Source organism: Panthera leo, chromosome D3 (genome assembly GCF_018350215.1).
Source record: "Panthera leo isolate Ple1 chromosome D3, P.leo_Ple1_pat1.1, whole genome shotgun sequence".
NCBI classification, from domain to species: domain Eukaryota; kingdom Metazoa; phylum Chordata; class Mammalia; order Carnivora; family Felidae; genus Panthera; species Panthera leo.
The window spans coordinates 1,315,115-1,385,369 of NC_056690.1; the positions used below are offsets into that span (position 1 = coordinate 1,315,115).

At 59.4% G+C, this 70,255-nt stretch overlaps 3 long non-coding RNA genes across 5 annotated transcripts; 1 reads left to right on the forward strand and 2 right to left on the reverse strand.

Annotated features, from left to right (window-relative positions):
* Window positions 1-19,146: 19,146 nt before the first annotated feature.
* Window positions 19,147-23,855, reverse strand: LOC122203488. Its single transcript, XR_006195201.1, has 2 exons — window positions 23,622-23,855; window positions 19,147-23,234 (listed from the first exon to the last, which is right to left on the reverse strand). It is a non-coding gene; the product is annotated as an uncharacterized LOC122203488 (long non-coding RNA).
* A 1,074-nt stretch (window positions 23,856-24,929) lies between these two features.
* On the reverse strand, window positions 24,930-38,776 carry LOC122203489. 3 transcript variants are annotated; one of them, XR_006195202.1, is made up of 8 exons: window positions 38,404-38,776; window positions 37,875-38,183; window positions 36,709-36,911; window positions 31,856-32,040; window positions 30,869-31,343; window positions 30,412-30,603; window positions 28,960-29,271; window positions 24,930-25,036 (listed from the first exon to the last, which is right to left on the reverse strand). It is a non-coding gene; the product is annotated as an uncharacterized LOC122203489 (long non-coding RNA). The 3 variants fall into 3 exon arrangements; XR_006195204.1 differs by lacking the exons at window positions 36,709-36,911; window positions 37,875-38,183; window positions 38,404-38,776 and adding an exon at window positions 33,695-33,973 and having other exon boundaries at window positions 30,412-31,343; window positions 31,856-32,626; XR_006195203.1 differs by lacking the exons at window positions 36,709-36,911; window positions 37,875-38,183; window positions 38,404-38,776 and adding an exon at window positions 32,321-33,973 and having other exon boundaries at window positions 30,412-31,343.
* LOC122203490 lies at window positions 38,100-43,256 on the forward strand. Its single transcript, XR_006195205.1, has 3 exons — window positions 38,100-38,307; window positions 42,540-42,734; window positions 42,839-43,256. It is a non-coding gene; the product is annotated as an uncharacterized LOC122203490 (long non-coding RNA).
* Window positions 43,257-70,255: the final 26,999 nt, after the last annotated feature.

Consider the following 70,255-nt stretch of genomic DNA (forward strand, 5'->3'; position numbering starts at 1 on the left):
CTAGACCTGCTCTCAAAGGCCATTTCTGGCTCAGCCCAGACAGCTCATCAGCCTGAAACCAGGCGCTCTGCACCAGGAGCAGGGGACCCTCTGGGCAGTGGTGGCGGGGAAGATGTAGCTGGAGGGGCACAGGCTGGTGGCCCTCAGGGAGCGCGGTGGGGCTCACCCAGGGGAAGGGGGTGGAAGCAGCTAAGCCAAGTGAGGCTCCCGCTAAGCCGCAGGCCTGGGGTCAGATCCTGTGTCTCCTGTCCTCCTGGGTTAGGGTGCTGGCCGGCAGGCTGTTCTCAGGGCTCATCACGGAGCGCTTTTCTAACTGTGGTGGCAATCTTCTGGAATGGGCCCAAACACATCACGTGGCTGCACCCGATGTCAGGCCCATGCTCGTGGGAGCACGGACAGGGTACTTCTGAACGCTTCCCGAAAGTCCTGTAACGTCCTCCAGAACACAGCGCGTGCGGGCCCGGGGCCTCCAGGCAGCTCTCCCAGCCCAGACCCGCCTGTGTCCTCGGCTGGCTGGGGGGTCCCGGCCCTCACTGCCCCATCACGGGGACTTGATGATGTGGTAGGCTGTGTTGCCGCCCTCCTAGGACGACTGGATAAGCACGAAGGTTCTCACCAGGTCCGTACAACCTGCCGCAGGCTCTGCGGCCTCGGGGTCCCCACATCAGTCCAGCGCTGGCGAGGAGGGTTAGAAGTCTCTTCCCCAGGAACGGGACGACTTCTCACCGTCTGACGCGTTACCAGCTTGATCGTCCACCCACTGGGGAGGGTTTTCGCGGGGGAGGGTGGGGAGTCCTGCGTCTGAACATAAAAGCCCGTTGCGATCCGATCCCCTGCTGTGGATAAACACGTTGCACATCACCGTCCAGGAGGAGGCTTGGTTGGGGACAGTATTTTTTCCCACTAACTCCTGAGCAAAGATAGATCATTCCCATAATGCAGTCCTAAAACCTTCATAAGCAGTAATTACGTGTTTATTACAGGAGGTGTAAATTGCCCGTTAAGCGTCTGGAAAGCAGTGGAGCCCGACAGCGCCTGGTATCCTCACTGATGCAGTAGGGAGGAGGCTCCCCCAACTTTTCCAGAGCTGCTGTCTCGGTGGGGTGAGGGGCCCAGGCACTTGTAGGACCGGGACGCCCACGTACTCCTGGCTGCCCGGACTGGAAGGGGACCCTGTCGGTCAGCTATTGCCACGGGGTACGGCATGACTCTCCCCGAAACAGGCCCTGCAACAGCAGCCGTCTGCCTTCACGGGCCTGCAGACCTGCTGACGTCGGCTAACCCGGGCCTTCCTCGCGGGGGTTTCCAGTGGTCTGGTGGGAGCCACTCACGGGTCAGCAGTGGGGCACCTCTGGCCTGGTCTGAACCCACACCACGTGCCTTGTCTCCCTGGGACCGGCGGGCTAGCCTAGGCCTGTCCTTCTCAGGACAAGAGCAGAGCTGTAAGAGGACCCAGGACACATCCAAGGCGTCTTCAGTCTCAGCGTGGAATCGGCCCCGTCCCATCTGACTCCGTCCATCGGCCAAAGCGAGTCGCGTGTCCAAACCCAAAGTCCGGGACGAGTGAGGACGCGGGAGGGACGAAGACCCGAGAACAGCACACAACTGCCCACGTTCGACCCTAAACCGTCAACCTTCTCCTCAAATGAGCTTGAGTCTCAGTCACAGGGGACGCGGGCAGGACTGAAGGAGAGGAGGCTCAAAGTCCAGACGTGTAAAATCCCGCGCCATTCTGAGCTGTGCCGGCTACCCCACGCTGCGAGTGAGCGTGTGTGCACATGTGCGTGCAAAACGCCCGCAGTCTTCCTGATTTCATCGTACTCTTGAGGAGTGAGTGACTCTCAGGGGTCACTAAGGGAAGGAAAGAGTTTTTGGGTTTTCTGGCCTGCATGTAAGTCATGAGAGCAACATTTTCCCTATAGATGACATCGTCATGTTTACAAAAGTTTATAACATCCCCAGGCTGACACCCAGATTATATTCTAATTTTCCCAAACATTCTCAATAACGGTTTTCTGTGTCCGTGTGTTATAGGCAAGTCCTAGCCAGGACCACCGTTACTTTGTACTGATGATTCCAGAGACGGGACTCAGCCACACCTGCCTCCCAATGGCTCTGCTTCTCAGGAGAATGGCAGCCACCAGAGGTGGCAAACAGGTATGACCAGATACCACTGTTTCACAGCCCTCAGGGGAGCTGAGTCCCTGACCCCAGAGGGTGTTTCAACTGGGGAGGAACCACCAGGTGAGATGTGGACGGACAGGACACTCGCGTGTGCCCATTTTCCCTGACCCTGCGTTTCCTTCTGGCAGGGGTTCCCCTCCCCTTCTGCCCAGTCTGTGTCCAAATGGCAGCGGATCCCACGGCAACCTCCAGCCGCCCAGCCTGTCTGGGAAGGTCATTCTGATTCCCTCCTGTGACCGGTGGCCCCAGGCTGCATCTCCAGCCCAGTAGGCTTCCCAGACTCCGTTCGGGTCCCACCTCTTCCCAGCCCTGCCTTCCACTGCACCTGTTTCTCCTCAAAATTGGGTTGGGGATATCGGTATTGTGACCAGGAAGCTCCCACACCTGCTGGATGTGCTGGCCAGAGGCAGGAAGACACTGGGTGCTCAGGTGGGGTTCGGTCAGAGGCCACGCCCGGGCACGACCAAGGCTACTGCGCACACTGGGTCCAAGCGTCCATTCCATTCTAGGCAATAAACACTGACTTTCGTCCTGGACACAAAACGACAGGATATAGGATCAATACCCAAGAGGGGGTGTAGACACCCAAGATGAGGTTTAGAAGGACCCTGCCCAGGTGTTGGCAGGAAATGAGGCGGCCAGAGCTCTGTCACCGCCGAGTCAGAGCGGGAAGGAGCAGGTCCATGCCGGGGCTGGCGGAGCATGGGACAGCGTGACCTCAGGGTCACACCTGTGACCTCGGAAGGAACAACGGTCATCGTGGGGCCGGGTCTGTGCCGGAATGCAACCTCCTCCCACCTGAGCCGGCTCCTTCCACCCCAGGAGCCACCGCCGTCTTCTAGTCGAGGAGCCCCGAAAGGGTAAACTCGCCTTCGTAAAATTACAGACCCCCACGCTGGCAGCAGACCGGACTGCAGTCGCTTGTCTGAAGTTGTCTCCCTCGTGAAATTCTGCTTATCAGGCGTCTCCCGAGGCCCAGCAATTTCTAGCACCGAGATCAGCAGCAAATCCACCGAAACCGGCGTGTGTGGGATGTGGCAGGTGTGGTTTCCGGGCGCTACTCCCAGGTAAACTGACTCGAGCCTACACAGCAGTCCAGCCTCCTCCACCTGCCGCAGGAAGGCCCCTCTGGCAGAAGCCTCCTTCTCAGCAGGCGCCTCCCCAAGACGCCCCCACTTTCCACCCCACCCCTGCCTGACCTGGAGACACGCACGGCCCCAGAACAGGACCCAAGGACAGATACCATCCAGGTGTGAATACACTGAGTGCACTGACCTCCAGGAACGAGGGCCCCGCAGGGGAGGGTGGACGGAAACGGGACGGCGCTGGGGCAGAGGGAGCTCCCGCTGGTGACAGAGGCCTCCTTCAGGACCGTGTCCCACGGGAGGAGGAGACGGTTCCTGAGGGACGTGCCTCCTGCCTGACGGGACACCAGGTGTGTCTGCAGCCGAGTGAATGCTACACTGGAGCCCTGGCCCTTTCTGACCTCAGGGAACATTCCAGCAGCCAGTGCCCGATTTCTCCCAGAATTGTAGAGACAGACGAAATCAGAACACTGATGACGGGCATTTGTTTCCTTCCCGTGTCCGTGTGAGGCCAGCTCCCCAGCGACGTTCTCCAGGCGGCTCTCCCCACACGCCCGGCTCAGAGGCCCCGAGGGGAGCTGATCGCAGCCAGACTCATTCCCACCGTTAAGCAGGATGAGCCGAAGCTCACCGAGCACCCCCTGGGACCTTGCAGGTACTTCAGGCTGGAGCCAGGAGGTAAGAGCTGGAGGGACTTTACCGAGAAAGCAACCAGGTCAGAGACCAGGCAAACAGGAGTGAGGGGCACAGCCGATGGGCGGCCAGCAGTCAACACGCATTTACCGGGGCCCCGTGTGGACCCCCTCCGCGTGAGAAACGGGACACAAAAATGCCGGATCCACAGCCTCAGCGGCCCCACGTTACGGGGGCTGGAAGGGCCGGACTTTGTGTTGTGCTGGAATATCATGTACAGTGATTGAGGGAGGGAGGACGGAAGACGGCACGCTCTCTGCCAGTCACGGAGCCGACGTCACACCAGGTAAGAGACCCTCCCCTTCGGACAAAGGCAGGCTGCCTCCGTGGTTTCCACGTTAGACGTTAACTTTCAGGGGACACACGGACCCCTCCCTAGTCTGCCATCCTGGGGGGGGTATGGTTCTCGAGAAAACGTCTATGGTAGTCGTCAGTCGCACACACGAGCCTGGACACCTTCTCCTTATAAAGCCAAAGCTTAACTACTGCGGCTCTGACGACGTCCCCAGGCAATCCGCGCCTCGAAGGACCCTGTCACCTGCACCCTCAGGGAAGGCCTTGCCGATCGGCGCTGTGCCCTCCCACCAGAGACCCCCACAGACGCACAGGGCACACGGGGAATACACAGCTGACAAGTGTCTGGACGCCTGGTCCAGGACGACCACCACCTTTCCCGCCACCTGACTGGGCCTCACTGTCAGCTCCCCGGCGGTGACGTCGTCGTGCTACACTTTTCGCAGATGTCACCGCTGGGGAAAACTGGGAAACCAGTGCCTGCCACCTCTCCGCATCACAACAGCCCAAGCCTACGACGGTCTTGAATCAAAACCTCCACCGATATGCACGTCCAGACCCTCTCCTGTGGTCTCAGTTCTGTGCCTGGTCTCTTTGGGCCTGCGTCTCGGGCACCCGCTGCACAACGCCACGCGTGCCTGGTAACAAGCCATGCTTCAAGGAAGGACGCGTGACTCACGCCAGACCACGGGGACACCAGGAAACGGAATTCTGAAACTCTCCGTGGACCCGGTGCACAAGTCAAGCACTTCTGCCGGGGCTTCCGAGACTACGATATAAGCCTGGCCACCTTCCAAGGTATCCTGACACCACGCGAAGAGCGTCTGTCCGAGAACGCAGCGAACACGGAGGCAAGCTGAGTGCCGAGGACAGAGAATCCCCAGAGACGCCGACGGCTCTCCTAGATCCATCCGTGCCTGCAGCTAATTACCCACGGACGGTCAGTTACCTACATCAGTGAACGTTTCTGTGCTTAAGCCAATTCTCCTCAGAGTCTCTGTCACTTGCAACCGAAGTTGTCATTCCCTGTTGCACCTCCAGCACCCACACGGAGGAAAGCAGAGCCAAGAGGGGTAAAGAGGCAGCATTCTGATACCGTAAGCTGACGTCCTAGATCTGGCCGTGCCCGAAGCCAACAAACTATGGAGAGCTAGCTCACGTCAGTCAACACAGTCTCTGTCTTGAGCCAGTCTGAGCTGACATTTCCGCACTTACAGCTGGGGAAGTGCAGCCGGTCCTGCTCCACTGCAGCCGGGAACACTGGTCAGCATCAATGGACACTTGGGGGGAAACCGATGAAAACAAGAATGAGCGTGAACGCGTGTGACAAGACCACCACGTGCTCTTGCTGAGCACCCAGAGGGGACAAACGAGGGCTCTGGGAGGACCCGGCACATCTCATCTCTGCACCTGGGAGGCTCAAGACCGGTGGCCTGTGGAGACCACACCTGGGCTGGGACTTCAAAGAGGAGTAGGGTTTGCAGGGAGGACTCCTGAAAACAGACAGCATGAACAAAGGTCCTGGGGCCTGCTTGGAGGGTGAGGAGAGTCTGTAGGGGTAGGGGTGGGGGTGGAAGAGGAGGAGAAGGATTTAGAGGCCTGAGTCCTGGTGAGGAGCACGCACACCAGGGTCCAACCAGGTAAACAGGAATCACTGCGGGGGCTCCAACCCCGGGAGGGTTAATGCAGGGGTCAGTGTGGGAAAGCCGAGAAGCCAAAGGTCAGTCAGCCCAGCGACCTGCCCCCGAGCACCGGGGTTAGAGAGACCGAGAGAGGGGTGGGGCTCCCTGCGCTTGGCCACAGCGCCCGCCCCAGCCCTGGCGGAGATGCAGCCCCTGCAGGAACAGGTGCAGGCAGAGGGGATACTCCGGGTGCTCCGCCCTGACCCTCCACCACTGCCTCTGATGGACTAGTCCAGGCAGAGACCAGCCCAGCCCGGGGCCGGGGAAATGCAGGGGGAAAGGAAGGGGGCCTGGGGACCCAGAACGACGCCCTGGGCAAACGCTGAGATGCCAGAGATTTCTGGAAGCCCCCAAGCACACTGCTCTGAAAACATCACTCTTAACGAATGGGGCAGAGCGCCTTTAGAAGAACAGCCGTCTCCTTAGAGCAGCAGGAAATGTAGTTAAATAATCAAAATTCAATTCCTTTTAGTCTAGACGTAATGAGATTTCGTAGAATTATAATTTCAAGTGCAGTATACTACATAATGACTCTCTCAAATGTGATTTTCTTCCCCAGAAATGGATTACTGGGAGAGACTTGGCCCGGCTACAAACGGGACTCAAAGCCGATCGGGAACACGCGAGGCCCCTGCCGACGCACGAATGGCACACGCTGTGTCGCCTCCTGGGGTCCCAGCCCGCTCTGCCCTGTGCAGCCCCCCCCCCGCCCCCATCCTGCGAGGATAATAGGACAATAACCTATTAGCGTTTGATCCTCAGCGACGTGCGGCCAGTGGAGCTGAGCCCAGTGACCCCCCCCCCCCCTCCCCCCGAGGCAGGAACGAGGACATTCCACCCGGCCTGGGGCGGTGGCCGCTCCTTACGGCACCCTCCCCCCACACCCCGCCCCGTGGCCTTGTGGGTGTCCAACGTCAGTGCGAAGGTCGGACGAGGGGCATGAGGGGCGGAAGTCCGGCAGGCTCGGGTCACTCCTGCAGTTCCAGGGAGGCGGGGGGCCACGTCACCCCAGCCCGTGTCTCTGTAGCTCTGCCCGTGCGTGTAAGTGAATGAATGTTCCTGGACTGGCGCGCGAGTCGTGTACGTGCTCGGGTCTAAGTGTGCAGGGGTGTGGCCCCCGGCGTCCAGCGGCAGGAGGGACACACACAGGGAACACCGGGTCCCCCTCCCTGGCGGGGTCCCGCCCGCGGCTCCTCCGTCATCAGGGTCTTACCTGTAGTGACAGGAGCGCCGACAGCGGGACCAGGCACGGAGCAGGGCAGGTGCTCCCCGAGGTCAAGGCGCACACGCAGCCCCTGCGCCTGGGGGACACGCGGCCTGGGACGCAGGCGGTGCGGGCGGGTCTGAGCCTGCGCATTTCAACTCGCCCCGGGAGGTGGCCCTGGGCGGCCGCTGGGGACGTCGGGACGCTCCCGGGCCCGTCGTGGGCAGAGACTCGGGGGCCGCGTGCACGGGCTCCTCCACGGACCCCAGGCTGCCGCTCGGTCCCCGCCCCCCAGGGACACCGTCCCCTTATGCCACGCGGCCTCACAGACCCCGGCGCCATCTTCCTCCCTGGCTCTCTTCCCGCGCGGAGGCTCACGGGAGGCTTCTGGTTGGTGGGCGCGGGTCACGTGGGACAGGGCAGCTGCAAGGGCCTTCGGGAGAGCGGCGTGGCTTCCACCCTGGACGTGTCCACGTGGGAAGGGAGTGCCGGGAGGCGGGCGGGCTCGTTCCCGTCCGCGCGGGCTTCTCCTGGAGCCCGAGCTCGGGGACGGGACCTGTGGGCCCCCCTCTGCGCCCACCACGCATGGTCCCCTCCCCGTCCTAGTGCACCAGGCCCGGCCCCACCTGCGTTTCTGGAACTTTCTCCCCACAGCCCCATGCAGGCCTAGCTCCCGTGCCCCCCCCCGCCCCCCCCCTCCCCCAGAGAAGCTCCCGCACGTCCCCTGCTGGCACCCGCACCCCCGCCATTGCCGGACACCACACCAGGCCCCGAGCGCTGACCATGCTGCACACGGGGTTCACCATGCCCTCCCTCTTCCAACACAAGGTCAAAACGGGGCACGTCCTCGCTCTCGCAGGTGTCAGGACCCCAGCAGACGCCCGCCACGGATGCTCCGGGGCAGCTTCCAAACAGACCAGGGCTCCTCCCAGCAGGGCTCCTCCCCAGGCTGGGCCTGGGGATACACCGACCCAGTTTGCTCACAGGTCTGCGGTGTGGCGGCCCTGAGTGTGCGGCTCCCTCGGCGGGCGTGGCTGAAGTGCCTTTCTCTCAGGGCTGGCCACACTTCTCCTTGACCCCAACCTCACGTGAGCGTCATCGTTAAAGGGCCCGACCTCCGGCCTACACCGACAACGATGATGATGGATGATGGTGGACGCTGAGGAGGTCCAGGGTCAGGCCCTGTCTGTCTGTCGGTCTGTCTCGGGTTAGACACCGAGAATGTGGGCTGGGTTCCGGATGAATGCAGGGAGAGGTCTGCAGGAGGGTGAGGGAAAAGCCATGCTGCATGTCGCCAGCAGGTTGTGTCCCCAGGCTCCTGCCTGGAGCCCAGCTCTGCAGGGAGGCGGGCAGAGCCTGGCCCCTCAGCTGTAGCCTCCCCGTCTACAGAAGGGTACGACGGGCTGAGTCAGCCCAGACCGGTGTGAACCCCTCTTCACCATTGACGCACACTTTCTGAGGCCCACGCTGCCCTCTGCTGAAGCAAACAAGGCAGAAGAGGAAGAAGAGCCATGGGTGGTGATGGCAGCTGGGCTACTGGAGGCCAGCTTCCCGACCTCTCAGGACAGTGGAGCCTTCTGGAGTCAGCCAGCAGAGCTAGTGATGCGTCTGCTGGTTTGTCCCCAGGAAGGCTGGGGCAGGGAGGGGTGGGGTGGGCCGGGGCTTGGCAGCGTGGGACCAGCTCCCGCCCTCCTGAGGGATGAGGGGACAGCAAGGAGAGAGGACAGAGAGATGCCTGCACCCCGGGGCACTGGGAACATCTGGGCAGGGCCATGCTGAGGGGCATCGGTACCCACCGCATTCACCCATCCCTCGGACGCAGGCTCCGCACCATCCAAGAATTCTCCGTGGGACGTTAGAGGAAGCTGTCGCCGGCCTCAGACCACAGAGGACGTTCTGGGGTCAGTACCAGAGCAGGTGCAGCCGGTGATGACCAGAAAGCGAGGGAAGTTCCCCGGCCAGACGATAAATACTGGTGTGTGTGGAGCAGACTTGCCCGTAGAGAAAGAACGAGCTGTCCCTGAGAACCTTTACAAAATGTGTGCAAAGCACAGAACATAAAGACTAGCTTCCTTAACAAAATAAATCTTCAGACGTTATCATTTTCACAGCTAGGGCACAAAGAGGACAGCCTTTTAGAAAATAAAGTAACTTGAGCACATCACACATTTTCCCAATCCCTGTCCTTTCTCGCCACTTCTCGGGGGTTGTCTGTGGAACCTGTGCCCTGTTTGCCAAGCAGAGGGCAGCGTGGGCGTCAGAAAGTGTGTCGTCAACAGCGGAGGCTGGTTCCTGGTGGGGGTCTGCGGTGACCCAGCCGGTCCTACGCTTCAGCGGACGGGGGACCCGCCCTGCTCACCGCATCCTCCTCTGTGTCCCGTCCCCACGTCACATCCACCCCGGCACCTGTGCGCACACCTGGCGTCAGGGTGGGGCACCTTCCGGTCTGTGCCAGCTGGAGGTCGGCTTCTGCCGTGCTCCCCTCATCTGGACACAGGACCCTGGGCTGTTGTCACCCCGTCTCAGGCCTTCCTTCTGGAAGTTCTGCCAGACTTTCCACTTCATTAGACGGCACCTCTGGCTTCACGTGGAGTGGAGAACACCAGCGTCGGGGTTCACGCCGGCACCCACATCCTCGATCTGCGGCTCTCTGATAGGGAGCCATGCCTGTGGATGAGGAAGCAGCTTCCAAAGCCAGGCATCAGGTTACAAACCCAAATCCATTAGCGTGTGCAGACCTTCCAGATCGCAGTACGCTTAACTCAGTACACAAGGCGGGGATCTTCACAGATCTTCACGCTGATGCACTGAAGCCCAGCCTTCAGACTAGGGCAGACACAGACCCATGGAGGAGCACATCAGGAGGGGGCTTGGAGGGGCGCTGGCCCAGGCTGAGGTTGGGGAGAGGGGCAGGGGACCTGTAGGGCAGAGGCTGGGCTTGGGGAGGGGGCTGGGGATCTGCAGGGTGGAGTCTGGGCTTGGGGAGCTGGGCAGGGGATCTACAGGGCGGAGGCTGGGTTTGGGGAGGGGGGCAGGGGATCTAAAGGGCAGAGACTGGGCTTGGGGAGGGGGTAGGGGATCTGCAGGGTGGAGGCTGGGCTTGGGGAGGGGGCAGGGGATCTGCAGGGCGGAGGCTGGGCTTGGGGAGGAGGCAGGGGACCTGAAAGGCATAGGCTGGGCCTGGGGACGGGGCTGGGGATCTACAGGGCTTAGGCTGGCCTTGAGGAGCAGGGCAAGGGATCTGCAGGACAGAGGCTGGGCTTGGGGAGGGGGGCAGTGGATCTGCAGGGTGGAGGCTGGGCTTGGGGAGGGGGCAGGGGATCTGCAGGGCAGAGGCTGGGCTTGGGGAGGGGGACAGGGGATCTGCAGGGCAGAGGCTGGGCTTGGGGAGGGGGGCAGGGGACCTGCAGGGCAGAGGCTGCGCTTGGGGAGCAGGGCAAGGGATCTGCAGGAGGGACCAGGGACCGAATAGGACCAGGCACGGCACAGGGGCAGCTCCCAGGCTCCAGCCAGGACTGTCCGGGAGGCTTAGCCCTGCACGTCTGGGCTGGGCTAGGGAAGCAGGTCTCAAAGATGTGAGTCCACGCCCAGAAGTGAGGAGGAAATGCCCCAGCGGTGTCCCCTCATCTCCTTAGGTCAGGGTCCCTGGGTGGGAAGGGCTGGGGCCTGAGACATTGATCCAGGCTCTGCGGAGGTCACCTGCAGGCGGCGTCCCAGCATCCACCTTTCCTTCTAGGTCCACCCATGTGTCGTCTGGAAACGCAGTCCCCGAGGTCAGACCCGCGATCCAGGGACACCTTGGCCGCGGGGGATTTGGGGACCCAGGTCTGGTCAAGGAAGGCCCACACTGTCTACGGTGATTGGGTCCGGGACAGTCACATGTCCCTGCCCAGACCAATCAGAGTGAGCATCGGCGTTGGTCCCTGGTCCAACAGGAAAGGCTCTGGCCCGTCCCACTGGCTGCAGGGATTGGTTCAGGCCCAGTCACGTGCCTCCACCCCAACCAATCGCAGTGAGTTGTCGGGCTTTGCGGCTCGCTGAGGGGAAGGCCTGGCTTCCGGGAGGAGCTGAGGACTCACGCCCACCGCCGCTGTCTTGTCACCGTGCAGGGCCCGGAGGTGTGAGGTGACGGAACTCCTGGACCCCTGGGTTCCAGAACCCTGACCCGACGAAGACCAAGATTTGAGAGGGACGTTCTGATGCCATCGCTGGAGCGCTGGATCCAGCCGTGCCTGAGTGTGCAGGGCAGGGCCGGTCTGCGGTGGCTACTGTCACTTCCAGCGCGGGGACCCTCCCTGCTGCCTGCGGCGGGACGATCGGGAGCCGCATCTGGGTCGTGCTCCTCCCAGCGCAGCCCTGAGCCTCCACCGTCGGGCTTGTTCTCAACCTTCGGGGACGTGAGCAGCGCCCGGGCCGTGGGGACCGAGGGGCAATGCCCGTGGTCTCCCTGGTCTCTGCGGACTCCCCGGCCTCTCTGGTCTGTGGTCTCCCCAACCTCCGCGGCCTCCCCAGTCTCCGTGGTCTCCCTTGTGTCTGTGTCCTCCCCAGTCTCCGGCCTCCTTGGTGTCCCTGGCCTCCCCTGCCTCTGCGGCCTCCTCAGTCCCCCTGGGGCCCTGGAACTCCCGAGGAGACGGGACACGCGCGACTGAGCGTGTCGGCAGCTGGAGTGACGTCCAGGCGGCACGAGCAGCCGGACCGTGGGAGCAGGTGGACCTGAGGGCGCTCAGAGCCGCGGACACGGGTGTGGGCGGTGCAGAGAAGGTGGGGGTGCTACGCAGGCGAGCGACACCACAGCGGGCCGTGTGCAGGTACTGCAGGTGACCCAGAGAGAGCGGGGACACGGCCGTCACAGACTGCAGGGCGAGGAGCCCACCCCCACCCCAGTGGGGGCACCTGACAGGCGGGCGGTCACGGTGTAAACGCTCAGGTGGAGCCCGGGCAGAGCTAGCAGCACGCGCACGAGGTACGCGCCAGGTAGCACGGAGGGAGCGTGGGAGCGGGGGCCACGGGCGACAGCACCGTCACACGGTAGGACGTGCGCAGGTGACACACGGCCCTTCACACCCAGGGGAAGTTCGCGGGCGAGCGGGCGGGCCCAGGCATGGCCCTCGATTGGCCGCACCGACAGCGCGGCTGTGACCCACACGCAGGCCGACCGACACCGGCCCCTGGACTCGGAGGGACTCGGAGGTTAAGTGGGAAAGGGTCACATAGGGGCCCAGTGATCCCTTCCAGCCTGAGAGCGGGACGCTCGGGCCAGCCGAGTCGGGACACCAGGCTGTGGGGTGACAAGGACCCTCAGCGCGTCTTCACGCTTGGTCCGGAGGGGGAGATGGGGTGCCGCACTGAGCCTCGTTTGCACCGCACGTCACGGTTGTCACGCGTTACCCTTCGATCGTCCGCAGAGAAGAACGTCGACGCGTTTGTGTCAGACATTCGTCGTGTGTACGCTTCTCTCTGAGCTCCGGTGGTGCAGTGAAGATTTGCAGTGAAGCCTTTATCTGTTAGATAAAAAAGAGCTTATGCGGAAGTTCCTGGTTGACTTCTGCATGAATCCTCCCGGCCTCCTCCTGCCGCGCAGGCCGGCCCAGCGTCCCTCCCGTTACCAAAATGGGGCTTCACCGGGAGGCGGGAACCGCCCAGCTGCCGGGTGGAGAACCCCCGGATCCTGGGGGGCCCGGGCATCCCCGAGGGTCGGGATGGGGGCATCAGGTGGGGGCACACCAGGTCGCGGTGCCCAACCCTGACGGCTCAGAGAGAGGCCGAGCGCGGGCCCTCACGTGAGGCGGGCGCTGGTGGAACCGTGGGGAGCCGGGCTGTGCTGGACTCTCCATCCTGGGACCGGCTCTGTTCTACCTGCCAGTGCCCTGGGAGTGCTCCCCCTGCCACGGGTCAGCCCAGGGACGCTGGGGATAACTCGCTGGCTGGGCCACGCAGGACCCTGTCCCTGGGAGGTGGTGCCGTGGGCCAGGTCCCCGAGGAACACTCATTCACCCAGGTCGGGGCAAGGGGGCTGCTTCCTGGATGTTTGCCCCTCGGGCCGCTCTGAGCCCGGTTCCCGAGCTCCCCCTTCCTTCACACTGCGCACAGGGGAGCAGGAGCGGGGAAGGGCTCTGAGTTCTGGGTGAAAAGCCATTAAATCTCTCAAGTCTTCTCCCAGGTTTTCTGATACTCGGCGCCAGAGGAGCCCGGGTCTGCAGCTTGGACCCAGAGAACCGTGACCCGTTCCTGGCGGACATGGTCACCCGTGGGTGTGTGGCCTCGGAGTCGGGGTCCTGGGGAAGTGTAGGCCCCTTCTGCATACGTCCACGACTTCTCCAGCTTGGCCGCGGTAGGGCGGGGCTCCTCACCTCCTACTCACAGACCCCGCATCCCCCAGGCCTGCCCACCCTGGGACGGGCTTGGGGGCTGGGCCATCCCCTTGGGACAGTTCTGCCCGGGCTCACCCTCGGCTCTGCTGCCAGAATGTCGCTGGTCCCGGTGCTGCTGGCAGAGCAGAGGGAGCCGAGAAAGAAGGCTCTGTGCGAATTCACAATGCAGCGAGGCTTTGAGAAGACATCAAAGTCTGTTCTGATTGCCAAGAACCAAACACACGTCCGGGAACGTCACTGCAGTGACCTTGTGTTTTCGTCGCCAGGCCCTCCCGGCACGTCTCCATTCTCTCAGGTCTCACGTGTGATCTTAGTGCAGAACGATACCCGCCTCAGTTTTCATTAAAAGCTCATAGCATCTGAGAGTGTTTAGAAGGAAAAGGACACCGTTCTCTCCTCTGAGATTAATTATGTGCTTGTTGGAGCCATTTAGTGCATCCGGGGAGTGTATGACAGCCCACGTGTCCCCTGTGGACCTTGCTGGACTTTGTCACTGCCTGCAGGTGCTGAGCGGGTCCAAGGACGAGAGCTTTCCGGGTCAGGTGATCGAGACTATGGACGGTCTACAGTCCCCAGACTGCTGCGGGTTCACAGTGTGGCTCGAGGCCCCCTGCTGCAGCCCTGAGTGCTTGGACCGCGGCTCACAGCCCGTGCACCGGGGTGACCTCGGCCCTGGAATCGCTGGGGTGTCAGCCACAGTCAGGCATCAGGCACATTTTTCTAGTAAAGAAGCTGTGCCTCCATTACCAGAGCATATAGCTCATTCATTCAGAATGTATTTTCTCAGGGACCAGATTCTGTCCTTGATATTGAAGCTATAAATCCTAGTAGCAAAACAGATGGGTTCCCCGCCTTCAAGTGTACAGTTTAGAGAGGGATACAGAATCACAATAACTACTCTGAAGACATAGAATTGCAAAACGTAGTGGATATTGAGCTAGCAAACACAGGGATCTTTGGGAGCATTAAATGGATGCTTGGGGAGCTGACATCTGAAAGAGCTGGAATCAGCATAGATGACATTCCAGGCAGAGGAAACAGCAGGTGCAAAGGCCCCGAGGTGGGAGGACCAGACCCCTTAGACACAAAAGTCATTGTCATAACGACAGCTGGCACTAACACAGGGCTCACTGCTTTAAGTACGCCTCGCATTTTAATTCCCACCGCAGCCCGAGCAAAGAGGCAACGAGCACAGTAACACCGACACCCCCACGCTATAAACGAGGATGCTGAGGCACGTGGGGAGTAATGGCTGCCTACATTTCCATCGACAATGAGTGGGAGGACCGGGATCGGAACCAGACCATCTGGCTCCCCGTGCTGAGCTTCTAGAAGATGTTTGTTTCTCGAGTTTCGAGAGGACAGGGAGCACGGTGTGCCAGACTGGGGGAGGGCAGGGCCAGGTCATGAGGACCTGCAGGTGCCGAGTACGTCAGGATCCTTTCTGCCGGCAACAACAAAAGGAAACCCACACCAAACCAGCTCAAGTGAAAGGAGATACTATTGGTGTATGTACCTGAGATATCTGGGGTGGGTTTCAGATCTGGCTTGATTCAGGGGCTTAAGTGATGTAAACGGGGCCCATCTCGTCTTGTCTATACTGGCTTCATTCTTGGAGCATTTCTGTCCAACAACTCAAACCTTACCATCCTCTCAATTCATAATTCTAAAGCTTCAAGAAAGATTGCCCACCACTTCCCAGCCATTCAAGCATAATGTCTGCTTGGGCTGAAAGTCCTGGTTTGGGTAACATGCCTGTCACTTTTCCTATCGGTGTGGTCCAGGTGGAATGTCTGATTGGCCCAGGCCTGGATGCATGACCCACCCCTGGACACCAGGAGTGAGGCCACATCTGAAGTCCTGGGCCATGGGAATGGCCCCAGAGAGAAATGGACACCTGGTTATGAAAAGGGAAATAGAGGCTGGATGTCCAAGAGACAAGTGTAACTCTTTGGGCCCATCTAGGACTTTGACCAGGGATGAGGGCTCGACCCAAAGAGGGCATGTATTCTGAGCTCACTGGCCCTTGGAGTCCATGGCTCTGGGGAGGAAGGAGGAAGGAAAGTAGGTCCTGAGAGGAGAGCTGGAGACTGCCCCAGATCTCTGCTCACTCCCCACTCCACCCTGTGCTTATGCTTGGGTGGGAAAGAAACCTCCAGAGCCCAAGGAGGACAGAGGGGCTCTAATGGTTCTCAAAGTAGCTGCCCATTGGCATCACCTGAGAGGCTTTGGAATGGCCAGAGATCCTGATGTAATTGGTTTGAGGCACAACTGGGAAGGTGGGATTATGCGAACCAACCATGTCTCAATTCCCCAAACACCACCAGGGGATCCTACTCTATTTTAATTGTCTCACTTTAATCCATCTTACAAGAAACCTGTTCATTCGATGACTCACCTTAAATTTCTACCGAGTTTTCACATCCTCCTTGGGACAAATGAATGTCCGACCCGGACTTCCCCTGTTTCCTTTTGCGATGATTTCCTCAAGATGTTTTTGGTGGTAGTGAGACTGTGGATGAAGCCACATAGGTCCTTGCCTTTGAAAGGCTGGCCACTGCTAGGAAGTGAGAGAGAGCTGGTCACTGAGGCCTGAAGTGGGGTGTGGAGGAGAGGGTCACAGACACATCATACACCACTGTGCACATCCCTCCACCCATCGATCCTCCATCAGTCCGTCATCCCTGCATCCCTCCACCCGTCCATCCTCCATCAGTCCATCATCCCCGAATCCCTCCACTCGTCCATCTTCCATCGGTCCATATTCCCTGATCCCTCAACCCATCCTCCATCAGTCCATCATCCCTGCATCCCTCCACCTGTCCATTCTCCGAAAGTCGGTCCGTCCCTGCATCCCTCCACCCATCCATCCTCCATCAGTCCTTCATCCCTGCATCCCTCCACCCGACCATCCTCCATCAGTCCCTCATCCCTGCATCCCTCCACCCGACCATCCTCCATCAGTCCATGATCCCTGCATCCCTCCACTGTCCATCCTCCATTTTTCCGTCCATCCCTGTATTCCTCCATCCATCCATCCTGTCAGTCTGTCCATCCCTGCATCCCTCCATCCGTCCATCCTCCGTCTGTCCATCCCTGCATCCCTCCACCCATCCATCCTCCCTCATTCCATGATCCCTGCATCCCTCCACCCGTCCATCCTCCATCAGCCCATCATCCCTGCATCCCTCCACCCGTCCATCCTCCATCAGCCCATCATCCCTCCATCCCCCCACCCATCTATCCTCCATCAGTGCATCATCCCTCCATCCCCCCACCCATCTATCCTCCATCAGTGCATCATCCCTCCATCCCCCCACCCATCTATCCTCCATCAGTGCATCATCCCTGCATCCCTCCACCCGTCTATCCTCCATCAGTGCATCATCCCTGCATCCCTCCACCCGTCCATCCTCCATCAGCCCATCATCCCTGCATCCCTCCACCCGTCCATCCTCCATCAGCCCATCATCCCTCCATCCCCCCACCCGTCCATCCTCCATCAGCCCATCATCCCTGCATCCCTCCACCCGTCCATCCTCCATCAGCCCATCATCCCTGCATCCCTCCACCCGTCCATCCTCCATCAGCCCATCATCCCTCCATCCCCCCACCCGTCCATCCTCCATCAGCCCATCATCCCTGCATCCCTCCACCCGTCCATCCTCCATCAGCCCATCATCCCTCCATCCCCCCACCCGTCCATCCTCCATCAGCCCATCATCCCTGCATCCCTCCACCCGTCCATCCTCCATCAGCCCATCATCCCTCCATCCCCCCACCCGTCCATCCTCCATCAGCCCATCATCCCTGCATCCCTCCACCCGTCCATCCTCCATCAGCCCATCATCCCTGCATCCCTCCACCCGTCCATCCTCCATCAGCCCATCAGCCCTCCATCCCCCCACCCGTCCATCCTCCATCAGCCCATCATCCCTGCATCCCTCCACCCGTCCATCCTCCATCAGCCCATCATCCCTCCATCCCCCCACCCATCCATCCTCCATCAGCCCATCATCCCTGCATCCCTCCACCCGTCCATCCTCCATCAGCCCATCATCCCTGCATCCCTCCACCCGTCCATCCTCCATCAGCCCATCAGCCCTCCATCCCCCCACCCATCCATCCTCCATCAGCCCATCATCCCTGCATCCCTCCACCCGTCCATCCTCCATCAGCCCATCATCCCTCCATCCCCCCACCCATCCATCCTCCATCAGCCCATCATCCCTGCATCCCTCCACCCGTCCATCCTCCATCAGCCCATCATCCCTGCATCCCTCCATCCAGCCGCCCACAAGGACCAGCTCCGGATGGACTTCTCCACAGATGTCTGTGCAGAGGGAACTGATGGTCATGAAACCAGATGCACCCAGACCCACATCTCCTGTGACAAAGGTGGAGGTACAGTCTGACTGAATCTGATTGTGATATGACACATTTACTCAGAACCGACCAGGCCTGGATATTGAATTGGATGCAGTTAATTTGGATGCAGAAATTTGGATTAGGAAGAATACTAAAAAAGTAAAAATAAAAATTCATTTTTGCATGGTTCTAAATTTCCCAAATTTAATACAATTAAAACACTCACATCTCAGAAACACTGTCATGGACCATTTACCTTCAACTTTAGATCCTGGAAAACCTGTATGGGAGAGAACCGGTGGTGAGAAATGGGTCATAAAATATGCTGGCTTTTTCTTAAAAATTGAAACATCAAAACAGAAGATTTTGGGAAGAGTATTTCCAGTTGAAGCTCACTGAGGCCTCTTGTTAACTGGGCTAGGGCTGTAGGGGTCCACTCGTCACGTGTGGAAGGAGCAGGAGGGGTGGGGGTGGAGTCCCTCCCCAGAGACACCTGCTCCTCCTGCAGACAGACCAGCCCGGGAGCGCCTCGGGCAGCTGCACCCAGAGGAGTTTCCTCCGTGCGACAGCCCTTTACAGACGGGAGAGCCGGGGGCTGCTGGCAGGGCCGAGGCAGGACAGAACTAGCGATCTTCCTCCTTCACCCCTGCAGGTGGCCTCTCACCCCTGGGCCATTGGGTGCAGGACACAGGGGCCACAGTGGTCAGGTGGACAGCAGAGGTTCCAGACACATGGAAATGCGCTCCCGATACCGTCCCCTCGGGGAGCAGGGATGCAGCAGTGGAGACAGGAGCTGCTTCCTGGGGCCGTGACGGGGACAACAGGGGACAACAGGGCACACGGTGCGGGGCGAGCACACAGCGGCTCTGGGCGGTGAGAGCTGGGAGCCTGGTGGAGCCGGGCTCAGGCAGCGGAACCGGTGCTTCTGCTGGAAACCAGGGCTGGGGACACTGGCTGACCCGGAGCCAGGCTGCAGGGAGGGCGGGACAGGCCAGGACACCGGGGGGCGGGGACAGGCCAGCCTTGCAGTATGGCACTGCCTCCTCCCGCCAGGGAAGAGAGACAGACGTGCTCCCTGACCCGGGAGGCCCTTCCTGCCCCCCGGTGCTGCCCTCGCCGGCGTCCGGAGGCTGAGAAGGCCCAGGAGGCCCGTAGCCACTTGTCAGTTTAATTCACGGTGTTTGGGATTCATTACAGAATAATTGTCTTATCGATTTGCGGCTGACATATTTACTGCTTTTGCTTTCAGATCAGAAAAGATGCAGTGTAGCTAAAGCAACTTTAATTATGTGGGTGCTTGGGAATCGTAAGAGTTGTGGGCATTTCAAATACTTTATTTTAAATTCTGGAACATGGAAATGACCATCCATGACAAAATTTCAGGCCAGCGGGACGGGCGCCCTGAGAAGGCCCTCTGCGTTCTCACACCTCAGGCCCCTTCCCTGCCCCCACCTGGCCCCCGGGCAAGGCTCCCCTGTGCACCCAGCCCGCCGGCCGCAGGGTGAGCTTGCTCACACGTCCCCTCTTGTTCCGGAAGCCTCGTTCCGGCTGGGACGCCTATTTATCTATGACGCACTCAAGGGGGAGGCGGCCCTGGAAGGGCACCCTGCATGGGGGCTCGAGAGCATGTGGGGACACTGCCACCCCACCCACGCACGTCCCGGTGCAGGAACCAGAAGGCCGGCGGGCTGCACGCTCGCTCGGTCAGACAGAGTCCTGGGGCCAGTTTGCGGATGGGAGGGTGCCGGGGCCAAGCTGGGCAGGGAGTAAAGCTCTGCCCTGGGTCTGGCACGTCAACCGCCCCCACAGATGGAACCTGGTCAGGTCTAAGCAAGGCGATCCGAGGTGGTCGCAATGTACACACGCCCTCGACTCGGGCCACTCTGAGGCCCTCCCAGTACAGGGCGTGACGATGACCAGGCAGGCCCCCAGCTGCTCCACCTGGCTTCGTACAACCTGGTCAGAGGTCGGAGGCTGTAGGACAACACAGAACCCCCCACCACCTCGGTGTCTGGAAGTTACTATCAGGTGCTGAAAATAACCCGAGGGTTTTCCACGGACAGTCCGGCTGGGTTACTCACAACTGCCCAACTCCCTGCCATGGCCCACAGAAAGCCAGGAGGAAGCCTTGGGAGGAGGAGGAGTTCTAGAAGTTTCTAGAACTCCACCGCGGGAGTCTGCCTTGTGGACTCCTCACACAGTTTCTGGCCGGCGTCTGGCAGATGCTGCCTGAAAAAAGGCCCTCAGCCACCAGAGTTATGAGATGTGACTCCAGGAATCCAGAGAGAAACCAGCTCCTCTGCTATTTCACTTCTTTCCGGAGCATCAGGACGGCCAAGAGCCTGGGGCTCCCCGGGAGAGGGCACCCCCGCATCTGGGGACGGCCCTGGGGGCCCTGACCACTGGCCGGGGTCAGGCCACCTCCTCCGCAGTGGATGTCCCCGCGGGCGGCCTCGTTCACTCCCTCCACCACCGCTCACTGAGCAGAAAACTGCCTTGACTCCTGTCCAGTTCCGTTCAGTCATTCATGCTCCTGCCCAGTAAGTGCCAACGGGACTCCTGGGAGCCGCGGGCGTGTGTGCCAGGAGCTGGCGTCACAGAGCAGGTGTCACACACACACTGGGAGGACAGCGGGGGGAACGGGCCGGGTGTGGCCTGCAGACACGGAAGACAGGGTCCAGCCCGAGGCGGCCCGGGGAGGCAGGCAGGGGCACACGGGTGATCCGGGACGAGAAGGATGACGGGCATTCGCTGGCGTTGCTGGATCCGCACGCAACCCACGCCCTTGTAGTAACGGAGCCTGCATTTTCCCTGGAGCGCCATCGCCTCCGTCGTTCTGTGCGGTGGGGGCTGGCTCCTCCCCTGAGCTGGGATGGCTCTGTGACCCAAGCCCAGCTAACCGCATCATCAGATTCCCCTGCCGGAGACTCACCCGGCGGCGGACACGGAGCCCTGGGCGGAGCACGACACTCTTGACTTTTCACCTAAATGACTGAGAAAGAAGAGCGCTGAGCTTTCTAGAAGATGCAGGTATTCGTGAGACTCGGATCCCACATGGAGACCCATGGCACGAAAAGGGAATCAGATTTGTGAGACAGAAAGGGAAGACAAAACCGCGGAACTGTCACAGGAGCCCCTGGATCGAGCCACGTCTGAAGCCGTCACCCTGGATGTTTTTGTTATGCGAGGCAGTGAATTCTAGTATTTGCGAGAGCTGCTTTGAGTTGTGTTTCTGCCACTTGAGACTGTATTACGACAAAAACAAACCTGCCTGATATTTTTCAATGCCATGTCAGGGTCTGCTTGGGGACTGGGAATTGGAAGAAACTCTCGTCCTAATAACGAAGATTTAAAAACTTGCTCTGGATCAGCGTTTCCCAGAGCTCTTAGTCATTCTGTATAAAGAGCCCCAAGTTCAATAGCACCCCGGGGAGCTCTGGCCTGACCACGGGGAACCTCTCTCTTCCCCTCTTCTAGAGGACACTGGGTTGCTTAGAGATTTTATGAGCTAATGTGTTTATGAATCTCAAACAGGGAGGGAGAGACCCAGCACTTCCCAGCCCAGTTGTCCTGGGAGTTTGTTTTGGAGGGCACACACGGAAACACAGCGTCCTCCACGCACACGCACACGTGCACACACACGAGAATTTGGAGGTGAAACCGTAGGAATCCAAGTCTATTTCTGGAAACCACCTACTCTGGCTACAGGGGACATGGCGCGTCCTCGGGGCTCTGTCCGTTCGGCACCTGAGCACCTGAGCTTCTCTGTCTGCTCCCCTGCAGTGAAGGGAAGCGAGCAGCAGAGGCTCCCGGCAAGATGCTAAGACGTCTGCAGCGGGAGCCTCACACAGTCGTCCGAGGAACCGCCAGCCTTGTGCCCGATCAGAGTGTCTGCTTCCTGGACACGTTTTCCCAGCTCAAGCACATCTCGGTGCGACATTCTTCCATCTGGGATCCGACGCCCACGCGTTTGCCCCACGGCTCTCCCGCTTGCTGGGTCTCCGGATACTTGGGAGACGGTCTCTGTACGGAGGAGGGGCCAGGTCACAGGGTAGTGGCCCGTGTGTCCGGCAGCGGGGTGGTCCTAATGACCCCTACCGTGGGGCCAGACTCCCTGGTCCAAATGCAGGCTCTGCTCTCCGTGGCTGGTTGGTGTTGGGAAGGTGAGTTTACCTCCCTGGGGGCTCAGCTGCCTCTCGTATAAAACGGGAATGACAACGGCCCTCCTGTGAGAACTACGTGAGTAGCTTATCCTTCCTGGTAAACAGTAAGCATTCAATGCGTGCTACTGGGAGGATAATGCAGGAGGAGAATGACTATCGGACGTAGAGCATCCAAGGTGAGTGAGATCCCTCCTGAGAGTTGCTGAGTAACCGAGCTCACTCAACAAGTGAGTGGGGGGGAAGTTGAGGTACGTGAACGTGTGCAAAGGATGTAGCCCAGCTCCGTGCGAACGGAAGTGTCCAATAGGTGTTCACTGTGAGAATGATGATGACGATGATGGTGATGGTGGTGACGATGGGGATGGTGATGGTGGTGATGATGATGGCGGTGATGATGGGGATGGTGGCGAGGGCCACGGTGGTTATCGTGATGATGGCGTTTATGGCGGTGGCGACAGTGGTGATGATGGTCATGGTGGTGATGCAGCGGTAGAGGTCGCGGTAATGGTGATGTCACGGTGATGTGACGGTGTGACGAACGAGTAGGCGGATGGGGAAGGGCAAGGAGAATCCACCAGGCGCATCTATGAGTGACCGCACGTGTGACCCTGCTGATCACAGCCGGACTTAGATAAACTCATCCACGTAATGAGTATTTCTCCAGGACTCACCAAGTGCCGAAGGATGTTCTAGGACTTTCTCCTACAGGGAGGCTCTCACGTGTGCACAGTAGGTCAGGTGTGAGGCTATTCTCTGCGGCCTTGACAGAATAGCAGAACTGGCCCCAGCACCCATCGGCAGGAACACGGGGGGGCACGGAGGACCTTTCCCCGAACTCCACGCTGGAGGCTCCCCCGCCGTTTCTTCCCACGTCCCCCTCCGTCCGGCAGGGGCCGCCCCCCTGGGGCAGTGACAGAGGGTCTGTCCGAGAAGAGGGTCCCCCACTCTCTGCGGTCTCTGAGGCACACGGCAGGAGCCCAGCACCTGGCTGAGCGTGTGTGTTCAGAGGCGGGAGAACGAGGGTGAGGAGACAGCCAGCAGGCATATCTTGGGCTCTGGGGCCACGGGATGCCTGGCTCTGTTCCCAGGGCCGCCCCAGACCCGCTGTGTGGCCTCAAGGAAGTGCCTGACCCTCGCGGAGCCTCCAGGGTCTCCCTATGGAAACAGGCCGTGAGTGTCTTCCTCATGAGCTGTTAGGATGAAAGGGACATGGTCATGCGACGTAAGATAGGATGCTTGATGTGTGAGGCTAATGTATATGATGACCTTACTCTTCGGAACTGTCCCCGATACTGTCGCAGATTCCCAGGGGACAGGGGTGTTTGCACCCCCCGCACCCCTGCCAGCCCAGGATCAGGTGCTCCCTTGGCACTCATCCCCCCTCCTCAGGTTGTCAGCAGGTCAGAGCAAGACCAGGGCGGACGCCGCGGGAAGAAGCCTCTGCGAGAGGGGCGCTCCTGCAGCGCCGTGTCCCTGTGCCCCGGGTCAGCCTCTGGCACTGGCTTAATTAGTAACTGAAGGTCAAGAGGGCCCCGCCACCCACAGGCTCTGTGTTTAGGCCCCCAGCTGGTTCCCACCCGAGCAGAATGAAAGATGCGATTCTCCAGCCCTGAGGAAACTCATTCCGGGGAAGCTGACGCGAAGACAGACGGAGGTGTTGGGCCTGCGAGAAGCCAGCCCCGCCGCACGTGCAGAGAGCCCCCCTCGGGGCCAGTGCGGGGTTCCCTCCTGCGCCGTGCCGGGCACTCGAGCTGCTTGGCTCCAGCCAAGTGCTGCCAGTAAGGACAGAGTCTGGGTTGCCGGCTTGTTCAAGAAAGACTCAACGTGGGGGCGCCTGGGTGGCTCAGTGGGTTGAGCGGCCGACTTCAGCTCAGGTCATGATCTCGCAGTCCGTGGGTTCGAGCCCCGCGTCGGGCTCTGTGCTGACAGCTCAGAGCCTGGAGCCTGTTTCAGATTCTGTGTCTCCCTCTCTCTGACCCTCCCCTGTTCATGCTCTGTCTCTCTCTGTCTCAAAAAGAAATAAACGTTAAAAAAAAAAAAAAATTAAAAAAAAAAAAAAAAAAAAAAAAAAAAAAGAAAGACTCAACGTGGAGCGCTGACGTCTCGTCTGGTGTCCTCTCCAACCCTGTGCAGCCCACATGGAGCACTGCAGGCTGGACTGAGCTGACAGGTCGCTGTCTCGTGGCCCCGTCCCGCGACAGGCTCTGAGATGGGTGCCCCTGACCATGGAGGCCGGCGGGGGGGGGGGGGGGGGTGAGACCTGCGAAGGCCTCCATTTCAGGTCGATGAATCCACGGATACCTGTGGTGCTTGCCGTGCCCGTGAGCGTGTGTGTGCGTGCACACGTGCACACGCACCTGGGAGTCCCATCGAAGGACCTGCAGAACTGGTCAGTGACCCCCCAGGGGAGGTACTCAGGGAGGAAATCGCCTCAGGGCCCGACACCTCTGTATGTCTGAGGTGTTCTTTTCTGGGAATTCTAACCCAAATCGAAGCTCTCAGCTTCACAGAGTTCAGCTACTTGCCCTGCAGAGCCTCAGTGTGTTCCGTCGACCGCCCGGTTCCCTCCCGAGCTGGGCGCCAACAAACCACCACCCGATTTCTCATCCGCCAGAGACGCCTGAGCCGAGCTGTGATGACGGGCCCGGGGAGGGTGGCGATCGGGGCGGGCAGGGAGCCGCAGGAAGCACACGGACGGTGAGCACTTGGCTACAAGTCCTCCGGCTTTCCGCGACCTGGTTTAGAGGGGCAGACATATGCGGGTTTCCGGGGTCTCCACCGAGAAAGCGAGAGCGTGAATGTCTGAAACAGGCCCGGGCCCGGGGAGAGATCAGGTGGGCAGGTGGGGCCGGTGGGGCCGGGCCCTCCTCCTCTTGTCCCTCACCTCCCTCACTTCTCTTGCGAAACTAGCCAGCCTGTCCGAGCTTCACAGGACCCAGTCCATGTGAGCTGGTCTTCAGTCGCTCTCCACTCTGCTCCAGCCAGTGGGCACCTGCGGGAAACACGCGGAAATTATGAAACAGGCGAGAAGCGTCTGCTAACGGCGGAGCGCGTCCACGTGAGGGCGACGTGAGGCGTTAAGGCATGAGCCGGGCGAAGGCTGTCTTCCCCAAACAACACGTCAACAAGACACAGACACGCAGGTACCCATAAGCGTGTCTGTCAACAGAAACTGTTGCCTAATACTGCCCATGCCACTTGTCCCAGCCAGAGCGTCCTTCTGCCAGGTCAGAAAAGTAACCACAGCACGAGTGTCCACGGCGATGAAGCCACCCCAAGCCCCAAACCACGAGGAGCATATCTGCAGTGGCCGTCCTGCCCTCTCCGTGCTGGCGAGCCTACAGTCTGCTCGTTCCTCTGGAAAGATCTGGGGTTCTGCTCAAATACCTGATCACCAAGTCCAGAGGCAGGGAAAGAACTCAAAGGCGCAGAACCCGTACTGGCAGTTAAAACACCGGTGGCTAAGACAGTCGCTCTCCAGGCCGTGTCCGGCCGTGCAGGCCGCGATCAACCACGGCAGACACAGTCTTCTAGGACAGACACTAACGTGTGCAGATCGCTCGGCCCTTCAGCACCCGCACCTCCCTCCGTCTGTCCGTGTCTCAGAGTTTCCTTGGGGTTCAGGAACCAGTCCCCTGGTGGCCCTTACCCGTGGTGTCAGGGGTTGGAGGGTCTGGCGACGCTTCCCCGAAATCTCCCTCTCGACGGGTTACTGACGCAGACACCAGAACTAGGCTAAGGCGCGGAGGCTGACTGTGTCTCCACCAGGCGGGGCCCCTTGCTGCACCCTGCAAGCCTCGGCTCAGAAGCCACCTCTCGGCCGACACAGGGAGGCCCCGCAGAGCCACTCTCAACTCCCGCAGGCCCTGATGGTGCCTGAGCAATGCGCGTGCCCCTTCCCTCCAGGCGACAGAACCCCCTGGGAGGTGCGCGTGCCCAGACGACAGACGACAGAACCCACTGGGAGGTGCGTGTGCCCAGCGGGGCGTATCTCTCAGGCACCTGCATGGTTCCCACCAACCCGACGGGGGCAGAGGAGCGGGAATCCTAGGTGGCGGGTTCCTTTAAGGGGTGGACTCGGCCTCGCCGTTGTCTTGCCAGGAACACAGCTGTGATGGGAGAGGTGGAGCAGCCCTCTTGTAGCACAGAGGAGCATGGGATGCCCACGCCACACGCTGTGGCAGATGCTCAGGGCACCTCGGCGGCCACACCAGCCCTGGACTGCCCTCCTTGGGTCCGGTGGCGAGCAAAGTGAGATCCCATCGGGCTGGCTGTTGGTTCTGAACAAGCACAAAATCACATACTTCTCACCCTCGTACCCTCAAATGCCACTGCTGCCAGGGGGGACTAAGAGGGAAGGGAACCAGAAGTAAAACGTCAGGCCTTCACAGAACTTAACACCACGTATCAGGCTGTCGGCCCACAGGACCCCCGTCCAGACACCGCCCGGGAGAAAGGCGGCTGCCCCGGGAGAGCACGTGGGCAGGTCTGGCCGCAAGGACAGCGATGGGGACGCCCACTCCCCATTCCCCCTGCGCCAAGCACCCAGGCCTGAGCGCGGCCCGCAGAGTCACGCTGGCCTGGTGCTCAGACGGGGCCTCACAGCCCCTCTCTGCCGAGGCTGAGCAGCAGGGCCCAGGGGCACGAGTGAAGTCCAGCAGAGCCCCCGCCGCCCCTGCCCCACGGGATGTTCTCACGGGAGCCGTCCCCTCGCCGCTGTGGGGACTCCACCTGGGGGTCCCGGCTGGAGGCTGGAGGCCCCGCGCTCCGGGAGGTGGGAGGAGAGGGGGCTGCGAGGGGGGCTGGAAAGGGGGGATCCACTGGGGTCAGATGTCAAATCAGTGCCCAGAACGGAAGCCCACTCTTCACTTGGAAGCCGAGGCTACACGGGTCCAGCGGGCTGGGGCTGATGGGGTGTCAGACCTCATGCTCTCCACCCGCGTCAGTCCGTGGCTCTCCCAGGCCCCTTCCACATGCGGGCGCTATCTCTCCGGCCCCGATCTCGCACTCCCAGCCTCCGGACTTATGGAGCACACGTCTACTGTTCATGCTCATCCCACCAGCCGTGTCCTGTGGCAGTTGCCCGAGGACCAAGACACCTTCCACGACCCTTTGGTCCCAAGCATCCCTTGGGCCACCAGTCGGCTCAGACCCACGTGATCCTTTTCTGGGGCCGAGACTGAAGCTCTCCCCATGTGCCACGGGGGCTCCAGGTGGGTGCAGCTGGGCCTGCGGACTGTCACCACACCAGGGGACAGCATAGCCATTTCCTTACGTTAGTGTGTCACGGGACCATCCCTCCTGATTTCATCCAGCTCTTCTGACAGCTGTGGGCGACCCAGCCTCAGTCCGGAGTCCTCTCTCCTGGGCTCAGATCCCGCCCCCTGCGGACTGCCCACCTGGAGTCGGGGGGTGGCGACATTCCCTGGCCCTCCTCTCCCGCCTCCTTGGCCATGGCGGATGCTGCCTACACTGCTTGCTTCCTGAGATCTGTGACTTGTTTTACTGTGGAACAAACACCTCAGGTGAGGTCTTGGCATGGATGCAGGACCACAGCCGTTCGGCTGGGGCCCATCCTGGGGCCCCCCGAGGTCTTGTGTCACATTCCACCCTCCATCTGCATCAAAAGCATCCCAACTGTCGCTTCCGGCCCTCCTTCTGGAATGTTCTGTCCAGGTGCCTCTTGCCCAGATTACAAATCATCTATCCCAGACACCCTGGGTCGACTTTCTCCAATGCAGACATTCTAACACGTCATTTGCTGAGCATCACATGAGGCTTCCGAAGGGACCTCTGACCTTTCCACGCTGTGTCCTCCCCGCTCCCACTCCTGAGTCATCGGCTGCAGGGCCGGGGCAGCGGGCTTTGCGGCCACATCCTCTGTAACAGTACAGGGTGAGCACTAACCATCCTAACCGCTTGTTTCCAGCGGCATTTCTCAGGAGACACACATTTTCCACAGCCAGAAAAAAAACCTTCCTTGCTAATTTATTAAACTGCTTTATAGCCTAGGTCTGACCAAAAGAGTTTAGGATCGATATAAGTAATCTCTGTCTCTCTCTCTCTCTCTGTGTCTCTCTCAAACGGTCTTCCGCTGGGAAAAATATTGTTTTAATAACACAAACTGCAAAGCGGACTTCCCTAACACGTCCTCGGATGGAACATTTGCGGATACCCAGCTCCTCAACCAGAGACACGGCCCCGAGGGGCCCGCAGCGGCACCTCCCAAGGAGATAATATTTTCTATTCTGTGAGAGCCGGCACAGGTTTAAAACACTGCGAGAGGCTGATCTAATTTAGAGCCTGGCTCCAGGGCTGTCATGAATAACAAGCCAAACGTTTCCATTTTATTTTCCGCTAACGGCGATCGGTTCCACTCAGAGTGGAAAGTAGGCTTTAAGGGGCCTGGCTTCTGCCCCGCGGAGCTGCCCAGGAGGGTCCTAACCGGTGACCTCCATGCCCCTCACCCGCTGACTCACATTTCTGTCCATCCCTCTGCCTCACGCTGACCTACTAGCGCCCCGCTGAAGGGGTTCACAAGTACGTCACCTGGGCCCCACTCACCTGCCCCCCCCCCCCGGCCCCCCCGCCTTGTGCCCACGCCCTGCCCACCCACCTGGCCCAGAGCTCAGGAGAACTTGCACCCGCATCTCCAGACCCACCTCCTGGCTCATTGCGCCCTGATTTTCACCAAGGGCACCAGCCCCCTGGAGGGGACTCCTGTCACCAGGGACCCAGCCGGCTGTGCACCCTCTATCCGGCTGCGGTGAAGCTGCCACCAGAGCTGGGAGGGGACGTTCTGATGGCATTCGGTCAGCCCTGCCCCCACTGCCCTTCCAGGTCACCCGAGCTGTTTCCTCTTCTGCATCAAGCAGCCAGGGTCAGTCAGGGTCACTCGTGTTCAAACATCCTTACCGATGAAGACACGAGAGGAGAGTGGAGGGGAGACGCCGCCCCATCACCCGCGTCCTCAGGAGGCCGCCTCACCATCGCCACCAGGAAGCACTCCTGCACTGCAGCCCCGCTCTGCCGCCCCCTCCGTCGGACCCCAGCTGGGCCCTGAGCCAGCGGCCGCAGCGGGGACTCGGCGCCCTCAGACATGGGGAGCGAGCCCCTGGCCAGGCCCCGGCGTGAGGACACTGGTCCACGTGGAAAGGGCGAGCAGCGTTTCCAGTCTGCCGATGCGCCGACAAGGGCCTGGTGAGTCGTCCACACGTGCTTCAACAACTGGAAAAAAATCACAGAAGAACCAAGTCAAAGCACCTGATGTTGCCGCCGGGGGACGCAGGGTACTCGTGAGCACACGCGGCTCCACGTGCCTGACCCGAGCGGGCCGGCAACCGGGCCACACCGGCCGCACGAGACAGAGGCGGAGGGCGCTTCAGTGACACGACACAATCCACGGTGACCGTGATATGGTGACTCTCCATGCCGCGACCCCGCCTTCTCCAGTGACGCTAACAGCAGTGAACCGTGAGAATAAAACCTTTACCCGCGTTGTCATTACTGTCTCAGAGAATCACCTACACCCTTAACAACTGAGCAGTCTGTGTCCCAACAAAGGAGCATACACTCCCAGGCTTTTACTGTGAATCATTAATTTTGTGTACGGTTTTTTCTCAAAAGAGAATAATAGTCCCGCAATTTAAGTGGCTGACTTTGCAGTGTACCTGCCTCCAAATCTCTTGATGAACTGAGCCTCCTGGGTGACTAACGGACGTGTGTGTGTCGTATGACGACTCAGGAACATGCCATGTTTGCTTCTTGAGGCACGAACAGCAATGAGAACAGAGACCCCACAGGCGGATGCAGACGGAGGCCGGAATCCTCCTCCGGAAGAGAACAGGGAAGGGATGGGTGCGTGTGAGGATGGGGGCAGCAGAACCTGGGGTCTCAGAGACCTGTCCTGCAGCCCCCACAGCCTCGCTCTCGCATTCACCCTTTCTAGCCTCTGATTTCCAGCTACGAGGTTATTATTTGTATCTCATTCATTCATCCTATGTGTATTTAATGAATTCCTATGGTCACTGCTGTGCATCTCGTGACAAACAAAAACACATGAGCTGACAATCTAGTGGAAAAGACAAATAGGAACTGAAGGACCCGTGAGGTGTGTAAGTGTCACCAAGGGAAAGGAGACCACACAGTCATGCCCACCTGGTCCAGAAAGGACAGGGAAGGTCCCTTGAGGAATGACAGCAGAGCTGATATGGGGGACCTCTGGGAGTGGCCAGGAAGGGGAGCAGGGAGGGTGTTCCGGGCAGAGGGAACAGCATGTGCAAAGGCCCTGGGCTGGAGCAGGGACGGACAAGGAAGGAGGTACAGGCGAGGCTGAGATGGGCAGGCTGGGCCTTGGGCCTTACTTACTCAGGTGTGAGGGGAGCAGAGCAGGTCCCCAGCAGAAGGGGCAAAGGACGAGATGTGTTTCTTTAAAAGCTCGTTCAGTCTGCCCCAGGAGTGCAGAGGGGGTGAGGGAACATCTGTGGAAGCCACTAGACCGGTCAGGGGGCTGTGTAGGCACCAGGCAAGACACGATGCTGTGTTCCCTTGGGGTGGAGGCTGTGGAGATGGGAAAAGCAGATGGATTCCAGGCAATCCAGGGGATTCTGGGCAAGAAATGAACAGGTTGGTGATGGGTCAGATATGAGGGGAGTGAAGGAGACAGAATATAAGGGACGAGTAAGTCGATGGACCGGGGTTCCATTTACTAAGTCGGAAACGCCTAGGGAGTTCTGGAATGAGGGAACAGAGCTTGCTCCTGGCTCGCTGACTTTGCTGCACACGAGCGGCCTGCCGCGCACGTCAAGGGAATGCCGGGACGTACGCACGTGCAGCTAGAAGACAGGAATGCCGCACACACGTGGATTTCGGGTCCCTCAACGTGTGGGCCGTCTCGAAGGCCGGGGACCAGAGGAGAATCTGTGTGGGACACATAACACCCGGGCCGAGGCGGGAGAGCTGGATGGGAAGACCGGGCAGGAGGAAACCCGGGCGCACGTGGCAAAGCCATGTGTGAAGGGGGTGCACAGAGGAAGGGGTGGCCGGTGACGGTGTCGGGTCTGCGGGGCGGCCCGGGTGCACACGGGGAGACGGATACAGTGACTCCCGGGCACCGGTGGCCTTGGCAGGATGCGTCTGCGTTGAGTGTGGAAGAGAACCGGAAGAGAGTGGGTGCCCTGGTGAGGAGCAGGTGCAGCCGAGACACTTCGGACCAGGCCAGCCGTGAGCAGAGCTCCGCGGAAGCGTGCGGCCACAGGCGGGGCTAGCGAGCGGGACAGACCGGAAATGGAGGGTAATTCCTGCCGGGAAGCAGGGTTCAATTCAGGGGCCAACAGGCCGGGAAGGTGACAGACAATGAAGCGGGCAGGGCGGTGTGCAAATGGGGCGGTGCCTGCCGGCAGCTCCGGCCGCGGAAATGCAGGCCCATTGCCGGCAGATCCATGGAGGCGTTTTTGTTTCTGTTTTAAAGCTGAGAATCCTGCAGGCTTAGCTGATTTTCAGGAGAAACGCACATCTGCAAGCAGCTGCCGGACAGCCCGATAAAGGGAGGAGGGGACCCAGGTATCCCTGTGTGTCTGCAGGAGGTGGTGCTCAGGGGAGGAGGGGACCCAGGTGTCCCTGTGTGTCTGCAGGAGGTGGTGCTCAGGGGAGGAGGGGACCCAGGTGTCCGTGTGTCTGCAGGAGGTGGCACTCAGGGCTCCCCGTGCTGCTTGTGCGACAGCTACTTCTCAGCGAACTGCACCCCCGTTTCTGCCACTAGACCAGGGACTGCACTGGGTGGTCTGTGTTTATCCTCCCCCTTCACACTCACATTCTTCTCTCGCAAGTCCTTCCTCAAAGAGCCCTGAAGGCTCTTCTTCTTCTGGGTCCCCGAAAACACGTGCTCGATGTCAAATGCCCTGAAAGCCACAGTGGCCTCACTCACACGGAGCAGGCTCTCAGCTCCGTGTTCCGGCAAGTCCACGGGAGATCCGTCTGCTCAGGGCTCCAAGGAACCTGCCAGGAGGAGACAGCACTTGGCCTCAAGTCACACTTGCCCACCAGGAAAATCATCTCTCCGCAGGACGTGTGTTCTTGGCGACACCGAAGACGTCCTGAAATGCCGGAGGGCAGCACAGCAGACTCCTGCACGAGCCGAGACCTCCCCGAGCCTGCTCGGTGGGTGTGTCGCCCGGGGTCATTTCGGATCTGCAGAGCCAGTCGTGGTCCTCCCTAGACCCCGCCTCCCGTGGTGCTCCAGAGACAGTGACCGAAGCACGGCCCGGTGGTGACATACCCGAGTCAGGAATGTGGCTCCGCACCTCACAGAACAGTTCCACTGCATTCTGACTTGATAGCTTGGGGTGCTGACTGGTGCTCAGACGGTCGGAAATGAGAAAATGTGAAAACACATGCATTTTCTCCTCTTTCTGATGAAATGCCAAGTTAAATCCCACTTTCAGCGGGAAGAGCAGACTCTTGGCTCATTACCCAGATGTAACTTGGCCGTGCCGGTCGGTTTAGCCCCGTTTGTGACAAATACACTACTGAGACTGCTGGGTTCAAATACATTTCTGATGCTGAAGTCTGGAATCTCCCACGGCTGTGAGGAAAGACAGAAGAAATTTTCCGTTGGTTTAAAAAAAAAAATCTCTCTAATAACTGCTGTCTCGTCTCCAGATCTCCCGCACCAGAAACGGGAGACTCCACCTTAATCCACGTTCTCCTCTGCTAACATCCTGTCTGAACTGTGACAGCCGGCAGCTACTGGCCGGGGTGCGTGCAGGCCGCTTGTGCGGTCTGCAGAGGACGCCGGTCCCAGTGGCTGATCTAGACCTTAGCCTACGGGAAAGCCTCACTATTCCTGTTATGAAGTTTCCTGCTCCCAGACGATGAGAATTAAGAAGCTAACAAAGAAACTCTGGCAAGCAATGGTTTATAAATGCCTAAATTCACTATGCCGATCACCGCCACTAAAGAAAAGAAAAACGACACTAACATAGAAGAACGCATATAACTGGCCAAAACGAGAACAGAATACGTTCCTCTAATGTTAATATGACAATTTCCTGCCATCTCTCAAAATAAAACTCAGGATAATAAAAAAGAAACTTTACACGAGGCAAAAACATGACACCTAGGTTCTAAAGTCCACTGGCAACTGACTACAAATGGCAAATTCTGACACGTCTGTTTCGGAAGCCATCAGCCGCCTCGTCTGATGCCTGGCGGAGGGCGTGAGATGGGCTGCGTCTGCCTGCAGGGAGGGTCTGTAGGAGGCCTTCTCTGGGAGGTTCTACCAACACCTCCAGGGTGGAGAAGGGAGGGCCACCGGGACTATGGGAGGAGGAGCCCACAGCACACAGCTTTAGAAGGGACCCATGGAGATGGAGAAAGGTGGGTGGAGACCGGGAAAGTCTGGAGGTCAAGTCAACAGGTTAGAAGTGGGCTGTCTAGGAGGGACCCTCACCCAAACTGAAAACCTCAGCTCTGCATGAGCCCATGTGAAGAGGACGGAGAGACAAGCTACAGGCTGGAAGGAAACACTGGCAAACCGTACATCTGACAACGAAATAATGTCCGGAATACGTTAACAACTCTCAGAGTTAACCAGTGAAAACACAAACAATCCTATTAGAGACTGCACAAACCACAGGAACAGACGTCTCACCAAAGAGGACGTATGAATGGCAAATAAACCCATGAAAAGATGCTCCACGTCGCTAACCACCAGGAAAACGCAAACGAAAACCACACATCTGTCGGAACGGCTGAAATAGAAAGTTGCGAGCGAGAACAGCAAATGCTTAGAAGGTGGGGAATCAGGTCAGTCACACGTTGCTGGCGGGGACGTGTCATGGTACAGCTGCCGTGGAAACCAGATTGGCAGTTTCATATAAAACTAACCTACAACATGGGGCGCCTGGGTGGCGCAGTCAGTTAAGCGTCCGACTTCAGCCAGGTCACGATCTCGCAGTCTGTGAGTTCGAGCCCCACGTCGGGCTCTGGGCTGATGGCTCGGAGCCTGGAGCCTGTTTCCGATTCTGTGTCTCCCTCTCTCTCTGCCCCTCCCCCGTTCATGCTCTGTCTCTCTCTGTCCCAAAAATAAATAAAAAACGTTGAAAAAAAAAATTAAAAAAAAAAAAAACAAAAAAAAAACTAACCTACAACCACACTATCCCACGACTGCGCTCTTGGGCGTTTCTCCCAGAGAGAAGAAATGTTCCTACAGGAAACTGCACGTGAATGTTTCCAGCAGCTCTATTCATAACGGCCCCAAAACCTGAGACAGCCCTGCTGTCCTTCAACGGGTGAATGGCCGAACAAACTACACCCGGGCCGTGGAACACTGTGCAACGATGGAAAGGAATGAATTGCTGACGTAGGCAAAAATTTGGATGAATCTCCAGGGAATTATGCTCAAATGAGTGTCGTGGGGAGGAAAGGTCCTCAAGTATGGACCCAGGGAGGCTGGAACAGGAGATGGCAGTGAGAGTGACAGTCCTCATCGTCCCGAGTGCAGTCAACAATCTATGACTTGATCAGTGGCTGTGGTCTTCTGAGATGGGGACGGAAGGGCGACTGCTATCGAAACAAAAGGGGCACTCGCATAGATTTGGTGTCTGGCGTGTGGCAAGACACTAACAATCATCAGAGGGATGGAACAGAGTGAACGGAATGGGTGAAGTGAGTGGAAGGGGTGGGATGGAACAGAATGAACGTGTGGATAGAACTGCATCGAAGCTCCTTGCAAAAATTCTTCTTTAACTTCTCTTCTCTTTATCACGCATACTTGCCTCCTCCTCGGTAACTGTCTCGGTAAGATCACAACCTCAGAGTCAGCGGGCGTTTCAGGAACACCCTGAACTGTAGCTGCAGTGACTGCAGATATGAAACAAACACAACTTTTGGGAGAAGGTTACTAAGTCAGCTAAAAAGAAACTTTTTAAAAAGCGAGCACACAGTTCACACCTACGTTATCAATGACTTGGGCATTTTCACCCGTTGAAAGAGAAAGCTGCCGTAGAAGGGAACTGAAGTTTTGATGCAACAGGGCCAACCTTAACAGCCTAGTCTACGTTCCCAAAAGTGCTTCTCAGGTAGAAGGCATTGCTTCTCTCGCCTCGGACCGTCACGCAAGGTCACGGAGAATTGGCCAATTTATCCCCATTCCCCCAAGGAAGCATATTCTCCCGCCCCCAAACCACATCTTTTCTATTCATTCACACGTTCCTCGTTGCAGGGCCACTCTATGAAATCTTCAACATGGCCTCAGATGCTCTTTACTCAACGTTAACACCCAGAGATCAGCCCTGGCTGCCACTGGAGGGGCTTTTCTGCTACAGACGGAGAAAAGGAAGGAGCGCTTCCCCGTTCGGCCCACTGCGCGCCGCACCCTCCCCTCCCCCCCGCCACCAAAAGCTCTCCTTGTGATCACAAGGAAAAACAACTGTCCTAAGTGCAAAACCAAGTCAGAGAAGGGAAAGTCACCCATCTGCACATGGCGTGGCTGGTGGTGAGGAAACAGCCTAACAAGTCCTGGGAGAGTGGGTGGTGATGCCTCCAGGGAAAGACGGTGACTACGTACAGGCATCACAGGGTCTTTGAAATCCACTGCCTCAGCAACCCTTGAAAATAAAAGGGACATTATTACAAAATGGCAAAGGAGGGCATTCAGCTAGAAAATGGGTTTAAAACCTAATATTAAACTTCAAATTATTGAGCCAGTGATCCTTTTGGGTGAAATTTTCAATTCTATCGCTGAACGCTACTCTATTTAAGACTCTGTTCTGGAACCTACAGGCATATCCAGAAAGATGAAATATAATCCCTTGGCCACAGATAACAGACAATTTAGTTAAGGTCCAGCAGAATGGCCCAGGAAGCTGACGGACGACAGAAAGAGTCCACACAACTGGGGACAGAATCTCAGCAATCCCACATCACCATCTGTGTGACCTTGGGGAGACCACTTGTACCGCCAGAACTTTAATTTTCCTAATTATAAAATGGTGTGATAAATCGTAGTGGTGGGGGGGGTGGGAAGAATAAAAAATCTTTTCTCCCCTACACCTCCCAGCTCCACCGGCGGGGCCTCGGGAACCAGACTGGCCACAGAGAAACGAGAGAAGCAGAAGCAGAAGTTTCCTCGCACGTCCACCAGAGCGTCCAGTGATGAGCAACTCCAAGGGCGGCTGGTCGCTGGGCTCACGCAACACGTAACTAAAAGAACAAGCTTTGGGAGGAGGACAAGGACTTCTGAGTTTCCAGGGCACCATGTCGTGGGAAGGGAAACATACGGGGAGCTAGGGAAGAGGAAGCCAAGTCCGTGAGCCGTGTTCCGTGGATCCCGAGGCGCGACCCCTGGGCTGGCGAGGGTCCACGTGTGTCCCTGGAGATTAGCTCCTGTTCCTCCCAGCAGAAAGGAGACAAAAGACACCTCTCCGAGTCGATGTCCTCACTTTGGGCAAACAGGTGCAGAGCAGGGAGTTTTCTCTTGTATCTGCTTCTTCATAACTTCCTATCACGCCTTCAGCCCGAAATAATCCGCACGTGTCAGTGGCACCTCTCGGGGTGGCCCATCTGAACGCACTTCAGGGGGCGTCTGCTGTCCCGCTGCCCAGCTGCCCCGTTCTTCTGGTAAAGGCCCTCAGTTTCCCTCCAGGTGACCGCCCCTTCCCTTACCTGCAGCCCACGTAAGTCGAAGTTGACTCCATCCGTGGCTGGGAAGCAACCCGTTACGTGGCCTCAGTTAACAGTGCGCCGTCTCCCTCAGGCCGCCGTGCCTGTTCGCGGATGAGCGCGTGACCCAGGCAAGTCCAGGAAGGAAGGTGCAACAACACTCGGACGGAATGCTGGCTCGGGGACGCGGTGCCGAGGGAGGAGGCCTGGGAAGGGAGAGACCGTGAGCCGCTCCGAACGGAGAGGCTTCCCATCAAGCGGGTGTGGAGCGGAACTGCGGCCAAAGCTCACGTACCCACAGGCCTTGCCAACCACACGTGCCAAAGAACCAGTCTGCCTTTGCTTCAGACACTTCAGGCTGGGTCTTCTGTCATTTATAAGGCAATTAAAATATCCCACCTGGTACAGAAAAGCCGATGCAGAACTGAGACAGCACTGACGGTCTACAGTAGGTATTGAATACACGACGACTGTGCCAACGTTCCTGCCACCTGCAATCATTTAACCCCTCCCCCGGTCACTCGGCCACCTGCTTCTTCTTTCCTCATCTGCACCCCTTGTGCCTCCCAGCTCAGCTGTCCAAAGCGCCCACTGAGATTTCCACGCGTCCCCGTGGGGGCGAGTCCCGAGCCCTGGCTGTCATCTGACACTGAACAAGGCCCGTGTTTCCCTCCTTCAACAACGGGTTTTCTCTGAAAGACAGCCTGGAACAGCCAGGATGCAGCCAGGATGCCCCCGTCACACAGTGAGGCCGTGCTGGTCCAGAGGGGGGGGGGGGGGAGTGGAGGCGGCTCGCAGCACGCACCCCTGCCCCAGCACTGACCCAGCACTGCGTCCTGACTCCTCCCATGCTTCCCGGATGCAGAACGGGCCTCCAGGAGGCGCGCAGGGGGGTCCCAGGGGGAGAACAGCCGGAGCCTCCCCTTCTCCGGCTGGGCCACTCCCTCATCAGGAGACGCGACCGAGGCAGGGCAGGGCAGAACCCGGGGCGCCGCGCATCCGAAGCCCCTCCCCCGGCCTGAGACCGCCTGCGAAAGGGCGGCGGAGACACGCAGTGCCGTGTAATACACACCAAAGACACGCGTCGGGATGAGATCCGACCCGGAGCCCCTTTTCCTCAGTGACTGCCCCCCCCCCAGCCCCTCTGCCCCCCTACACGCGGTGCTCACGCCGGACAGGACGGCTGCTCCCCGCGTGGGAAAGGAGACTCCGCTGGTGACCTTGGGCTGCAGGCTGCGGGTCCAGGCCGGGGCGGAGCCGCGACCGTCCGCCGCTTCGCACCGTGAGGCTGGTCCGCGAGGAGGCAACGACGACCTCACAGTCACACCGGTGCTTCGAACGCGCGCCAACGGGCTTCTGTTCTGTCGTCACGTCCCTGCTGTCCAGCATGACGACAGGCAGCATTTCTTGTGCGCTGATCGCAGGCCAGCATCTGTCCTCACCACCAGCCGAGACAGAGGTGACGTCACCACCCATTTCTGGGACAGGGAAGTGACCAGAGAGGTCACACAGAGGAGCGGGACAGTGAGCCCCGTCCGGTCACCCAGGCCAAGGGGCTCCAGACCGTCTGCACCAAGACGAGCGGCCACTGCGAGGCTGGAGGTCGGGAGCAGGTCCCGGCCCGACCTTGGGAGCCCCGGGGTGAGACGGACGCAGCCGGGGCCCCTGTGTCACTGCGTGGAGGGCACCCCCACTGACCGTGCTGGACCCGGCACCGGTGAGAAGTAGACGCCTCGGTGCTCGGCCTCCGACAGGTGACGTGTTACTGCGGCAGCGAGGGGGCGAGTGGTGGCGAGACTGACAATGACACGCTTCCCGTTTGGATCCCGGGCTCCCGACGCAGACATCAGGAGGGTGACACCATCCACGCACCAGCATGGGGGGGGCCAGCCGCCCTGTCACCCTTCTGGGAAGCCCCGCCCCAGTGGGCACCTTCATCCACGCTCAACTGGCTTCGTGGAGAGTCCGTGTGCACGTCTGGCCTTGGCCTGACTCCTGCCTGTCCCGCCCTGTCCCCAGCTCCTTCCTCTCCCCCCGACTCTGATTGTCCTGCGGTCTGTCTCTCCCCATTTCCCGCCCCCACACCCCGATTTTCCACACCCCGCTATCGTGCGGCTGAGGCTACCACGGCATCCACCCGCTCTCCACAGGCCAGGGGAGACAGTGTGCAGGCAGGAGCGAACCACGGTGGCTCCGGGGCAGGTCTCCTAGTGCGTCCCAGAGCTGCCCCTGGGGCGGCATGGGGACTTCTGGAACATTCTTTCCACCGTACACCTGCTCCAGAAGCGTATCCTGCGGGGAGCCTGGAAGTCCTCAGAGAGGAGCAGCCTTGACCCTGCCCATAGCTTTTTATGATTGGCTGAGCCGTCGTGCCAATCTTGGGCCACTTGCCCGGTGATTGGTGTAGGCCATCATGTGACCCAAGCTTGGCCAACGAACTGCGAGGGACTGCCTGCAGGGGGAATCATGGGAAAGATTCCCCTGCTGGATGGGAGGGGAGGTGCCGCGCCTTGGGTTCCGCCCCGACGCGGTGGGGGGAGGGGTGTGGTCCCGGGGTCACCCCGGCCTTTTGGACGCAGAGCAGGAGGCCTGAGGCTTGCCGGGGACTGAGGCGTGTCCGCCAGACATGAGCGGGGCGGCAGAGCCAGGCCCCCACGGCCACCCGCCTCCAGGATGCCCGGCTCGGACGGTGGAGCTGTTCCGTGGCCCACATGGGGAGACTGAGGCTGGCAGAGAGAGAGAAGCGACCCAAACCCAGGCTTCTCCGACACCGGAGTCACGGGGCTCCTGTAGCTGAGGACGGTCCCTTGTAGCACTTGTCAGACTGTGGCCCGTGTCCACGCCCTCAGCTGAGCCTCCTGAAATCCGTGCCCGTCGGTGGTCCTGCTTCCCGGAACCTCGTGTGCTCCGCGCACGATCGGACGAAACCCGGGAACGCGGGCTCCTCCCTCCGCTTCCGGACGCGCGGACACGTGGTTTGTCCTGTGACTCCGGATCTGTGCTCAGCAGGGAAAAGGAGATGAGAAAAGGCTTGGTAAGTTCCTCCTCCTGTAGCGGGCGCCGTTGTGTGTCCTTACTCAGCAGGGACCCATTTAGTCGTTGGGAACCGCGCGGGACGCTTGGGATTCTAATGCATCTGGACGGGGTCAGAAGAGGTGCAGGCTGCCCCCCAGGACCTCTGCTGATAGGGTTTCCCTGAATCTGGCAGAGAACCACCGTCACCTCTGCCGGGCTGGAGGGCAAGGTGCCGCTGCGGCAGGGCCTCCCTGGAGGGACGCACGGTGCCCCCGATGCAACAGGCTGCTGAGCCCGGAGATGTTCTGCAGACGGAGGTTTGCCATGACAGCTCCTAGAAACCACGGCAGCTCCTTCCCAAGTTACTAGAGCTGCAAACCGTGGGAAAGGTGGGATTTGTGTGAGGCTTTCGATCATAGAAACACAAATGGCATCTTGGTCTCAAAGTAACGACTCTCTGAATTCTAAATAAAATGCAGGAGATTCACATTTTTCCCCCTGCGCGACACTCTCTCTAGTCCTTCTGTCGCTTCTGTGAAAGAGAACAAATCCCACTTTTCACCGTGGAAGCCAAAAGACGGAAATCTCAAAGGGCGAAAGGAACGCATGCTGGTTTTGCCGGCAGGGGATCTGTTTCCGCCTCCAGACCAGCCTGTCTGATGCGCCCTCGCCCTCGGGGTGCCCTCCCTTCCCTGTGTTTTGGGTGAGCCTGACCCTGCCGCCGTCTCAGGGAGGTCACTGGTGACCCCGGCCTGGGCCTGTCAGCTGGTTGTACACCTTGTCCCGCCTCTGTCTCCCCAGTCACGGTGATTGGCTCCTGGAGGCACACGGACCACCTTTGCCGAGAAAAGTCAGGCCTTCCCCTTTATAGCAGCTGTCGGAGAAGAGAAATTCTCCGTTCTGCTGAGGCTGTTGAGAGGTGAAGCTGGGACTGGGGGGCAGCGGGCAGGCTTCCGAGGTTGCCCCGCCCATAACACAGCTGCCGGGAACGCAGGAGAATGTGAATAGAGTGAAGACTCCTTGGTAACGTCCTCGGAGCTCCTGGATCGAGCAGTCCCTAAAGTGACTTCTCCTTACCCCTCCTGTCTTACTTCAGTCCTTCTGGAGATGGATTTTCTGTCACTTGAAATTAAAAGAGCTGCGATTCCGTGTCAAGCGAGCCACTCAAGTTCAGAACCTGAGCAAGGGCAGGCCGCGGTCGGGGACCCAGATCATTCACCCCCTAGCCCTGAACTTGCCCCGTTGTTCTGGCTGTCAGTTCGGCAGACTTTCTGGCAGACGATTGCGTATGGAAACTCATAAGCCACAGCCCTTCTTTAAGAAGAGAAAGTGCACTGTCTCCTGAAAAAATTGTGGTGGAACTGGGGGGGGGGGGGGCGGGGTGGATGGAGGGAACTGACCGAGCGAGGAGCCGCCCTGGAGCCCTGGAACTTTCGCTGGGGTCTGCCGTGCATTGTTCCGGTTTGTCTGCATAGGTGCCGTGTGCTGAGTACCTCTCAAGCCTACCTCACTGATGGGGGGGAGAAGGGAGAAGTGTCTCCCCACGTCCCACGGCCTATCCTGGTGGGAGGAGGATCTTCTGTAGGTCGGTCCACCTGCGGGGGGGTGGGGACAGGGAGCAGCTCTGAAGCACCGCCCTGAGTGGGCAGGAAGGGGGCGTCCTCGGGCATCGTGAGGCCCGTCAGAGCCGGCGCGCAGGAGGCATGTGGTGAAATTCTTGATCAAAAGTATTCAGATGCACTAATGAACCCAGAGTAATCACCACCCCAAACTTTCTATAATCATCCATCAAGTACACCTCAAAACCCCATAACAATCAGCAAGACAATATCTGTCTCAGTGTGTCTCCGTTAAGGTGCCAGTTTCTCCATCCTGGGGAACAGGTGTTCTAGAGAAACGGCTGTATTTATGAGGTTCATTAGGATGCCTCTCAGCCTGCGGCGCAGACGGTCCCCTTAGGAGAGCGCGGAGCGAGAAATGCTAGTGAGGGAGGCGGACGGAAGGAGCCCTGTCCTCCCAGAGACGGGCAGAGCTGGCCCGAGCCCACCCCCCACCCCTGTGCCCACTGACCAACGGCAGCTGTGAAGTACATCGCGATCTCGTCCGGGGTCAGGGCCCGTTCCCAGATGATGAACTCATCGAAAGCTCCGACCTCATAACGCTTGGTCTGGTCCCGCTCAGACCCGATCACGAGGTTGACGCTGGGCTCCCCGTAGGCACGAGACACTTTGCCGCTTGGGTCGGAGGTGCCCAGGGACCCACTGACTAGACTCTCAAACTGGAGGAGTCGGGGGATTTCCACGTGACTCCGGCAGGGGCTGGGAGAGAGAGACCTCCATTCGGAGGGTGTGGGAACCAGCTCCCCGTGCAGTCTTGTTTTCTCTTTTGAGCAGATCCCTCTTTCTTCAGATACGTGGTCGCTGTTAACCTTGGTGGGTCCTAACACACGTCTCACCTCACTTCTTTGGGCACAGGAAAGAGAGTGCCCTTTCCTCACATCCCACAGTCTCAAAGGGCAGTTCAAAGAGAATCCTGGCTCCTTTAACACAGAAGCGCAAACTCAAACGCCCGCAAACAAAGCTGATGCTCAAAATGTTTGACAGCTGGCAAGGCCCAGCACTGACAAGCCAGACCGCAGTCAGCAGGTCCATATTGCAGGGTTCAGAGCCTGGGGCACGGGAGCGGGGGAAGGTACACACCAGGATGCGGTTTCCATGGCCACCGGGATGTTGGGAAGGGGACTTGATTGACAAGGGGCAGCAGGGACTCGGCCCACGAGCAGGGAAGGATAAACCCTGCATATCACATCTTATTCCCAGGAAAAGCTAAAAATTCATGGTTCTCAAGTGTGGCGTTTTCTAACTTATTACGCTTAGCGCTATTAAAAAAGAGCACTGCACAGGCCTACGGGGACACGAGAGCCCGCCTCCGGACGGTGTCAGTGCCCCACCAGGGATGCTGACCCCTGCTCCGCATGCCGTGTAGTACATGTGTCATCGGCGCGCTGGCGCCAGGTAAGGCTAGGCCAGGGGTCGCGGCTGACGTGCTTCCGGGTGGGGCGGGTGGTCCAGACCCTGGCGATTGGGCTGCAGAGTGTGTGTTTTTTTTTCCTACTAAGCAACCTGCCTCCCCCCCCTGAGCTGGAAGACGACTCTCCTTCCGTGTCAAAGAAGGCGTCTCCTGTTGGCAGAAACCTTTGGACTCCCGCCTGCGCTCCTCACTCTTGCTTCCAAACATGACTCCCTGGAAGCCCCCCCTGCATCACCTCTCAATCCCTGGCGGCCTCCCCCCTCCACTGTTTCCATTGGGACCTTCCCCGGCCTCCAGGCCTCCTGCCTGCCTCTCTGACCTCCGGCCCTGCAGGGGGCCTGGCCCCACCTCACGGAGAGAGCAGACCAGCAGTTGAAATCTGCCCTCCCTATGAGCAGCTTCCTGCGCACCAGCTGTCAGGTGTAAACTGGTCCCAGGGGCGCCTGGGTGGCTCAGTTGGTTGGGCGTCTGACTTAGGCTCAGGTCATGATCTCACGGTTCGTGAGTTCGAGCCCCGCGTCGGGCTCTGTGCTGACAGCTCAGAGCCTGGAGCCTGTTTCAGATTCTGTGTCTCCCTCTCTCTCTGACCCTCCCCCGTTCATGCTCTGTCTCTCTCTGTCTCAAAAATAAATAAATGTAAAAAAAATTTTTTTTTAAATAAAAATAAAAATAAACTGGTCTCACTCGGGAGCCCTCGTGCTGACGACACTTACCCGGCAGCCCCCCCCCCCCCACTTTCCTCCCCCCGCACTTTACTGCCCAGCTCCTTGCAGGTGGATGTTCCCATGGTGCCCCTCTGAGTCCCCTGAAATGTGGTCTCTGCCTCCCCCACCCGCCCCCTTGCCCCTGGGATCAGTCTACCACGGTCGGCCACGTTCCTAAATCCAGCGAGGTCTTCAGGTTCTAGCATGTGGTTCCCTGGCTGAGAACTTGACCACCGTCCCATCTAACGGCAGGTCCCGTGGGCCCACCTGCTGGTGTTTCTGTCGGTCAGCTTCAGCCCTTCTGCCGCCACCCTGGGGAGAACCAGCGTCGTCTCTGGCCGGAGTCACTGCAACAGCCTCGGCTCGGTGCTTTCCCAACATCCAGGTGCTTATGAATCACCGGGAGCGTGTGCGGAGGAGGTTCGGACTCGGTACTTTTGGGGAGGCCGTCCGGGGGCCGTCCTTGCGGTCGCCCCACCCCATGGTGAGACCAGTGCTGTTCATCCGGGATGCAGGTTGAGGAATCATAGCCACGCCCACCACCATCGCAGCCAGAGAGGGACTTCTCTGCCTGTCCACACAGGGTCCCGGCCACCTCTGCGTACAAACCCCCCACGCCTCCCACAGAGGTCCCCACAGACCTCGAAAGGCAGCACTTCTGCTGGCTTATGTCATGGGCCTCCCCCCGCAAAGCTGCTGGTGTGTGTGTGGTGTGGGGCTGCTCCACACACGTGCCCTGCCCTCCAGGGCCTCCTGCACGTGCTTCCCTGCGCCTGGCACTTCCCTCCCTCCCTCCCTCCCTCCCTCCGTGCGGCTGACCCCTGGCTGGGCTGTCCTCCTCTGGGAAGCCTTCGCTGGGCCTCGCACGCACCCGGTCAGGCACCCTTCGTTCCCGTCCAGCGCGGCATCCATCACGTGGCACCGTCTCACTGTCCGTAGGCCCTGAGCTCCTTCAGAGGTGCCCCCCTGCGGTGGCTCGGTGACGAGGGGGTGGGAGGAGAGTGGACACCCTCCCAGGACATCTCTCGTCCTTGTCTTCATCCTTCCCCTGGGACCAGAGTGTAGCTCCGGGGCCAGATCCGTCTTTCCCTGGGAGACATGCCCTTGGCAGTTTGAGCAGAAAATGAAATTTGTCAACAGATGCAGAAGCCTCTCACGCTGCCCTGCCTGCGGGCTCAGGCTCCTGGGCTCAGAGCCATACCCGTGACTGCCATCAGAGCTGAGTGCCGTGAAGTACGTCGTTTCAGGCCGGTCACACTCAGGCCCCCTGAGCTCACGTGAAGACGGGGGGCGTTAAGCGCTTCTGAAAGAGGGATGTGAGATCCACAGAGTCTGTTTATGGCTTCGTCTGTCGATCATTATCTGAGTGCCTACTGGGTGCTGGGAACGAAGCAGAGGGGTCTGATCTTGTGGGGAGACGGCCACCCGATGACCTGTCGTTCCCTGATGCCCAGGGTGTCATCCATCCTGCCTGGGGGGCCAGTGCTGTCAAGACCCTGTCACCTGTGTGACTCAGGAGCCCCCGGCAGCATCGGCAGCTCCTGCCCTCCAGGAAACACATGGCACCGGTGTGGCTGAGTATCTGTAAGGGCCTCAGTGAAGGGAGTATACCGTGGGCCCCTCAGCGCTTGTGTGTGTGTGGCTGGGGGGGGGGGAGGGGCGGGCAATGTAGTTCCTGTGCCGTAAAAGTGTTCCAGAATTTCTATGTGCCCAAGCCTCGGATTCTTTTATTTATTTATCCTGAGAGAGAGAGAGAGAGAGAGAGAGAGAGAGAGAGAACGTGCACAAGTGGAGAAGGGGCAGAGAAATAAAGGGAGAGAGAGAATCCCAAGCAAAACTCACGAACCGTGAGATCATGACCTGAGCCAAAGTTGGACACTTAATCGACCGAGCCCCCCCCACCCCCCGCCCCAGGCGCCCCCAAAGCCTCAGATTTTACGTCCGGGACACGTACTGTGTGCAGATTGTCACAGACTCAGCAGCGTGGATCGGTGCACATTTATTATCGCATGCTTTCTGCACGTCTGAGTCTGGACACAGCGTAGCCGGGCCCCTGCTCCCTGTCTCACGAGGCTGAAGCCAGGGTGCTGTCTGGTCTTGCTCCCACCTGGAGACTGGACTGGCGAAGGAGCCACTCACAAGCCCCTTCTGGTCATTGGCAGAGTTCATTTCCTCGTAGCTACAGATTTCACAGCATCTTTTCAAACCCGGCAGTGGAGAGAGACCATTACTTCGAGGCTCTGATTTAGGGAAGGCTGGACTCTTTTTTTTTTTTTTTTTAACTATTATTCTATTATCACCTGCCAAGCTTTTGTGGGTTGCCTGCCCTCAGCTGGATGCTCCTTGCCTGAGGCCTCTGCTGCAGCTATAGTCAGATGGTGTCTGGGGTGAGGATCACTTTGGAGGGCCCCAGGTCCGATGGCCAGTGCTGGGGTGTTGGCGGGGACAGCCACATGCGGCCTGTCCTGTGACCTTGATTTCCACATGGCGTGGAGACTCAGTGCAAGAGTGAGTCGGATTCTCTTGTGAAAGAGCTCATCTGACCAGACCAGGCGTCCCCAGGATAATCTCCACTGGGGTGAGCTCACAGCCAACCGATCAGCAACCTGAATCAAGTCTGAAACATTCCCTTGGGTCAAGAATAATCTCACCTAATTCCAGGAGTAAAATTCTATCACATGCAAAGTCTCTCCCCGACTCGAAGATCGGGGTGTGGAGGGGGTGTGTGCACCAGGAGGTGGAAAGCTTGGGGCACCTGCCATCGTGCCCGGCACAGATTTAGTCCGTCATCGCATTCCAGGGACGCCGCTGAGTCCAGATTGCAGCCCGCCGGCCGAGGAGTGGGAGCCCCTTCACTGCAGGGAAGAGCCTGCCTCCGGGAACCTGCCTTCCCTGACCCGCGGCTGCAGCAGAGGCCTGAGGGGCCCAACCAGCCGGGGCCTTCCGCCGCCTGAAGCTTTACTGGCCGGGTCCATGGCAAAGCCCGGCGCCCCAGCCTCTCTGCTCACAGATCACCTGCCTGCCCAGCTCCCCGTGCACGGTTTTGAGGAAAAGAATTCCCAGTGAGATTCAGAGAAGAAAAATCTTCCAAATATATCAGCTGCATTTAAGAATTCCTTTCATGCCATTCAAAGTGACATGCTGTCTGGGCCAAGGAGCTGCTGCCCACGGAGAAAAATTAAATTTTAAACATGAACTGTCGAGTTAGGCGCCGACGGGAGGCAGGCGAGTCCACGGCAGAGGCCCGGTGCTCGGCGCCACCGGCCGCGTGATCGCTGCTGTTGGAGGGGAGGCTGGGCGCCCGGCGGGACAGAGTCCTGAGAATTGGCACTCCCATTCGATCTCACAGGAGCTCTACTCCCTTCGCTTTGGGGATCCTCAGGGTACGGAAGAAAACAGATCTGACGGAAGCAGAAATAAGCACCATCTCCAGGATGTCCTTTCATGTTTTAAAACCCGTGTGAAGGTTTCGATTGCAGGCCCTCCAAAATTAAAGCGGGGGAGGATTTTCTCTGCAAATCAAAAATTCCAGAAGCCACGGAAGAAAATATCGTTATGGTTGAACGCCAGGAGCCTTTGGGCTTAAGAGTCAGGGTTTTGTCACTGCAGGTTTTCCAGTGGCCTTGAAATATCAGGAGAGGCCCCTGGAGCAAACCAGTCTCCCCCACACCCACGCAAGAACCCCCCCCCCCCATACCTATACCCCACCCCTGACTCCACTGGCCAATCCCCCACACCCCACCCCCCACGCCCCAGCCCCTGGCTCCACCGGTCCACCCCCACACCCCACCCCTGACCCAACAAGCCCAGTTATCTTCCTACGATCTCCCCCTGCCCCATTTTGTGATTTCTGGAAGAGTGAAAGTTCTAAAACAAAGCACATTTCCAGCACCACTGACAATAATGCAAAAACCCTTACCTCCAAACACACAGCTCTCACTTCTCTCTGCCCCCGCCCCCATAATCTCAGGGGTTGTATTTTTTTTCCCATTATTTTCTCCAGCTACCTAGCTAGTATACCCCACTGTTTCACGGAGGCTTTTCCCAGGTCTCGGGGCAGAAGCGTGTAGAGGGCCGACACGGGTCTTCTCTGCTAGGGAAACTACCCTCCTGTGTCCTCCCCTCCAGGCAGGTCTGACTCAGAAGCACAGGGGACAGCTGGCCGGGCGTGGGGGTGCCACCCGAGCTCACCGCTGTGAAGCTGCACCCTTGTGCCCTGGCTCACCAACTGCACAAACTCACCAGCTTTGCAACCACCTTTCCCCCATCAGGCTGTCCCCAGTCATCATGTCACCGGTTCCGCATCACGTTCCCGTTGCGCCCTGCGCCCTGCCTGGGCCCTGGGGTCTCCTGGGCCTCCTCAGGATATGATCGGACAAGCTGTCCCACCAGCCTGGGCGCTCCATGGGAGCGAGGGCAGAGCAGGGCCGTTCACAGAGTCCGCGGACAGCTGGCCACGCTGGCCTGGAGTCCTCGCCTTGTGAACGTTCACTTCATCCAGTACCCGTAGACGTGCCCGCAGGTCAGCAGAGTCGGGTCAGCTGACCTTGGAGAGTCCTTCCAGGCGTAAGAGTCTGCGACAATACTTACTAAACGGGCTTGCGGGCAGCCACGACGGACCGGGAGGTGTTTGCGAACTATAAGAACACAGACGAGTGAGTGCAGGAGATCATTAACTCACCCATCACTGTGCCTCCTGCTTTTGGGTGGCGTTGTGAGTACCTCAGGGACCCGAACTTGTGGCAGCAGGTCACATTCTCCACGTGTGTTGAGCACAGGAACCAGTGGCTCTTCTTTTGCACACACTGGCTGGTCAAATGCTGACATCTGTTGGTCACACGGGGTTGGAGACGGTCCTCAAGGCGTTGTGGAAGCCTCTTCCGCCCACTCGTGTCCCTTCTTCCTCACCCACTTGGTTCTCCGAGCTGTTTCCTCCTCCTGGGGTGCGTGGGCCACACACTCTAGCCACGGCGAGCGACCCGCGTGGCCACATCGCGTCGGTGGATGGCCGTGCTCCGCGAGGGCACACTGAGCGCCCGCCATCAGGCCTTTGTGCTTTGTTTTCTTTAGAGCAGGAGCGGCTGGTGGTCATTTGTGCCGCCTGGGACTCCCAGGGTTATCGGGATTATCAGGATTTCTCTAAGGGCTGTTGGATCGTTGATGTTGGGTGGCTGCTTTTTCCACTTCGCCGAGTCCCTGTGGGTTAATTTGTCATAGCCTCTTCGTGTGACCAGATGGTCTGACACTTCTGTTTTATTATGAAATCCAGCGGGTGGAAGCTGTGAAGGGAGAAAGAATGTACGAGACACGTCCGGCCTGGATTATTAAATTAGATAAACAGAAGTGCGCCAGGAAGGTCCTCCATTAACGGCATTACAGTCCTGCTGTAGATTTTTCCTGAGTGCGTTTCTGAGACACGTTCGTTCTAATTAAAATACCACTGGGATTTGAGGCTATTTCCCTACAGCTGCGTATGATACAGGTTCCACTGTAATCGTTTTGTTTGCATTTCAGAGGGAATCCATCCAGTGGACAAATGAGATGGAAATAAAAACAGATTAGAGACATTTCTTCTGCCATGTGATCATTTTAAGCAACCCTGGGAATACTTTTAAGTCTATTTATGATAGAATTAAACACATACTTCATGTTCATTGTTTGCCGTCTCGTTCTAATTTCTGTGTTGTTTCTAAGGAGACATACATAATTTATGATACGATGCAATATCGTGTGTGAGGTGTTTGTAAGCCTCGTTTTGGAAATTGCCTCATGGATCGAGATGCTTCCTCGCTGCCGCTTCGTGTTTGGTATGGAGCAGGTGCTGGCCGGTGAGGCACGCTCTGAGGGCACGCTCCACGGTGGGTCACGCCAAGGTGTCACTCTGGGAACTTCTGTGTTTAAAATCTTTGGATGAGCTGAGCAGGCGGTCACTGTTGGCCTCAGTGGCTGTGGTCAAATGACGAAGAGCCCCGGGAAAGACTCGCCCTGCCTGGTGGGCAGGGGTGAGGCACGGAAACACGGGGACCTCTGTCTTATCCACCAACGGGAACCTGTTGGGCCCCCTTCGGAAACCACCATGCGCCTCGCGGGCCCACCAGATGAGTGGTCCCACTGTTTCCGAGGCTGCAGGGCCCCGCCCACCCCACACCCCAAGAGCCGTGCTGGGATCAGGTCGCTGAATGGGTTGATGTGAAGGAGGCAGAAAGTCTGGTCACTCTGCACGGTCTCAGGTGCCACAGATCTGTGACATGACCCCACCCCAGGGCGCCGGCCCTGAGGAGTCCCATCCCTGAGCATTCAGCCCTGGAACCAAGAGCTTCTTTTCTCAGACCGACCTGTCTCTTCGGTGGAGGAGACGTCAAACCGTAGGGCCGCTGCGTGCGGTTCGGGAGAGCCGTCTCCCGCCTGCAGATGGAATCTTGGAGAAATCCTGTCAGCAGAGAACAGCGATGAGGCCACCGCGTAGAGAAGTGGGGGTGGGTTGGCCCTTCCCTTCCCGGACCCTCCACCACTTGACTCTCTGGTCATCAAACCGGCCTGGGTTTTCTCCCATGTCTCTGGACCCTCCTCTGTGTCCCCCTGGCCAGCTCTCCCTCCTCCTCCTTTAAGCAACATCTAAACGCAGAAGGTCCTCAGGCCTCGCCCTGGGCCCCCCCGTTCCCTCTGCATGGGCAGCGGACCCCATGGCCGAAGCTGCCACACATAGGGCGCCTCCTGCTCAGAGCCCTGTGCTGTTTGTCCGTCCAGCAGCTTCCTATGTCCCCGCCAGGACGCCACAGGCACATCGTGCCGCGTCACACAGAGCACCTCGGGGCGCCAGCCCTCCCCGGGGGCCGTCTCCCGGTTCGTTCCCTGCTGTCCAAGCCTGAGCCTTTATCAACGTCTTCATGCAGCCTCTGGAACATCCTTCCTCAGACCTGAAGCCGCACGCCTACCTGCCTCACCCCTGCTTCTTCCAAACGTGTCCCCAGCTCAGTGTTTCCCTGTCGACCACCAGTGTTCTCAGGACACAAACCTTTGTCCTAATCCAACACGGAACCCGCGAGTGTGAGTGGGTCACCTCGCCTCCCACGGGCCGGCCGCAGCCCCCCCACCCCACTGCCCCTGCTCTGTGTTGGGCTGCCTCCCCAGGGCCCCCTGCCCCCACCGGGTCACCCGCTCACCGGCCGCTTCTGCCCTGCCCGCGTCACTCCCCACGAGCTCCCACCACTCACTGCTCTCCCGGCACAGCGTTCGCCAAAGACCCTTGTCAGAGTCCCAGATGCCGAGGCAGAGTTGAACCATCCGTCTGAGGAAGGACTTGTGGCCCCAGCACTCTCCTGCCGTGGGGACTTGGAGTGACCCTCCTGGCGGCCGCTTTGACCCCAGGGTGGCCGTCCTCATGGAGAGAGCTGTGGCCTGGAGGTTCCCGCACTGGGGTGACCGGTGAGCCTGGGTGACGGAGCTGGTCCCTGAGCCTTCTGGGCTCCTGAAGGACAAGGGCCGTGTGTCCCCCCACCACGTCGTCCATCTCAAAGGGCACCTCACCCTCAACCATGCAGAGAGAGGCCACCGTCCCAGCGCCCAGGTCTGGAGTGGGCCTGGGGTGTCGCCCAGGGGTGGGGAGGGGAGGGGAGAGGAGGGGAGGGCTCCAGTCCCTTCTGAACGGGGCTGACCCCCCTGCAGGCGCACAGGGAGATGAGGGCCCGGGCTCCTGATCAGCACAGGCCCCGTCCCTTGGCGGCTTCCTCAGGACACAGGCTGAGGGCTGGCCAGGCGGCCGTGCCCCGGGGGGGCCGGGGAGACCCCCGGGGAGCTGCACAGGGAGCAGGTGGGCTGTGACTGGACGGAGGGTATGAAATGTGGGAGCCAGTGCACCGCCCTCTCCTCAGCTGTGCTCACGGAAAGTAATTCTGGCTTCACTTCCTCTGTGGCCAACAGAGGTCTTGGTGTCCTGGTTTTCTCGGCGTTTGGGGTTGAAACGAGCCTGTTTTCTACAAGTCTAGGTGAGTGGGCTCGGCAGAATAGGCGAGAGGCTGTTTCCTCAGTTTACCCTGACTGCTCCCTGCATCGTCCGGGCTGGGCCCTCCCTGGGGGCCCCGGGTTGATGAGGGGTCTTCCCCAATGTTGGGGGCCGCTACCGTCTAGGCCCAGGCGCATGTGGGGTGAAGTCCAGCCTGTGTTTGGCCACGAGGACGCGGGCTGTGATGCGGGCTGAGCCCGTGAAGGCCCCTGGTGCTCACTGGTCAGCCCAGCAGGGGGTGGCTATCGCTCCTGCCCCGAATGGCCCCCCGTGGGTTGCAGGCCTCCGTCCCCTCCGCCTGGCTACCCTGCGGCCACGCGATGTGCCCCACATGTCGCATTTCTGCGCACGGCCCCACACGTTCCCTGCCCTGTGGCCACCAAGTGGCCGGCCGGCCTGGGAGGAAACCCAGAGCACGTGTTCCGGAACCGGATGGGGGAGCCTGAGGTGCGGCGGGGCCCCCGGGCCATCCTCCGAGACGGGGTCCCTGCCCCAGTCTCTGCTGGGTCCTGCCTCTTCCCTCCCCTCCCCCACTGTGGGAGCCCACCCACTCTGTCCCGCCTGCTGCCTGAGCCTTGAATTATATTTCCCCAAATTAAATTACTTTGCCGTAGGCTCTTCACTTAAAAGGCAATTTCTCTAATTGCTCATTTTGGGAGCTGATCTGATACTCCCCTGACAGGAGCCTTTGACTAGGGTGTTAGCAGAAATTAAATATCTATATCTCGAGGTCCTGTCTGCACACAGGCAAGCGCACATACCCCGCGTCTCTGTGCCTCCTGCCCGGGGCTCCAGTCCCCATTTCTTATTAGTTTCCTGCTGGCAAATCATTTTAGGTTTTCCTTCCTATCGCTGGAGCCGAGAGCAGGCGCACCTGTTTCAGGGAGAACGTTCTCATTAGGTTCGGGCCCGTGGCTCGTCCACGCCGTGCTATCCACAGAGACACCAGGGTGGGGCTCACGCATCCACGTACCGTAGGCGGGTGTATCACATGTGCCAGGGAGTCCTCCCGTGGGCTGTGGGGCGGGAGACCCTGTGGCTTCCCAAGCGCGGCTGCTGTGGCCTCCAGCTTCTGATTACCACACGGGAAGGCGGGGGGTCCGGGGTCGCCAATGTCCCAACATGTTGACGGACTCCACAAAGTCACCTGCTGATTCACAAGCTGGACTCCGCGGGGGTGGCTCCCCACCCACTCTCCTGTACTCCTCTCTGACCTCCAGCCAGAGGCTGCCAGGCGTGCTTCCTGCTGGCTTTAGCCCATCCATGCATGATGGGGCTCGGATGACAGCGGGGTCATCAGGACGCTGACCGTAGCTGCGGGTGTGGCTGAGGCCCCCCGGGAAGGACAGGGCGGGGAGAGGGGACAGGTCCTGGGCACCGGGCTGCACGTCCTCTGCCCAGCGACGTGGCCCTCACGCACGCAGAGAGGAAGCTAGGACAGCGGCTCGGAGCCACGGACACCTGGGAGACACCTGTGTGAGGCCTGTTAGAAACACCTGCCCTGCCCAGCACATGCGGCCGCCTGCAGCCTGATCCTCAGGCCTGATCGCGTCTGTCCTCCGTGGGCCTGGGTGCCGTCCCTCAGGTCCTTGGTACCCGGTGTGGTCCACGGATGCGGCATCAGCCTTGCCGGGGGCTCGCGGGAACGCACAGCCTGGGGCCGGCCCCTAGCCCTGCTGGATCAGCACTCACTGCGGAAGGATCCCGGTGACTCACACGCAGACCCGAGGCTGAGGAGCGTCAGCAGCCGGTCGTCAGCCACTCCCACTCACGCCTGATACCCGGGTGTGGACCGTGAGGGTCTACACCCCCAGGTCTCCCGGGAGTCAGAACTCCCGGCCCCAGATGCCGGCTGAGCCCACCGCCCGGGTCCTGAACACCCGCTAGAAAGACGCAAGGAGACGGTGATAGGCGTTAACCCAAGCTGATGAAGCAAAGGGGGTGAGGAGACAGGGGAACAGGGGACAGCACATTCGGGGTCTGGAGCTCTCGGGGCCAGAAACCAGCAGATCCTCCCAGGGAAGCCGGAGCCCTCGCTGGCGAGAGGGGGGAGCCTTCCTTCTCTGAGAAACTGACCAGGTGCCGTCAGGAGGGACTTCCCAGGGACCTCACAGTGTCCACCAGCTCTCCTCTCTAGACATCGCGCATCCTGGAGCCCTCTGCCCTGTCCCCTCCCAGCCGGGTGCCCTCGTCCTTCTCTGTCCCCTGGTGGATCTCCCTCCCCTGACCGGACCCTTCGGCTTAGCCCAGCGTCCCTGGGGCTCCAGGGTCCTCCGGGACTCCCTTCCCCCTCTCCCTGCTGGGCCTCCCTCCCACGCTGAGTCACTGTCCACGGTGACCGCGCAGGGCTGGTGGAGGCTCACATCTAAGGGACAAACAGCCCAGGACCCCTACAGGAAGAGTCTGTTCAGATAGGACGGCGGCTGGCCTGCTCCGCTTGCCCGGCACACCGTGGGCCTGGGCCTGTGCTCTGCGGACTGCGGTGTCCCCGCTGCTGGCCGCCAGGTCTCCAGGGAGAAGCCACAGGGAAATCCCGTGGCCGGTGCTGCTGTCTGAGCTGCAGGCTGAGCTAATTCACACCAGGGGTGGGGACGCAAGTGCTTTGTGACTTCTGTGTAGACAGTAGGTCCGGAAGAAGCCCCTTCGTGTAATTTAGTGTGGAGCTCCAAGCTAGCCACCAGAATTCCCTAAGATTCAAGCAAAATTAAACGAAATTTCCTCCAGCACTTATTCTCCGAGCTGCCCTCAGAGAAGAGATGCACTGGTGTTCAAATCAAGCAATTGCAGAAAGAGGGAGAGAGATGTGTTTCTGTTTCCTCCTTCCGCACCTGAGGCCACCACTGACTGTGTTCTTGCACGTTCAGCGTGTCCCCGTCAGCAGGTGGGCAGACCCACTCACAGTCTGGGTGTTCGCGGAAGCTGGCCTTTCCCAGGAAGCACGTCCCTGGCAGGCAAGTGAGTGGAGCCAGAGAACAGCTGCCTCTCCCGGGAGCTGGGGGCCTGGAGGTGAACGGCACACCACCAGCACCAGCACCGGCGCCAGCACCGGCACCAGCGCCCGCCCCAGAGCCGGCCCACCGGAGAAAGCCCGCTCGCTCGTGGGCAAGTGGCGGCCCAGCCCCTGGCGGCCTCTCCGGGGCCTGAGCGGCAGGTGGGCGGCGCCCTTCCCCGAAACAGGCTCCGCCCACGCTTCTCCTCCCCCGCGGATCACGACACGTGTGGTCCAAATCTGCACCATGTGGGCTCTGCCCGCCGGCACCGCCAGCCCCCCCGGTGGCGGGACGCGGAAGGGGCTATCTCCCCGCGTTACTCCGTGGCGCGTGACCGGAGTCCTGAGCGATTCCACCCCGAGGACACACGGCCCCATCCAAGGCCCTGGCGGCCGCTGAACCCGCGTCGGGACCCGTGACGGCAAACCGGGCTCGAAGCAAACTCGAGACTCCCTCCCCGACCCCGTCCTCCGAGGCTTCCCCACCCGGGAGGATGCGCCCACATGCGTTCTGCTGTGACAGGCAGAGTGTAGGAGTCCCTGAGACCCCAGTGCTCCCGACCGCTCCAGGACACGGTCCTGCCCCGCGCACTGCCGTCCGCCCCGCCTGGCACAGTGCCGGCACACAGTGGGTCTCAGCGAGCACGTCCTGATGACGGAATGGGACCCCTGGGTTACAGGCACACGGTGGGTCTCAGCGAGCACGTCCTGATGACGGAATGGGTCCCCTGGGTTACAGGCACACAGTGGGTCTCAACAAGTGTGTCCTGATGACGGAATGGGACCCCTGGGTTACAGGCACACGGTGGGTCTCGGCGAGCACGTCCTGATGACGGAATGGGTCCCCTGGGTTACAGGCACACAGTGGGTCTCAACAAGTGTGTCCTGATGATGGAATGGGTCCCCTGGGTTACAGGCACACAGTGGGTCTCAGCGAGCACGTCCTGATGACGGAATGGGACCCCTGGGTTACAGGCACACGGTGGGTCTCAGCGAGCACGTCCTGATGACAGAATGGGTCCCCTGGGTTACAGGCACACAGTGGGTCTCAGTGAGCGTGTCCTGATGACAGAATGGGTCCCCTGGGTTACAGGCACACAGTGGGTCTCGGCGAGCACGTCCTGATGACGGAATGGGTCCCCTGGGTTACAGGCACACAGTGGGTCTCAGCGAGCACGTCCTGATGACGGAATGGGTCCCCTGGGTTACAGGCACACAGTGGGTCTCACTGAGCGTGTCCTGATGACATAATAGGTCTGCTGGGTTAAAGCACACAGTGGGTCTCGACAAGCGTGTCCTGATGATGGAACGGGTCCCCTGGGTTACAAGCACACAGTGGGTCTCAGTGAGTGTGTCCTGACAACATAAAGGGTCCCCTTGGCTACAAGCACACAGTAGGTCTCAGCGAGCGAGTCCTGAAGACATAATGGGTCCCCTGAGTTACAAGCACACAGTGGGTCTCAACAAGTGTGTCCTGATGATGGAATGGGTCCCCTGGGTTACATGCACACAGTGGGTCTCAGAGAGTGAGCCCTGATGATGGAATGGGTCCCCTGGGTTACAAGCACACAGTAGGTCTAGCGAGCACGTCCTGATGACAGAATGGGTCCCCTGGACTACAAGCACACAGTAGGTCTCAGCAAGTGGGTCTTGATGACAGAATGGGTCCCCTGGGTTACAAGCACACAGTAGGTCTAGGGAGCACATGCTGATGACGGAATGTCTCACCTGGTTACAAGCACACAGTGGGTCTCAGCAAGTGAGTCCTAAGGACAGAATGGGTCCCCTGGTTACAGGCACACAGTGAGTCTCAGTGAGTGTGTCCTGATGATGGAATGGGTCCCCTAGCTACAAGCACACAGTAGGTCTAGTGAGCATGTCCTGATGACGGGATGAGTCCCCTGGTTACAAGCACACAGTGGGTCTAGGGAGCACATGCTGATGACGGAATGTCTCCCCTGGTTACAAGCACACAGTGGGTCTCGGCGAGTGATTCCTGATGACAGATGGGTCCCCTGGGTTACAGGCACACAGTGGGTCTCAACAAGTGTGTCCTGATGATGGAATGGGTCCCCTGGGTTACAGGCACACAGTGGGTCTCAGCGAGCACGTCCTGATGACGGAATGGGACCCCTGGGTTACAAGCACACAGTGGGTCTCAGCGAGCACGTCCTGATGACGGAATGGGACCCCTGGGTTACAGGCACACAGTGGGTCTCGGCGAGCACGTCCTGATGACGGAATGGGTCCCCTGGGTTACAGGCACACAGTGGGTCTCAACAAGTGTGTCCTGATGATGGAATGGGTCCCCTGGGTTACAAGCACACAGTGGGTCTCAGCGAGCACGTCCTGATGACAGAATGGGACCCCTGGGTTACAGGCACACAGTGGGTCTCAGCGAGCACGTCCTGATGACGGAATGGGTCCCCTGGGTTACAGGCACACAGTGGGTCTCGGCGAGCACGTCCTGATGACGGAATGGGTCCCCTGGGTTACAGGCACACAGTGGGTCTCAGAGAGTGAGCCCTGATGATGGAATGGGTCCCCTGGGTTACAGGCACACAGTGGGTCTCAGCGAGCACATCCTGATGACGGAATGGGACCCCTGGGTTACAGGCACACAGTGGGTCTCAGCGAGCACGTCCTGATGACGGAATGGGTCCCCTGGGTTACAGGCACACAGTGGGTCTCAACAAGTGTGTCCTGATGATGGAATGGGTCCCCTGGGTTACAAGCACACAGTGGGTCTCAGCGAGCACGTCCTGATGACGGAATGCGTCCCCTGGGTTACAGGCACACAGTGGGTCTCACTGAGTGTGTCCTGATGATGGAATGGGTCCCCTGGGTTACAAGCACACAGTGGGTCTCACTGAGTGTGTCCTGATGACATAATAGGTCTGCTGGGTTAAAGCACACAGTGGGTCTCAGTGAGCACGTCCTGATGACAGAATGGGACCCCTGGGTTACAGGCACACAGTGGGTCTCGGCGAGCACGTCCTGATGACGGAATGGGACCCCTGGGTTACAGGCACACAGTGGGTCTCAGCGAGCACGTCCTGATGACGGAATGGGTCCCCTGGGTTACAGGCACACAGTGGGTCTCGGCGAGCACGTCCTGATGACAGAATGGGACCCCTGGGTTACAGGCACACAGTGGGTCTCAACAAGTGTGTCCTGATGACGGAATGGGTCCCCTGGGTTACAGGCACACAGTGGGTCTCAACAAGTGTGTCCTGATGATGGAATGGGTCCCCTGGGTTACAAGCACACAGTAGGTCTAGCGAGCATGTCCTGATGACGGAATGGGTCCCCTGGGTTACAAGCACACAGTGGGTCTCAGCGAGCACGTCCTGATGACGGAATGGGTCCCCTGGGTTACAGGCACACAGTGGGTCTCAGTGAGCACGTCCTGATGACGGAATGGGTCCCCTGGGTTACAGGCACACAGTGGGTCTCAGTGAGCACGTCCTGATGACAGAATGGGACCCCTGGGTTACAGGCACACAGTGGGTCTCAGTGAGCACGTCCTGATGACAGAATGGGACCCCTGGGTTACAGGCACACAGTGGGTCTCAACAAGTGTGTCCTGATGATGGAATGGGTCCCCTGGGTTACAAGCACACAGTAGGTCTAGCGAGCATGTCCTGATGATGGAATGGGTCCCCTGGGTTACAGGCACACAGTGGGTCTCAGCGAGCACGTCCTGATGACGGAATGGGACCCCTGGGTTACAGGCACACAGTGGGTCTCAGCGAGCACGTCCTGATGACGGAATGGGTCCCCTGGGTTACAGGCACACAGTGGGTCTCAACAAGTGTGTCCTGATGATGGAATGGGTCCCCTGGGTTACAGGCACACAGTGGGTCTCGGCGAGCACGTCCTGATGACGGAATGGGTCCCCTGGGTTACAGGCACACAGTGGGTCTCAGCGAGCACGTCCTGATGACGGAATGGGTCCCCTGGGTTACAGGCACACAGTGGGTCTCGGCGAGCACGTCCTGATGACGGAATGGGTCCCCTGGTTACAAGCACACAGTAGGTCTCAGAGAGTGAGGCCTGATGACAGAATGGGTCCCCTGGGTTACAGGGGACAGTTACAGGGGACTGAGCGTGTCCTGATGACACAATAGGTCCGCTGGATTAAAGCACACAGTGGGTCTCGACAAGCGTGTCCTGATGATGGAACGGGTCCCCTGGGTTACAAGCACACAGTGGGTCTCAGCGAGTGTGTCCTGATGACATAATGGGTCCCCTTGGCTACAAGCACACAGTAGGTCTCAGTGAGCAAGTCCTGAAGACATAATGGGTCCCCTGGGTTACACGCACACAGTGGGTCTCAGCAAGTGTGTCCTGATGATGGAATGGGTCCCCTGGGTAACAACCACACAGTAGGTCTAGCGAGCACGTCCTGATGACAGAATGGGTCCCCTGGACTAAAAGCACACAGTAGGTCTCAGAGAGCATATCCTGATGACAGAATGTGTCTCCTGGTTACAAGCACACAGTGGGTCTCAGCGAGGGTGTCCTGAAGACAAAATGGGTCCCCTGGGTTACACGCACACAGTGGGTCTCAGTGAGTGAGCCCTGATGACAGATGGGTCCCCTGGGTTACAAGCACACAGTAGGTCTAGCGAGCACATCCTGATGATGGAATGTGTCCCTTGGCTACAAGCACACAGTGGGTCTCAGCAAGTGAGTCCTGATGACAGAATGGGTCCCCTGGTTACAGGCACACAATGTCTCAGTGAGCATGTCCTGATGACAGAATTGGTCCCCTGGTTACAAGCACACAGTGGGTCTCAGTGAGTGAGTCCTGATGACAGATGGGTCCCCTGGGTTAAAGCACACAGTGGGTCTCAGTAGGCATGTCCTGTCCTGATGACGGAATGGGTCCCCTGGTTACAAGCACACAGTAGGTCTAGGGAGCACATCCTGATTACGGAATGTCTCCCCTGGTTACAAGCACACAGTGGGTCTCACGCATGAGCCCTGATGACAGAATGGGTCCCTGGGTTAAAGCACACAGTAGGTCTCAGTGAGCATGTCCTGATGACAGAATGGGTCCCCTGGTTACAACCACACAGTAGGTCTAGGGAGCACATCCTGATTACGGAATGTCTCCGCTGGTTATAAGCACACAGTGGGTCTCAGCGAGCGTGGCCTGATGACAGAATGGGTCCCCTGAGTTACAAGCACACAGTGGGTCTCAGCGAGCGTGGCCTGATGACAGAATGGGTCCGCTGAGTTACAGGCACACAGTGGGTCTCAGCGAGCCTGTCCTGATGATGGAATGGGTCCCCTGGGTTACAAATGCATAGATCTCCTCTTTTGGAATCCTTCGGGGAGGGCCTGGGGCTCAGATTGTCGGAGTCCCAGGGACGGGGTGAGGGTGGGCTCGTCCGGCAGGTGCTTGTCCCATGCGCCCCTCAGGGCGGGTCCCCATTGCCTCCGATTTGCTGGGTCCTTTGTGCCGCCGTGTACATGTGATGGGCCCAACCGTGCAGGAGAAATTCTAATTCTAGAAGCATCCATAATTAATAATGATGGTGTGTTGGCTGATGCAGCAGCATTTGGCGTTCAGAACGGCCCCCTGGCCATGCGGCAGCCTCTCAGGACGGAAAGGCCTTCAAAGGGTCCGTTCCGCATCTTGCCTTCACGGACCAGCGGCCTGAAAAGCAATTTAGCTGTGCTCCCGGTGAGGCCTCGGGAACTTCCGGTGGCCACTAGATTCCCGCACGTGGTCCCTCACGGACCTCCTGAGCTTTGCCGTTTGGCATATCGCCCCTGGTCCCGGCCCTCGGCCTTCAGTCACCCCCCGCCCCCCGCCACACACACACACAGGCAACCCTTCTGTGTCGTCTGCTTCCTGCACGGCCCCCGTCACAATGTGAGCGCCACGATCACGGGGCCCGGGTCTGCTCACCCACCGCTCTGTCGCCAGTGAGTCCTGGACGAAGGATCTGATGAGTGAGCGAGTGAGTGAGTGAGTGAACGAATGAATGAGCACTTCAACGGCACGCACATGGCCAGCTCGTGCCCGCGCACGGGTCCCCACGCTCCGGGCCCATGAGCGACCTGGGAGCCGGTTCCATGCAAGCATCTGGCTCTCCCCCACTCTGTTCTCTGCGCTGGGAGTCGGGGCTGGGACCCGGGGATCCGCATTATTCACCAGGCCTTCTGGAGGCTTCCAATCTGACGCCAGGTGAGGGCCCCGCCAAGTCAGCCTCGGGAGGGAGACCGCTCTCCCAACAGAAGGGGGTGTGCGACGCTGGGAGGCGGGATCCCGCTCTGCCGCCCGCAGGGCCTCGCTCCCCATCAAGTGCTCACCAGGCTCCAAAGGCAGCAGCGGTCCCCCCTCCCTCCCTGTGCGCAGCCCGTCCCCGATCAGGATCCAGTGAGGACAGTGAGGACCGGCTCTGTGTCCTTCCCGCTCGACCCGAGGAACCGTGTCTACACTGACGGTTTTGAGGAGAACATACAAACACCTCCCAGGAAGAGGCTCTCAGTGCCTGCGAGCAGGGGCTGAACTTGCGTTCACCAGGCTGTGTCCTCATCATAGCGGAGGTTGGGGGGGGGGCAGCGCATCAGGACTGGGCCCCCGAAAGTGCAGATGGGCTGCGGACCCTCCACCTCCACTCTGCTCAGGGTCCATTCAGAGCAGGCCTGCTGTGCCGCTCCAGCATGAGGCCCGGGGAGGAGACGGGGAGGGTTCCGGGCCCGGGAGGGATGGGTGTGAAAGCCCCAAGGTCAGTGCCAGGGGCCAGCTCAGCTTGGGGGCCAGAGTCCCCGGGAAAGACAACACAGCCAGCTCTCTGCCTGCTGTCTCCTGGCTCAGGGGGTGCACAGAGCAGACGCACAACACACACGTGCACACGTGCACACACAGGACACATACACACACGAGCACAGGCGTCCGGGGATGTACCTGCACGTGCGTTCACAAGCGTGCGCACACACGTGCACACAGAGATACTCACTTGCACACACATACAAATGAGCACGTGGACAGACACACACACATGTGCACACGCACAGAGACACACGGATATATGAACACATGCGTGTGCATACACGAGCACACACGTGAGCACACGCACACACACATACACGAACACACCCCTGCTGCAGGAAACACCGTCACCCCTGTGCCGTCTGCATAATCCTGTTTGAAAGGACTGTTTCCTCTCACTGAGTTGTTCCACACCTGCCACCTGCCACAAGCCTCGGAGAAGCCAGGCCCCTCTGGGTGGGGACGGTCTCTGGTTCCTCTGCAGGAACCCGCCATCGAACATCTGGACAGCTGCAGAGCTCGCCGTCCTGGGCACCTCCGATCCCCTGCCTCTGGGAAGGGGCTCCCCATGGATGCCCGGAGCTCATCAAGTCTCATCTCGACGACAGTCAGGAGCCTGCTTTTCCCCAAACTGGAGGGTTTGCAGCCATAGGACACGGCCCGTTCATTTCAGAGAGCGGAGGGCTCGGCGGAATGTTCCAGGACCTTCTTGGACGAGGAACTGGGAGCTGCTGATGCTGGCAGTAAGGCTGGACAGGCCGTGAGAGGAACATAGCGACCTCAGGCAGCTCTGGGGACACACGGGCACATGTACAGTGTGGCCCCCATTAGCTCATCCCTGGCGAAGCCCCAGGCTGTACTCAGAGCCGTCAAAACGTGGGCCAGCCTGTCACTGGTCACTCACTCACTCAGTCAGTCTGTCCACCGGAACGGGGGCAATGCCCGGATGCGTTTGAACCGGGGTGTGTCGGGCGAGGGCGGGCAGGATGGTGTGGAGTGTGGCCCCAGAGTGACCCTGTGTCCGTGGAGCTCTGCCCTCTGATGCGCGGGGTGAGCCGGCAGTGGGTTCGGGGCACAGGGGGACCTGAGACCCCATCCCAGCCGGGCCTGGGTCTGCTGCCTCACGGGGCTCCTTGGGGGGCACTGGAGGGGGCCCTCCTGGGAGGGGGCGGCTCGCCTCGGGCCCCAAGCGGTCAACCTGCTGTGCACGGTGCTCCCTGAACAGAACCCACCCCCCCGCCTCCATCCCGGGGAGGTCAGGGCGGAGGGGCACGTGCCGACACGGACACACGGTGTCCCCAGCACTTGATCCCACGGGCACGGCCACGGCCAGCAGCAGCGGGAGCCCCCGGCCACGGTCCCCCGACTCACGCTTCTCCAGCACAGCAGGCCCCTGACTGTGCAGTGGGAAAGCCCCGGGTCACCGCCACAGGTCTGCGTCTGGGAGGAGGGGCCGGGCCGCTGTGGGGTCCCTGCGGGGCTGGCTCGTTCCCAGGGCCCCCTCCGGCCACCGCGGTCTGCTCCCCTCCCGGCGGGGCCGGGTCAGGGACCAGGGGGCGCTCGAGGGGAGGGGCTGCAGCTGGGCCTCCTATGAAAGGCCCTCAGACAGCCACACAAGGCGGCCTTGTTGGGGAGCAGCCTGCCCCAGCCCGGGATCTCCTCCCACGGGGGCAGGAAGGGTGACCCGGGAACGCGGTCGATGGCCCGCGCTGTGTGGGGTCACTGCCGGTCTATTTCTAGCTCCAGCCTCTGGCCGCCAGCATCGGGCCTGAATGACGCTCTTTGCAGCACGGCCCATCCGCCCTGTGGCCCTCGTGGCAGCTGTCCCCTCACTCAGGGCAAAGGTGACAGATGTGGGCATGGAGGGTTGGAGGGCACAGCTGTGACGTGGACATGGCAGAGGCCTCAGCACCACCGAGGAGGCTCCCTGGGGACCCCGGGGCACAACGCCCTTCCTCTACAACCTTCCGTGGCTCCCCGCTGCCGTGTGGGGAGTCCAAGCCCCTCCTTCCCTGAGGTCGCCCCGTCATAACCGCCCTCGGTGCCCCCACCTCCTCTGTCCCCTGGGGGAGGCCACGAGCCTCCCAAGGGCAGGGCCGGGCCCCCGGCTCCCCGAACCAGGGCGCCTACGACAAGACTCAGCAGAATCCAGGCGCGTCAGAGACAGGCCCAGCTGTGCGCGGGGTGCCGATGACAGTGACACGCGCCCCCAGGCAGGAGGTGGCAGCCACATTCCTTCCCAGCTGGAAAGTGCTGGTCCAGGCGCCCGGCCCCTCGGGAGGTGGTGGGGGCGGCGGCCCCGAGGGCCCATGGGTGTGGGGCCGGGAAGGGACTCTGCCGGCAGCCAGTCCGACCCCTCCCGGACCAGCTGGGGACGGCGGGGCCACTCGGCTTCGCTGGGCCTCAGTCTCCTCGCCTGTGAGATGGGACGAGAATCCCAGCAGGAGCCTCCGGCGCTGCTCTGGGGACGAGGGAGCGAGCACGCGGGGCCCAGTGAGACCGCGCCTGGCACGGGGCGCCCCAGAGCGCCCGCGGCTTCCCCCGGGGTCAGTGATGACAGGGGCACACGTTCTCTCTGCAGACTGAGCCCTCCCGCCGCTCTGAGCCCACGGGGCTCACAGGACCAGCCGGCTGCCGCCTCCCTCGGGGTCCGCGCGGGCTCCAAACCTCCCGGGTTTCAGGTGCGCCGCGCTCAGGGCAGGACTCGGTGCTCACACCGCTGGGGAGCCCCCATCGCGACGCGGGGCCCCTGCAGACCTGACGCCCTGGGCCGCCTCCTCTGAAGACTGGAGTTGGACGCGGACCCCCTGAGGCCACGGGGTGGGCACCAGCCTTCTCCCCCAGCCCCACCCGCGCCCGTCTCAGTGTTGTCTGTGTCCTGTCCCCCCAGGTGTGAGGAGCCCTGAGACGGAGCCTGGCCCACGACCCCTCTGCCCTCCTTCCGCACGGTTGTCGACCCGTCCTCACCACAGGCTGGACGGGCCTCCTCTCCTCCTGACCCCTGCAGGCCCTGAGCTCCGGGCGCCCCGAGGTCCGGCTGGGGGGCCCCTCCCCGGGCCGTGGCAGTGGTGAGGGGGCCGTGGCTGGGAGCGGCAGGATGTTTGTGGCCTCGGGCCCCGGCGTGGTGTCTGTGGCGGAGCCGGCTCAGAGCAGCAGGACTTAGTGAGTCACGAGGAACACTCTAAAGGCTCCTAGAGATTTGGGGGACCAGGTGTCCGATGGGGAGCGGGTCCTGATGTCACACAGGTGGGCTAGGGACCCGGCAGAACGAAACCAGACAGGCCCGGGCACAAAGGGGAAAGTCATGGCAACCTCGGGATGGGGCAGCTTCAGGCACAGCTTGATCCAGTAGCTCAAGCCCTGGCAGCAGGGCCTGACCTCTCAGGATTCCTGTGCCCACGTCCCCCCCAGGCCAGCATCTCCTCCGTGTGACCTCGACTGAAACGCGCTCTGTCCTCTCAGCAGATCCAGCCGCCTGCCACCCCCGAATTCATCCCCCTGGCCATGGGATGGAATGTTCTGGGGGGAAAGGGCCGGAGTGACATGCCCTCACCTGGGGCTGGGGGCAGAGTCGGCCCCACCAGACCACAGGGCCAGAGTAGGGGCGAGGGCCCCCAGGTAAACCAGCTGCTGTTCCTTGAAGAGGAAGGACCCGCCTGGCTTGGCTGCCCTCCAGGACCCCCGTGGAGCCGTCCCACCGGGTGTCCACATTCCTCTTGGGGACACGGGGGCTGCCACCCCCCAGCCCCAGGACGCCCGCAAGCTTTCCCTCCTCGGGAGCCCGCAGGTTCCAAACGGACCTGATTCCAGGAGAAGGGCGCAAGGACCCCTGCCCCGGGAGGAGGGCTGAGCTCACCTTCACGCACCCGCAAGGTCGCCGTCCCGCCACGTCCTGGGCTGCCCGTCCCTTCTGTCCAGGTCACCCTGGGCTGGCCTCTGAGTGACTGCTGAGCTCACCGGGAGCAGCAGGACAGGCACAGCCCAAGGACGCTTGCTAATGAGCGAGACTGGCGGTGATTAGGGGCTGACAGGCAAATGCTGAGGCTCTCCAAGGTGGGGGAGGAAGCGGGCGACCAGAGAGGCTTCTGATGCTGCGCTTCGTCCTGCTAATTAATTGCATGGAAGCTGTTAAAGTTTAGGAGGAAAGCGGAGATGATGCAGGTTCGCGGAGTCTCTGGAAGATTCAGTTAATTTATCTGGTTCGGGAAGTGCCAGGGGCTGCTGTTGGACAGCGCGGAGCAGAGGGGGTCTGGGCGGCCCTTGCTCATTTTCTGCTGCCTGCCGCGCGTCGGGGAGGGGCCTCCGGGCTCAGCAGGTGTAGCCCAGGGCAGGTCCAGGCCTCGGTTTCCCCACCGGGCGGGCGGGCGGGGAGCGAGGACAGCGCCTGCCCTGTGGGTGTCTGTGGGGTTCCTGGAGGAGGTGTCCGGGGAGCATCTGGCAGGGGGCCTGGCCCATCCCCCGCCCCTCGTGTGTCAGCAGAAAGGACCTGGAGATGGGCTGCCCCCAGCCCCCACTGCGGGTGCTGCCTGTCAGGGGCGGGGCCTGAACCTGGGGGAGCCCCTCCCCCCAGGGCCCTCGTGCTGTGTCTCCAACTACTGACCTGCCCATCCACCTCGTCTCCACCCCATCCGTGGAGTATTTTAGTTAAAATACAAACACGGCTGTGGGATCTGATGCCCCGGGTAGCGCACACATCGACATTGTAAAATGAAACCGGGACATCACCGTCCTCAGTGCCCCTAGTGAGATTCGAGGTCTCGCGATGGGCCATCCGAGTGGGCCATCTAAAGAGACAGCAGGGAAATTTCTGGGCTTCCCCCCAGATGTCTGACTCCTATTTCTGCCTTCGCTGCGCCCACTCAGGGCTCTGATGCTGGAAAGCGCCTTGCCCACTGCTCGGTTACACTTTACACTTTCGGGAACTGTGTATGTACATGTGAAGTTGAAACAAACTAAAGTTCGTGTCTAAAGAGCTCCAAGTGGTAGAATATTCTTCTGATTGAGTTAAAGACACGTTTCTAGTTAGCAGACTATCCTACGCAACAACATAGACCAAATATTTATATAACATGTATATTTATGTCATTAAAAATGTAAAATATATTATATAAGTATATAACATAGATCCACATTTATATAGTGCATGAGATACTATACATAACGTAGGCACGTTACGTATTTGTGTATTTAATATATCAACATTTTTAGAACCACTAATCTTCTAAGAAGGGACGATGCCCATTTATAGAAGTGGGTTGGAGGAATATCCTGCTGCCTAGGGCGCTGCCCGGGTTTTACTCCTGCCCAGGAGGGTGTCCCTGAGGGGATCAGGACGGGGACTTTGTCCCCTCCTGAACTGCACCGTGATTGGCCATCCCCTGATGCCTGCCACGTGTCAGCTCCTTGGGGCCTGGGACCACGCGAGGACACTGCCCTGCTCTTTCTTAGCCACACACCTTCTGCTCAGGGACCTGCAAACCCCACTTCTCAGGATCTGACCCCAGATGCACAGCCACAAACTGACGTCTGATGAAATATGTCCGGAAATCCTGGTCCAAACACCAACTGAGAGGACCTTCCAGATGGAGGGTGCTTCTCCAGCCCTGCAGGCTCACACTCCCCAGTGCCCAAGCCCCTCCTCCCCGCCCCTCTCCTCCCTGCCCCGCCCTCTGTAAGTGGCCCTCCCAGCCCCATCCCTCCCTGACCCTCCCTACAGGCTGGCCCTCACTTGTTTGCATGAAAGGCAGAGTCTGAGAGCATCATGTCCATTTGGGGATGCAGCAACCCATTGCCATTTAGGGGATGTAGGAAATACGGCCTCGGTTTCTCTGACCCTAAAGTCGGCGAGGGGCCACTTCCCTCCCAGGGCAGGAAGGAGGGACTAGGCTTGTGCGTCTATCGGTCTACGAGGGCCAGCGGCCGGGGCTCCTAGAGAGATGGCTAATTCTGGGGCTGGGGCGGGAAACACAGAAGGTGAGTGCGGAGTATTGGGTGGGGCCTGAGAGTAAGGAAGTGTGAACACACACACGCACGTGCGCACACTGATGTACACACATGCCTATACATACAGGTGCACAAGTGTGCACACACGTGGGCACACATGCACACACAGAGATGCGTACACACAGGCACACATGTGCTTGCACACCAATGCACATACACACACTGATGCACACATGCACACACACACCGACGCACACACATGCTTGTACATACAGGTGCACATGTATGCATACACAGGCACACACATGTGGGAACATACACAGACGTGTACACACAGGCATGCATGTGTGTGTATACCAACGCACATGCACACACTGATGCATGCATGCACACATACAGATGCACACACACGCACACATGCACTTGTACATACCTGTGCACACGTATGCACACACAGGCACACACGTGTGGGCACATGCATGCACACACAGATGTGTACACACAGGCACACATGTGCATGTACACAGATGCACACTCACACACTGATGCACACACGCGCTTGTACATACCAGTGCACACGTATGCACACAGGCACACACATGTAAGCACACACAGATGTGTACACACAGGCACACATGTGCGTCCACACCGATGCACACGCACACACCAAAGCACGCACACACACATACACACAGATGCACACAGGCACCCACACAGAGATGTGTACATACAGGCACACATGTGCATGCACACAGATGCACACGCACACAGTGATGCACACACATGCACTGATGTGCACACACAGGCACACGCACACACACATACATGCACACCAGGACACACAGACCACCTGAAAGAGCTCAAGGCCAGACTAGAACGATCTATCTCTTTGGTCTCTGCTGCCCCTAGAGACTCCCTGAAGCTCCGGGTAAAGCTAGTCAGCTCTGTCTTCAGTAAACGTCAAGCACGTGTGCAAGAAAACGTTTCTTAGAAAATGTGTAAGTGCATATGGGTGGGGCTTGGGATCGCAGTCAGAGGTGAGGAGCTGAGATCCCCCAAAGCTGTGTTTTCGACGGGGAGGCGAGAGTGGCGTGCCGGCAGAGTGGAGCGTCTCCCGCGAGGCCAAGTCCCTGTACCCCAGGGGAATGTGTGTCCGTGCACCAGAGTGTGGACCTTTATCTTTTATCTCACCAAAAGAAGACACGTCCACGGTTAAAAGTTAGAAGTACAGAATATGAAAGCAGATCTGGTAGGAGAAAAAAGTGTTTTTCTGTTACTTTGACCACAGAATCTCCCTGTTGTCCTCACCATAGGTCGCTTGTCACCCTGTTCTAAAGGGTCTTTTCAGGGGGCGTCTGGGTGGCTCAGTCGGTTAAGCGTCCGACTCCTGATTTAGGCTCAGGTCATGATCTCATGGCTCATGAGTTCAAGCCCTACGTCGGGCTCCGTGCTGACAGCTTGGAGACCGCTTGGGATTCTCTGTCTCCCTCTCTCTCTGTCCCTCCCCTACTCTCTCTCTCTCCCTCAAAATAAATAAATAAACTTAAAAAAAGTAAATGGTCTTTTCACAGATACTTGACCATAAATAAGCACATACAAGAACATACATGAACGCGGTACACATACATATGCACAGTATACACGCACGTGCACACACATGTGCTTACATCCCCAGATGGTAGCACACATATGTGTTTTCTATCATATGACTTTCCTTTCTTAGATGAACAAATATCTCAGGGATTCTTCCTCATCGTTACGGCCGCCGCACCCTCGCCGGGGAGAGACTGCAGGGTCCCCATCGTGCAGATGGCCCACAATGCAGGTGGTTCCTTATCAACAAACGTTTATTTCAGCCTTTTGTTACAACAAATAAGCCTGCAATGAATAGCCTTGCACAGACGTCCTTGTGCACATTACAGCAGTATTTTTAATGCATGCTTCGGATGCTCTGAGAATATTGCCCAATAATTTACTTAATGGATCCCTATTTTTAAACATTTAGATTGTCTCCAATTTTTCCACCATTATAAACAACACTGCTATGATCATAAATCTTGGCACATACCTCTGATTACTTCCCTGGGATGAATTTCTAGAAGAAAGTGCTGGGTAAATACATTTCAGCTTTAAAGCTGCTTCAAACCCGTTTTGCAAGGGCTGAGTCAGGGCCACCCTGCCTGGTAGTGCAGGTTGCACACTGCTCAAGATGCCCAGGAGGGGGCTGGAGGGGGCTGAGGAGGAGCCCATGGTCCACTGGCCAGGTATCTAGGTGTCCCCTGGCGCAGGTGGCTTTTTCTAGTCCTCACGAAAGTGCTGTAGGTGCCAGCAGGGCCCGGGCTTGTTGTCAGAGGCAGTCTGAGGTCACAAGAGCCCAGGTGAGCCTTCAGGTACATGTCTGACCTACTCTCCCCTCTGCAATGCCAACGGTCAATTAACCCGGAGTCTTCTCTTTTCTGAACCCCTGACCAAGCAGCCTTCTCCAGACACAAATTCTTGAAGGACCTAGACTTTTCTTTCCTCTGAACCTTAGTGCTTTTCACACCATGATGCGTGAGGGGACCAAGGGGGTGGGGGCCACGGGAGCTTAAGAGATCCTGCCCACAGAAAGGAAGTTGTTGGCCATGGCCCAGAGGGATGCCTGCCCCGTGAGGCCACCTTCTAAGTTTAAACTGAAGCTAAAAAGCTGAAAGCCTGCATTTGAACTTTAAATGCCCCAGTTTTGCAGACAAATTAAAACACACCTATGTCCCCAGGCCACCAGTCTGCTGTGTGTACCTTCAGTGTTCTAAATGTAGCTGAACCAGCAGAATCATTTTGAAGTGATGAGTCCTGGCAGGGAAACACCTTGGAGTCCAGGGGAAGCCCGAGCGTGTGCCCCTTCCCTGGGCGGCCCCTGCAGGGAGAAGGGCGTCTTTACAGGAATGCACCTCCGGGCGGAACGCCGGGCTCTTAGAGGAAGCCCCTCCTCCCTCCCCAACTTCCAGCATTGGCAGAGCTGAGCCTCTACACCGTTAGGCTGACCTGTGAGGACACTCTCCTGTCCCTCTCTCCGCTGGAAGGACCTGCCAGGAGGA